Here is a 66,455-nt window from a genome sequence, read left to right on the forward strand (position 1 = left end):
ATAACTAAACAAATCGTAATGTAAATTGCTGATTGAAACATTTGGATTGTATCTAATCAATTAAAAAAGCACATGATATTGCATGTATAGTTATACCATGAGATGTATTTTCTTAAAATTATGCCTTTAATTACTTTCTTCATTTCCATACGTACATGTACACTCAAGGCTTGAACCGAACGTAAAAAGTGTGTACGTGTATTGTGAAGATGTGAATTAAAAAAAAAACCCAACTAGACACAAACACAACTTGAATAACATATATTTAGGAAAAAGACTCAAGTTTGGGTTGCTAGATCAATCCGAAAAGAACAAAATGAAGTATCCGTTATTATTCCGGAAACGTTTCCGTCTACGTTTGAGAATTATAATTTCAGGAACTCTTCAGTGAACTGGAGTTAAAAAAGCTGTTCTCGTACAAGAGGAAACAGACAGCCAGACCTACTATATTTTATTTAGTGTTGGTGAAAGATTGTTTGATATCAAAGCTTGCTTCCTTGGAATTGAAGAGTGGTGTTGTTTATCGCACTGCTGAATACCTTGAACGTGCGTCCTTAGGGCGGGGATGATAAAATTGACATAGTTGCTAAGGACTCGATTGTAGTCGATAATGGGAGATTCCAATTTTTCCAAAGCTTACATCCAAACGTTAATCGATGAGCTGAAAACATCAAAGATTTATACGGATCTCCAATTTGCAGCACAGGTATTATCGTATTTTGGTGTATGAAAGGACTACACGGTTTAAACTTGACTAAAATTTAGATTCTAGCCACGTGCCATGCAATTTCTGTGGAGACGAGAGGGTTACTTATTTTCGGTCTTTCCTATCTACCGAATATAAATAACACCCTCGTTTCCACAGAAAGTATGTGCCATGTCAGATGTGGCCCAAACTGCCAAAGATAAACTTGTCATTAGGACTGAAACGATTCTCTGAAATATTGATACTGTTCAATATTTATAAACGCTCGATTCATTGCCTTGATTTTTGATTCATTTATTACAAACGGGTTCAGTAAAATGCATCAGGCTTGACCTGTACTTTAATGTTATCTAACATGAGGGACAAAATAGATCTAGAGTCCAATAATGTTCAGATTGTTGTTTGCCTTGAGTCTGATGAAAATGGTAATTAATTTTTCTTCAATGTCATTATTGACTTCTGCTTTATATTGTATTGTATTGAAAGTATTGAATTGCTGCATAAGCATTGTAATATGTATCATATCGTGAAGGGGGCACATTGTTTCAGCCCTACTTGTCATTTATAGAATCATAGCAATAAGTGTGTTATTTTACAGCATCGATTTTGGATGGGACCTCATTACATGCCTAGATACAAGATTTGTCAAATATTGTTATGAACATGACAATGCTCCCCAACTATTAGTTCCTAGAATGAGAATAAGACTTTAGAAGCACTATGTGGTGGCCAGATAGTTTTGTTGATAAAACACCTGACTAGAGATTCAGGGGAAATCATGGTCTGGTCTGTTGCATTTTCTCCCTTCTTGTTACATTTGGTGCCATAGACAAACCCCTGAAACAGACAGGTGAAAATGCCTGCCATAGGATAAAGATCCTGGGTTGATGTCCTCAAGTATGAAGACATTTATGGAAGAAGGAATGTGGCAGTCAGTTGGGTTCATTGGTCAGATAGCTCAGTTGGTAGAGCACTTGATTGGAGATTCAGAAGACTTGAGTTCAGATTCCAGTTTGGTCTGTTGCATTTTCTCCCTTCATGTTAGAGTATATTTGTAACTGGGTATTCTTGTTTTAGTATAGTTCTGTAATGGTCTTATTAACTCATTCAAACAAACCTCTCAAAGAGGTGATATAAAGCTCAGATGACAGGAAATGTTTTTAAAACCGATAAAATTACAAACTCAGACCAATGACAATGTCAGATGTTTATTCTTGCATACTAAGTCTTGTACATAACAGTATTGAGAAATATATGAATAAATACATGTAATTATATATAGATCAGGAATGAGGTACGTGTATTATAACAAATCAGAGTTGTAATTACAGGTAGAAATAGCCAAACCTACCTTGAGGTTGTCAGAATTAAAGAAAGGGGTACTTAATGGCCTTGTGAACTCAGGTAAATAGTGATTACTTTCTTTTTTAAAGGCAGAGTATACCTTGTGCATGTATTTAAATGATATTCATTCAGTATTATTGATTTGCTAATATGAGCCTTCTATTTATTCATGCATATCAAATTATTAATGGTGTGTACTCAATGAAGAAATAAATTTGATTTAGGAAAATACATGAGGGTATGAACTCTGTAATGTGCTTTACATGTGTATTATACCATGTCATTTTCCATTTTTATCTTGTAGGTTGGGATAGAAAGCTAAGAAATGCAATATACAGATTTCTACAAACACACCCAAAACTTCAACACCCCGCCCCGCCTGCAGAACATTTGAAAGAACCTCTAGTCTTTCTCAGAAAAGCACAGGTACGGAAGTATTAGCACAGGCTGTCTGTATATAGAACACATCTTGTGTATAGAAGTCAACATACCATGTATACTCGCCTATAATTTTAAGTCAGATTTTTGGGAGTTAAAATTTGGTCCAAAACTCAAAAAGATTAGGCATAAAGTACAAGTATCTATATATTCTAATGATTTTACTTATCTTAAGTGTATATCATTCAAATTGATTTGTTGAGAAAATGAATAGATATTGGAACATTTCTCAAAATATTATTTGAAACAAAAGTGGAAACATTAGATCATTGATTTAAAATTGTCAACCAATTCTTGCAAACATTATCAAACGAATTTATATCCATTGTGCTGAATATAAAATTAATTTATATTATATCCATTTATTTGTCCTGAATATATGAGATGAATTTATGATATATCCATTGTCCTGAATATTAAAGGAATTTATATTATATCCATTGTCCTGAATATGAAGTGAATTTATGATGTGTATCCAATATTTCATTATTGTCCTGAATGCTAAAGAAATTTATGATATATCCATTATTTCATTATTATCCAGAACATGAAAGAAAAAATGATATATATCTAATATTTCATTGTTCTTAATGTGAAAATATCTTTCAGGGTACGTGATATCCAAAGATCGATGTCAGATAAAAATTTAAATTCAAATAGTTAGGGGGAGTGGGGGTAAAAACTCCTGTAAGTTTCTATCATCTGACATCGATTACACTTTAGTGGAAAAAGATAAAAAGACAAGTGACTGTTAAAAACCATATAATATTACATTTTAAAGAACAGTTTTGAAATAGTTTTATAATGTACACTTGCATTTGTAGAAAAATTATACAGTAGGAAAGATATACAGAGTGTTATTTATACTCGTATGTTTTTGCTTGTTCTTATGATTAGTTTCAACATTCATGATATTTAGTTTTAAGGGAGGGAGGGGCTTTTGGTGAAAATTATGTGACTTTAGTTTTTTGATCTCGCCCCTAATGCGAAAAGAATCTACAATATACAGATTACATATCAGATATTTTTATTTTCCATGTCTTGAATGTGAAATGAATTTATGATATATCCAACATTAATGTGAAACAAATTTATGAAAATGCAACGGACCAGGCCGGGATTCGAACCCGGGCCCCCTGAATCTCTAGTCAGGTGCTCTACCAACTGAGCTAACTGGCCACCTGTGATCGAACCCGGCCGACCGCTACACATATATCAGATATTCATGCCCCCCCCCCTCCCTCTTCAAAGAAGAGGAGCATATTGCTTTGCACCTGTTGGTCGGTCAATATCTTGAGAACCATTCACTTGATCGTAATGATATTTCATATGTGGTTGGCTATAAGTAGAAGAGGACCCCTATTGATTTTGAGGCCCAAAGGGCAAGGGTCAATCCACTCTGGACATAGGAAGACACTGTCTGCATAATATCTTGAGAACCCTTTGCTTGACAGACATCAAACTTGGTCCACTGGTACAGTACATCTTAAGGAGTAGATAACCCCTATTGATTTTGAGATCACCTGGTCAAAGGTCAAGGGTTAAACTGGACATAGTAATGTATTGTCTCCTATATTTTAAGAATCATATTCTTGATTGACACCAAACTTGGTACTCTGGTACAGCATAAGGATTAGATGACCCCTATTGATTTTTAGGTCACATGATCATTCCACTCCGGACATAGGAAGATATTGTCTGCTCAATATTTTGAAATGATTTGGCACTACTATCAATTAAATGATGCATGTGTATAACCCTTTTCAATTTTGCACCATGGGGGAGGGGGGGGGGGCATATATGTTTTACAAACATTTCTTTTTCTTGTTTTATTTTCCTTATCTTGAATGTGAAATGAATTTATGATGTGCATGTCTCTGATATTTCATTTTTAGCAATCATGGGAAAAGAGAATTCTGAAAAGCTTAAACAGTATGTGCACAGAGCTGAATATTCCGCTAGCTAGAAAGGTAGACAATGAAAGCTTATTTAAGTCAGTATGCTTATGGCAATGTCAATCAAACAAATAAATGGTTCTAATATTTAAGAAATGAATAATTATTTTGATTTTGAAAATACACGAGGGTATGAACTCAACGCTTCACACCAGCATACTTTTCATGAAGCGCTAACAAGCTTCATGAAAAGTATGCCAGTGTTAAGTCTCGCGGTTCATACCCTTGTGTATTTTCAAAAATGAAATTCATTTTTTGAGTCAGCTCGCGATAGCGAGAAGGCCCTTGTTATCACCGGCACTGCACTTTGGATTTTGAGTACAAACCTTTGTTGATACATATAATATGCTAGATAATGCAAATAATTCTTAATCTCTGGTCATTGAAATTTCGGCAAAATATGGGAAATATTGTGCATATCAATGTCGTTGGTTTAAACAAAGTATTGGTTATTGTGTTCTTGCATTTAAAAGCAGTGTTACCTAATTGTAATGATATTTTCTTTATCATTTGGTTTGGAGACAACATGAAAGCGCATGAATACGTTACATTGTATGTACATTGTTCAATCTCTACCCAGAGTTATCGTTCCTTACACTCACATTAACAGTGTTATTCCACATGTAAATCCATTATTCTAACAGAATTCTGACTAGAATATATCTGAAATGAATCAACAAATTCTATATTTGCTTTGTTTAAATAAATAAACAACGAACAAGGAATCATCATTTACATACGCACATGATACATTTTTGCGGGAATACTTCGTGTAAACAGAATGAAAGAAGAGGCAATCAAGATATTTGAAGACTTCAAGAGAATGATTTGTATAGATACCTGCTACAAATTGTATCAGGGCTGTTACTGTTTTGTCTTTTGCGGTAGGCTTTTGATAATTGACATACAAGTACTGATAAATGATCATCTCATGTAGATGTGCTGGGTACCATGGATAGTGACCTTTGATCTTTAACTTTTATGTTCATACAATTTTTGAAGCTTTTATGGGTAAATTCCTCTAGCCTATGTGTCGTGTTCCTAGTTTGTGACGTTGCATTTCCATAGATATCTAGTTAAGCATAATACGCATGTTTTACCATACTTTAAAGATTCAGAATTAAAGCTTATAAGACAGTACTGTATACCCCCACCCCTTGTTGGAAATTGCGGGCGAGTCGACTCTGAGGCCCATGAGGCCTTTGATTATATTTCCAGAATTTTTATCTGTCAGAATTCCCCAACATTAAATAGGTGTAATATATTTATCAAGACTCATAAACACATTACATTGTTCAAAACTGCAACACATTCATGAGGAATTCGCTATCATTATATACAAATGGTAAAAGTATGGAAGACAAAAACATTGGAAGTGTAAATATTTATACATACAGTGTATTTAATATCAGGAATTAATCCAGGTTTTAATGGAAACTACCCTTTCTGCGGAATTAGGAAAAATAAAGTTTGAAGTCTTCGACTGTGGAGTACTGGACAGAGCCCTGCTAGTAGGTTCTGGGGTCAAAGTGCCAGATAAAAAAGAATTATTTACGCATTTTTATTACCCATGTGGATTTACAGGAATGTCTAGCAAAACATCTTGCATCTAGAGTGAAATAGAAGAAGCATAATTGAAAAGATGTATTTCAAAAATTGTCTCAATCTCTTATTAAGCCCGATTGGGATTATTTTACTTGATGAAAGGGAATCAAAATGAAAGAATTGGAGGGGAAATTTTATCTTGGGGGAAAATGCTGAATTTTAAGTTTGTGAATTTAGTCTAGATGTGATTGATTCAATTGATGTCAATCTTTTGTAAATTAGTTTTCGTTTTAAAAAATATTTAGAGACCAGAGAAGGAACAGAAAGAATGGGCACAGAAATGGACGGAGCTTGGAATTGACGGCCCAGGTAAAAACGAGAGTCTTTATATAATTGTCACAATGTTTGTTGTCTGATCTTCAATACAGGTCACTGTACTATATATAGGACTGTAGGCCCATCATAAGACACTATTAATAGGACTGCAAATCAGTAAGAGAAATAATTCTGTTTATAGATTACGACCTAAATGTTGTGAATGATGTGATAAATTATTTTGATGTAATATTTAATACCATGAACGATCTGAGCACCAATTAAGATACACATCTTATGAAAATATATACACTCGCTAAATCTCTCTGCATGAAACATTGTTATATGATGTTCCATTTGTATGCACATTCTTCTACATGATTTTTCCAACTCGAAAATATGAATTTCTGAAAGACAGTTGATTGAAAATCTTTACATATCATGTTGTTATTTGATTATTTTATTTTTCAAGTCAAAGAAATGTTTTAGAAATATAAATGTTTTCTTTTGTGATAGTAATCAAGAGTAAGTGAAACTGGCTTGTGATAGGCTATGGGAGTGTTTGATTGAAAAAATGCCATCCTAAGATATTACACTGCTTGCATATGGCAAAAATGTTTATTATTAATATGCAATAATTATTAAGCCTTATTGGTGTTTTTTCTTGATATTTCAATATTTCAGCTCACCTCAGCTGAAAGCTAAGGTGAGCTTTTCTGATTGAGGTCTGTCCATTTATCTGTATTGCTGTCTGTCGACTGTCTGTTGTCCATTGCATTTTGATTTTTACTTCTTCCTCAGAACCATGGAACTGATTTCAACCAAACTTAAGAGAAAGCATGTTTGGATGACTGGCAATCAAATTCTCTCAAATGAGAGGTTATGCTCCTTTCTAAGGGGAGTTAATTAGAAAATTTGAAGATACGATAAAATTTAATTTTTAACTGTGTTCTCTCCCAAGAATGACTGAGGTACATTTATCTCAAAACAAAATGTGTAACTTAAAGTTCTCAAAAATTGTACTCCATCTCTGTGGTCAGGATTTCCATGGAGGGCTTTGGTTAATTTTAGCTGTTTTGGTGGAATGGCCATACTAATGAATCTAAGTCCTCCATAGACAGGAAAAATTAAAACTGAACCCAAAAATGAAATCAAATCTCAAGAAAAATATTTATTTTTCCAAATTAATTAAGTTTTAAAAAATAATACTGTGGAGTTATTAGTCATATTAGATTTCATGAGGGCTCAATTTTCATAAATTTTGTGGAAACCAGATCATGTCCCACAAACCAAAACAAAATACACAATACATATAATGTTTCATTGTACAGAAATTATGTACTATTATCCACCAAGTTACATCCAAACGAAACCGTAAAATCTCCAATCTCCAGATCACATCCAAACGAAACCGTAAAATCTCCAATAACCAAATTACATCCAAACGAAACCATAAAATCTCCCATCACCAAATCACATCCAAACGAAACAGTAAAATCTCCAATCACCAAATTGGCCCCCACAAAGATTAAATGATGCAGATTCAAACTTACATGTTCAAAAATTTTGGCTGCTGGGTTATATTAAAGACAATAGAAACTAGTGCCAGAAATAGAATGTTTAGGCTTTGGTGTATCTATATAACTTGCCAAATGATGTGAAATTTAAGGTATCAATGAATTGAACCTCCAGTAAGTTACACCAATACACGTAAAAAATAAATTTCATTTGTGAAATCTACATGAAGGTATGAACTGCGATGCTTCACACCAGCATGACGCTTCGTGAAAAGTATGCCAGTGTAAAGCATTGCTGTTCATATCCTCATGCATTTCAAAACAGATAATTTTTTATTTATATTTAGTTTTATTTTCATGTCTGTTGGAAAATTCTCAACCATTGAAATAGACGTGCTATAATTATCAAGATTCATACGATTATTGTTCACATTCATGAGGAAATGGCTATAGTTACAATTTGTAAAGATATCAAAGGCAAAAATATTAGAAATGTATATATCTACATGAAACTGAAATACGTGCAGCTAATAAATGTGATCTCTTTGAGACTGCTGGTGTTGCTGGGAATAAGGGGTATATAGTAATTTCATTACTGTACAAAAAGTGGTACTTTACAGTCCACATTGAAAAGACTGTGCCAAAAGATGCTGCCGCAGAAGGTAAACGGGTTTCTGGTTCTCAGCATGGTTCATCGCCTGGCTGTAGTGTTGTTCGAACTTCATATCAATTTTCAAGTAGTCCTATATTTAGCTTTGTCTGCAAAATATTCCTTTTTTCATTCATCTGTAATAATAGAGAGCAATTAAGTAGCGATAGTTTTCAGATGAGGTGATAGTGAAACTGGGATAGCTCGGCTTTGATAAATTTCATTTCATGGTTTTTTCTGTTCATAATATAATATTTATTCCAAGACTTATTGGTTACCATTCATGTGTGGTGCAGCCTAAAGATGAAAAAATCTGACAAATACAATATTGAATCACAAAATTGCATAGATAGAATTTTTAGCAAGCTTCATAAGATTATCAAAGAGTGCAGAGTGAAATTATATATTCTCAATGTTCAGATATTGGACGTTCAATAGCTGTGTAGGGATTTTTGACAAGAACAAAACTGTCATAGAATTATAGAACATTTGTAGAATTTAAATGATTTTCTATGATAAAGTACACTACCTGGCCATAAGTGATTCATTTTTTCACGACCTGTAGTTATATTTCATCGAAAAAATTAATGCCTTTTTGAAAAAAACATATTGCAACGTTAACTTCTAGCTCATTTTTATGAATGTATTAAAATGCAGAATGTGTGTAGATCTACATATAATTTCAAAATGATTCTATCTGTAGGATCTCACCTCATATGCGAATTCAAATTGAAATTTTATGGCTGCATTATAATATTTTGAAGTTAGAAATTTTGCCTTCATGATTTCATAAATTATTCTCAGTGACCAATATATCACAATTTGCTTCATTTGAACAATATTATAGCGAAAAAATAATGGAAATTTGACTAAATTGACCTCACAATAAGTTTTTATAGAAATTGTTTTTTCAATGAAATATATATAGTGGAAAAAAAAAAATGAAATTATGATTTACTTGCAGTCCATGTACATGTATACTGTAAGTTGTGTTGTGACATCAAGTGACTCTTGCTTAAATAATGATTGAAATGCGCACATGGTACCTAACTTTAATCTGGAAACCAAATGTGTTTATTGCAGAGAGGGAGTTAATTGGAGATGGTATAGTAGTTAGTTATGTTAGTTGAATTGTCTCTCTTTGTATTTAGCAGATTTTTTAGAAGCAGAATAAATTATTGAATGAAGTATATGATACAGTCGACCAACACGTAATCATTAGACATGATTCGTTGCATGTTATTTACTCAGTTTCTGGTAAACACAGTGAAATCAGATTGATTGACAGCTAGGAGCATTGAAAAATTGACACTGAAATATTAAGCACTCATAAATTAATGTTTGTATGTACAGTTGAACTCTGGTATCTGGAACACTGATATACCATGGATATGTCAAAGTAATCCGGAAGTCCCTACTACCACTTCTTCTTTAGATATTTTACCCTTGATATCTTGAATCTTCAGATACATGTATCTCGACTTTTTCTCTCGGTTCCATCAAGTTTGAGATAACAAGGTTTGACTGTATATATGTAGGGGTTTTCATTTTTGTGTTTTAAACTATACATGAAAAAATACGTGCATGGGAAAATAATAAAAAAAAAAAAGAAAGGAAGAAATGGTTTCACGGTGTAAGCAGTAGTTTTATAATTACTTAGTTTATAAGACTTTCTTGAAATTCAATAAACTCTGATATATTTTTTTTAGTGAATTGAATTTGCATGTAAGGTTGCAAGGATTTTCATATTATTTAGTTCTCTCATGTTAATTCATAAATGTTATAATTGTATCCTGTGTCAATTTAGATTTGAAGTATCGTCCTCTTTCTGTTGATTAATTGGTCTAATTAAGATGGTTTGATTTGAATATACTGTATAAAAGTTCTGTACAAATTTTAAATGAACGTTGAAAACAGCTAGATTGTCATTTAATGGTTAACTTATTTTGTTGAAGTAATGAAAGCAACATTTTGAAATGGTAATCCATGTTAATTTAGAATTCATTTAATGTATTTTTTTCTGTGCAGATCTGAGTCAGATTCGTCCTGTGTATGCCCCCAAAGACTTCCTGGAGGTGATTATTGGTCTACAGAACCCAAACTACCACGGATCTGATACCCCAGGGTAGGTGTGGTGTATTATATGCCAGGGTAGGTGTGGTCTATTCAGGGTAGGTGTGGTGTATTGCCTGTAGGAAATGCATGGGTTGTACGTAAACCTCTATATTACGGTCGTGTGTTTTGTTGCGAAAAAAAAAATCAGGCTTAACATAGAATTTATACTTTATTTGTCTTGTAACAAATTTTCAGTACAATGCAAGCATTTAAAATCTAAACTATCACACATTTCAAAGTTCCTGTGTTATCACACAGAGCAGAGCGCTGGCATCAGTAAAACATCATGCATGAATTGTCATATTTTTTCAATGTAGTCACCATTTAGCAATTCACATTTTTGGTGTTGTTTTATCCAATTATCAAATATTTGTTCAAATTAGTCAGCTTTCAGTTAGGATCACTTCTTTGGTAATGCCTGGACACCATTTCATCAAGTGTAAATTTTGAACTAAGTCTTACAAGGTAGTAGTAGTAGTAGTAGTAGTTTTATTCAGGCAGAACAATCATTTTGTATAAAACATCATCAGAATATAAATAAATAAATACACATGTCAATTGTATAAACTTAGCATACCAGATGTTATCACAGTCATTTATCACAGTATTGTCATCACACACAAGATATTATCACTGCTGCATTATGTACTTATATCACAGTCTACCTAGGATAACCCATTAAAGCAAAATATTATTGCTTATTTCCAATGGGGTCCTTGAGAAATTAAAAATATATCTATGTCAATAAATAAATAAATGAATTATAATTGGATGGCATGGAGAACAATGTGTAAAATATTTAGGTAAATAAAAGATATAGTGTGGCCTGAATATAGGAAGATCAATGTACAATTAAAAACCTAAAATAAATAATAAAATGTGAATGAGGTTCAATTTCTATATACAAACTCCCTATTCTCCCTCTGGCGGGATTCTTGTGCAAGGTGTGTTTTAACTAATAATTTGAAATTTACTTTATTATTAAGAGACTTAACTTCAAATGGTAAAGAATTCCAGTCTATAATAGCATGGTAGTAAAAATTGGAACTATTATAAGCCCCCACACTTGGAACCATGAAATTGAAATTGGAGCCCGCTCTAGTAACATTGTTGTTTCTGACAAAATGCTCGTGCAAGTATCTTGGTACAAGGTCATGAAAAATATTAAAAGCATGATTAAGACGCAGTTGTCTAACTCTATCAGCTACACAGAGTGTGTTAACTGAGTCAAAGATTCCACAATTTATAGTGGCTCTAGGGCTTAGATTATGGATGAACCTGATTGTTTTGTTTTGAAGCACTTGTAATTTCTTTTGCAAGGATTTAGATAAACCTGCATACCATGCAGACGAGCAGTAATCAAAGTAGTATTGATTAAGTGAGATGTCTACTTAAAATCTAGTTACGTATATGTACAATCTTAGTTTAGTATAACCCGCTTTTCAAGAAAGATGTAGGTACATGCGTACGTTACTACTTGAATAAGTTGCGTCGTAAGACTTTACAGTTCTTCCTCCCGTAAGGATGGCCTGCCCTCTTGCTTATCATCTTCCAAACCCAAACGTCCATCAGAAAGTCGCTTGTGCCACTTGAATACCAATTTAACTATCAACTTTCTTTTGAATGAGTGTTCGATTCCTTCATGAACTTATGCATCTCTGTTGGTGTTTTCCTGATGCTAATACAAAACTTTATCACTGCACGCTGCTCTACACGTTCAAATTCTGGTAATTTTTCAGAAAATCCACCCTGCATATATATAATTAGTGCTTCTACAATGAAATTCAAATCAATGTTTGAATGATGAAATTAATAGGTTTTAATTGGTCGATATGACGCTAGATTACCTCGGTTTTGTATGCAAATCAGGGGAATAAAAACTTAGAACAATATATACAATCGTGTGTGATTTTTCTGTTGCTCCTGGTCCCGATACTTCCTTATTTAGATCTGAAATATTACGTTTAACAATTTGATTTACATTTCGAAAAAACGATAAAAGATATGAAAGTAAAGTAAATACATATAACGTTTATTTCATCAAAGGACTTTTTTATTTCTAAAATTAAGTGCTGTCCATGAACTTTACAGACAACCCTCATATTTTAAATCTATACACCCCTCTGTAGAATTTAATTCGTACAAGTGAACAAGTCAACTAGCTGGTCTGTAGATAGAATTAAAGAATAAATCTCTTGTTTGTTTATACTGGGGGGGGGGGGGGGGGGGGGCATAGTAAAAATGGAAGGCTGGTGTGATTTCAGTTGCATAGCTAGGAAGAAAATAAAGTGTTTGCAAAGTATGATCACTGTAGAGGGTCTGAGGCTGCCTTGAGGCCCCCAGTGTGTCCAGGGCAAAGCCTTGGTGGGTGCCCATGGGATAAAGCCCCCAGAAGCTCTTGAGTTTTACTAATAAAATCACATCATATCACTAAAAATAGGGTTTCGTGTAAATTTCCAAAACAAAAAGAATTCACAGAATTATTTTCTAAAGTGTTTTATTATGCCAACTCACCATGTGCACTTGGACTGACTTTACATTTGTTTTATGAATTGAGTTGTCCACTTTTTTCATTGTTTTCGACTGGTATATATGGTAAATGTTACTGATAACAAATAATACCTTAAATCCGTCTACAACATGTACACGTATGGTGTACATTAAAAGTTATATATTCAACATTAACTGGTAACAGAGATTGAGGATTTGAAATCCAAAAAGCACTTTAAATTTGACTTAATGGACATTATGAATGTATTTCAATGACAGATATATTTTTTTCTAACTCCCTCTCTCTTAGGCAATGTTGTATATTCAGCGGCATATTTGCGTATATATAATAGGCAGCTAAGTGCCTGATTCACATTTTTAGACGACCTTCCATTGTTTCAATGTATAGGAACCGCTACAAAGATTATTAAGGTCTTCCGTCTCCTGCGGAAGACCTTACTATTATTGTTCGCGTTCTTCTTCTTCATTAAGGTCTTCCGTCTCCTGCGGAAGACCTCACTATTATTGTTCGCGTTCTTCTTCTTCATTATTAAGGTCTTCCGTCTCCTGCGGAAGACCTTACTATTATTGTTCGCGTTCTTCTTCTTCATTATTAAGGTCTTCCGTCTCCTGCGGAAGACCTTACTATTATTGTTTGCGTTCTTCTTCTTCATTATTATTATTATTATTTTCCTTGGTAGTACACGCGTTTTTCTCAGCCATTTCTTGATCGATTATCACGAAATTTTCAGTAAAGATGTCTTTTGATGACGAGACTTTGCTTGCAAAATTTCGTGCTTGACGTCACTTCCGGTCAGGAGTTATCTCTCTTTTAGTGACTTTTTGAAGGGCCTTGTTGTCCACGCATCTCCTCCGTTAATTTTGAAGCTAGAGTCTTGAAATTTCTACACAAGATAGAGTAAACATTTTAGAAGATTTGTGGGGGATTCGATTTTACCGGAGGCAATTTGCCTAAACGCTCGCCTGGACCTGAAAATATCGATGCCAAAATTTTTCGCCGATTTCGGCGATTTTTGACCTTTCATCTCCAATATCTTTTTTCTTGCAAATATTTTGTTAAGACATGTAGAACAAAAGTTGTGCACATTTACGAGATCTTTTCGAAAATATCAAGATTGAGGGGCTAACCCCTTCAATTAGGGATCTAGAAGGGCTCAAAGTCTAGATCAAATATCTCAAAAATCGTTAATATTTTGGTATAAGTCAAAGAACAAAAAATGTTCATCTCAACAATCCAAATCTATTCATATAAAAATTTAGGTCATATGTTACGTAATAAGGGATTTTAAGGGCCAAAACCATAAATTTTTTACCCCTTGTATCTCGAAAACGACAAATATTTTGAAAAGCAATAAAGAACAAAAGTTGTTCAGAATGATGATCTGAACAATATGCATATTTCGTTTTTACCCTATGTAGCCCCGTTAGGGAGCTACAGTTTGGCCCCTAAAAAATACTTCTAGAAATAACTCGAGAACGGTAAAGAATTTCTAAATACTTGTTGAACAAAAAATGTTTGAAATGTCATGACCTTTCTTACGATATCAAGCAAAAGGGGCTGACCCTTTAAATTAGGGGCCCAGAAGGGTCCAAAGGTTTATGAGAATATCTCAGAAACTATTAATATTTTGTAATAAGTCATTGAAGCGGAAATGTTCATCTCAACGAGCTTGTTCTTATCAAATCAAAAAGTAGGTCATATGTTACGTAATAAGGGATTTTAAGGGCCAAAATCATAAATAATTGACGCCTCATATCTTGAAAACGACAAATATTTTGAAAAGCATTATTGAACAAAAGTTGTTCAGAATGATAATCTAAACAATATGTACATTTCGTTTTTTCCCTATGTGGCCCCATTAGGGAACTACAGTTTGGCCCCTAAATATTTCTTGTAGAGATAACTGGAGAACGGTAAAGAATTTCTAAATACTTGTTGAGCAAAAAATGTTTAAAATGACAAGGCCTTTCTTACGATGTCAAGCAAAACGGGCTGGCCCTTTAAATTAGGGGTTCAGTAGGGTCCAAATGTTTTTGAGAATATCTCAGAAACTATTAATATTTTATAATAAGTTGTAGAAGCGGAAATGTTCATCTCAACGAGCTTGATCTTATCAAATCAAAAAGTAGGTCATATGTTACGTAATTAGAGATTTTAAGGGCCACAATCGTAAATATTTGACGCCTCATATCTTTAAAACGACATATTTTTTGAAAAGCATTATTGAACAAAAGTTGTTCAATGTGTCATAACCTATCGATCAATATAAAAAAATGGGTCTGTGGGCCTCATGGCTCGCCTGTAGAGTCGATTTTTGTCGATATCAGTCGATTTCAAAAACTTGTAACTGGTAAATATTTTGTAAGGACATATTGAACAAAAGTTGTTCAGTTTATCGAGATCTATCGATTGATATCAAGAAATAGGCCTATGGTCCTAATGGCTCGCCTGTAGAGTCGATTTTTTGTCGATATCGGTCGATCTCAATAACTTTTTACAGGTAAATATTTTGTAAAGACATATAGAACTAAAGTTGTTGAGTCTATAGAGGCCTAACAAATGACATCAAGAAATAGGCCCACGGGCCTTATGGCTCGCCTGGAGAGTCGAATTTCAAACGAATTTCACCGCAACTTTGCTTCAGAAGCTTATGATATGAAAAATTGATTATATCTAAAGTGTCTTAAAGTCGGAAACTAAATTGGGACTCATTTGTCTTTTTTTTTTTTTTAACTCCGAGTGCATCAACAAATCGGACGGAAGACCTACTCGTTGCTCGCAACGAGATCGTGTCTAGTTATTATTATTATTAAGGTCTTCCGTCTCCTGCGGAAGACCTTACTATTATTGTTCGCGTTCTTCTTCTTCATTATTAAGGTCTTCCGTCTCCTGCGGAAGACCTTACTATTATTGTTCGCGTTCTTCTTCTTCATTATTATTATTATTTTCCTTGGTAGTACACGCGTTTTTCTCAGCCATTTCTCGATCGATTTTCACAAAATTTTCAGGAAAGATGTCTTTTGGTGACGAGACTTTGCTTGCAAAATTTCGTGCTTGACGTCACTTCCAGTCAGGAGTTATCTCTCTTTTAGTGACTTTTTGAAGGGCCTTGTTGTCCACACATCTCCTCCGTTAGTTTTGAAGCTAAAGTCTTGAAATTTCTACACAAGATAGAGTAAACATTTTAGAAGATTTGTGTGATTCGATTTTACCGGAGGCGATTTGCCTAAACGCTCGCCTGGACCTGAAAAAATGGATGCCAAAATTTTTCGCCGATTTCGGCGATTTTTGACTTTTGATCTCCAATATCTTTTTTCTTGCAAATATTTTGTTAAGACATGTAGAACAAAAGTTGTGCACATTTACGAGATCTTTTCGACAATATCAAGATTTAGGGGCTAGCCCCTTTAATTAGGGATCTAGAAGGGCTCAAAGTCTAGATCAAATATCTCAAAAATCGTTAATATTTTGGTAGAAATCAAAGAACAAAAAATGTTCATCTCAACAATCCAAATCTATTCATATAAAAATTTAGGTCATATGTTACGTAATAAGGGATTTTAAGGGCCAAAACCATAAATTTTTTACCCCTTGTATCTCGAAAATGACAAATATTTTTTAAAGCAATAAAGAACAAAAGTTGTTCAGAATGATGATCTGAACAATATGCATATTTCGTTTTTACCCTATGTGGCCCCGTTAGGGAGCTACAGTTTGGCCCCTAAAAATTACTTCTAGAAATAACTCGAGAACGGTAAAGAATTTCTAAATACTTGTTGAACAAAAAATGTTTGAAATGTCATGACCTTTCTTACGATATCAAGCAAAAGGGGCTGACCCTTTAAATTAGGGGTTCAGAAGGGTCCAAATGTTTTTGAGAATATCTCAGAAACTATTAATATTTTATAATAAGTTGTAGAAGCGGAAATGTTCATCTCAACGAGCTTGATCTTATCAAATCAAAAAGTAGGTCATATGTTACGTAATTAGAGATTTTAAGGGCCACAATCGTAAATATTTGACGCCTCATATCTTTAAAACGACATATTTTTTGAAAAGCGTTATTGAACAAAAGTTGTTCAATGTGTCATAACCTATCGATCAATATCAAAAAATGGGTCTATGGGCCTCATGGCTCGCCTGTAGAGTCGATTTTTGTCGATATCAGTCGATTTCAAAAACTTGTAACTGGTAAATATTTTGTAAGGACATATTGAACAAAAGTTGTTCAGTTTATCGAGATCTATCGATTGATATCAAGAAATAGGCCTATGGTCCTAATGGCTCGCCTGTAGAGTCGATTTTTTGTCCATATCGATCGATCTCAATAACTTTTTACAGGTAAATATTTTGTAAAGACATATAGAACTAAAGTTGTTGAGTCTATAGAGGGCTAACAAATGACATCAAGAAATAGGCCCGCGGGCCTTATGGCTCGCCTGGAGAGTTGAATTTCAAACGAATTTCACCGCAACTTTGCTTCAGAAGCTTATGATATGAAAAATTGATTATATCTAAAGTGTCTTAAAGTCGGAAACTAAATTGGGACTCATTTGTCTTTTTTTGTTCTTTTTTAACTCCGAGTGCATCAACAAATCGGACGGAAGACCTACTCGTTGCTCGCAACGAGATCGTGTCTAGTTATTATTATTATTATTTTCCTTGGTAGTACACGCGTTTTTCTCAGCCATTTCTCGATCGATTTTCACGAAATTTTCAGGAAAGATGTCTTTTGGTGATGAGACTTTGCTTGCAAAATTTCGTGCTTGACGTCACTTCCGGTCAGGAGTTATCTCTCTTTTAGTGACTTTTTGAAGGGCCTTGTTGTCCACACATCTCCTCCGTTAGTTTTGAAGCTAGAGTCTTGAAATTTCTACACAAGATAGAGTAAACATTTTAGAAGATTTGTGGGGGATTCGATTTTACCGGAGGCGATTTGCCTAAACGCTCGCCTGGACCTGAAAAAATGGATGCCAAAATTTTTCGCCGATTTCGGCGATTTTTGACCTTTGATCTCCAATATCTTTTTTCTTGCAAATATTTTGTTAAGACATGTAGAACAAAAGTTGTGCACATTTACGAGATCTTTTCGACAATATCAAGATTTAGGGGCTAGCCCCTTAAATTAGGGATCTAGAAGGGCTCAAAGTCTAGATCAAATATCTCAAAAATCGTTAATATTTTGGTATAAGTCAAAGAACAAAAAATGTTCATCTCAACAATCCAAATCTATTCATATAAAAATTTAGGTCATATGTTACGTAATAAGGGATTTTAAGGGCCAAAACCATAAATTTTTTACCCCTTGTATCTCGAAAACGACAAATATTTTGAAAAGCAATAAAGAACAAAAGTTGTTCAGAATGATGATCTGAACAATATGCATATTTCGTTTTTACCCTATGTGGCCCCGTTAGGGAGCTACAGTTTGGCCCCTAAAAATTACTTCTAGAAATAACTCGAGAACGGTAAAGAATTTCTAAATACTTGTTGAACAAAAAATGTTTGAAATGTCATGACCTTTCTTACGATATCAAGCAAAAGGGGCTGACCCTTTAAATTAGGGGCCCAGAAGGGTCCAAAGGTTGATGAGAATATCTCAGAAACTATTAATATTTTGTAATAAGTCATTGAAGCGGAAATGTTCATCTAAACGAGCTTGTTCTTATCAAATCAAAAAGTAGGTCATATGTTACGTAATAAGGGATTTTAAGGGCCAAAATCATAAATAATTGACGCCTCATATCTTGAAAACGACAAATATTTTGAAAAGCATTATTGAACAAAAGTTGTTCAGAATGATAATCTAAACAATATGTACATTTCGTTTTTTCCCTATGTGGCCCCGTTAGGGAGCTACAGTTTGGCCCCTAAATATTTCTTGTAGAGATAACTCGAGAACGGTAAAGAATTTTTAAATACTTGTTGAGCAAAAAATGTTTAAAATGACAAAGCCTTTCTTACAATATCAAGCAAAACGGGCTGGCCCTTTAAATTAGGGGTTCAGAAGGGTCCAAATGTTTTTGAGAATATCTCAGAAACTATTAATATTTTATAATAAGTTGTAGAAGCGGAAATGTTCATCTCAAAGAGCTTGATCTTATCAAATCAAAAAGTAGGTCATATGTTACGTAATTAGAGATTTTAAGGGCCAAAATCGTAAATATTTGACGCCTCATATCTTAAAAACGACATATTTTTTGAAAAGCATTATTGAACAAAAGTTGTTCAATGTGTCATAACCTATCGATCAATATAAAAAAATGGGTCTGTGGGCCTCATGGCTCGCCTGTAGAGTCGATTTTTGTCGATATCAGTCGATTTCAAAAACTTGTAACTGGTAAATATTTTGTAAGGACATATTGAACAAAAGTTGTTCAGTTTATCGAGATCTATCGATTGATATCAAGAAATAGGCCTATGGTCCTAATGGCTCGCCTGTAGAGTCGATTTTTTGTCGATATCGGTCGATCTCAATAACTTTTTACAGGTAAATATTTTGTAAAGACATATAGAACTAAAGTTGTTGAGTTTATAGAGGGCTAACAAATGACATCAAGAAATAGGCCCGCGGGCCTTATGGCTCGCCTGGAGAGTCGAATTTCAAACGAATTTCACCGCAACTTTGCTTCAGAAGCTTATGATATGAAAAATTGATTATATCTAAAGTGTCTTAAAGTCGGAAACTAAATTGGGACTCATTTGTCTTTTCTTTTTTTTTTTTTAACTCCGAGTGCATCAACAAATCGGACGGAAGACCTACTCGTTGCTCGCAACGAGATCGTGTCTAGTTTTTTACTATAACCAGACATTCAATATAACAATGTTCATTGATAAAACTAGGTGGTATGTTGTACATTTTTAGCTTACCTAATCAAGTGAGCTTTCCTGATCAAAACTTTCCGTTGTCTGCCGTCGTTGTAAACTTTTCACATTTTCATATTCTCCAGAAAGGCCAATTTCAATTAAACTAATTGGCATAAATCAACCTTAGGTGAATGAGATTTATGTATGTTCAATTTCTCTAAGAAGAAATAATAGCAAAAATAAACTTACAAATTTTAAAAATCTTCTCCTGAACCAGCAGGCCAATTTCAACCAAACTTGATACAAATCATTCTTGGGTACAGGGGATTCAAATGTGTTCAAATGAAGGGCCATTCCACATTCAAAGGGGAGATGATCACAAAAAGGCAAAATAAGGGTGTAGCCATTTAAAAATCATCTTCTCAGGAACCGCAAGCTTTCTGACATAGTACAGATTCAAGCTAGTTAAAATAGGGGTAGGGTGGGGCCACAATAGGGAATCAAAGTTTTACATGTGAATATATAAGGAAAATATTTTAAAATCTGGGCCAGAAAAATTACAAATTTACCTCGTAGCTTTCTGACATAGTGCAGATTCAAGCTTGTTTAAAAAATTACCTCAGGGGTAGAGTGGGGCCACAATATGGATCAAAATTTTACATGTTAATACATAGAAAAAATCTTTAGATATGGACCAAGGTGATTCTGGTGAGCAATGTGGCCCATGGGCACCTTGTTATTTCTCCTCATTGGAAATACACTTATTTAAATAGAATATTTGAAACTTAATGTACACAGTCATACAAGTAATACTGTTACATTCAGAGGAAAATTGTATCCATGCATGCTTATCAGCATATTTTGAAATTTTTACAATCGCAGTTGTTATGCACACAGTGAAGTAATCATGAAAGTAGGTGCTAATTGTTTTTTGTATGGTGCGTGGTAAATAGAATGTAGCATATTGACAATGAAGTAGCACTGTGCTGAAAACAAATCCTTGAGCTCCGAAAAATAAATACAAATATATTGTACTTGTTATTCAAAAGAGAGATTGCATGGCATCAATCAGAAAACTTCAGCTAATCATATTTACATGTATATAAATAGCTGTGAATAACTTGATATATTCATCAGTTTTTCAGGGTATAATTATAATATCATTGGTTTTTCAATAAAAGTGTATGAGACAAGGTGATAATGTGAGGTTCCCCCTTATTCAGGCTGACTTAACTGTTTCGAGTTATTTTGTTCTAGCCGAATCGTGCACTTTCTGACCATCTTTAACGCGTCATTGTCATACAATACATATATTTTTGTAGATGAAAATGGTGGTATTGAATTCATTTTGTGAACAAAAAATCTGTCAGTTGTCTTGGATTTAATGCTGTATCTACTAATTAAGGATATGCGGGACGATGATCACGTGATGGTTGCGAATTTATTATAAATTTAGAACCGGACGCAGCGTAGTTAAGCTTCCTGAGAAAAATCACAATACTGTACAGACACACTATGCGACGTCATAATAAAAAAAGTACGTCACGACGTTGTATCGCGGGGAAAATGTCATCATATTTTGTTGTAATTTGCTACCGCTGTCAAGTGTCTTGCGTAAATCTGTTGATTGAATTCTTGTCAAATGATAATTTTCATTTTATTTCATAGTGATTACAAGTCTCTTTTTCATATAAATACAATGCATATATTATATATATGTATAGCATGCGCCACAATAATTTTGATAGTATAGCCTACAAGTCACCGAAATCGCTCCTACATGCACATGCAATTTGCATCTCTAGGCATTTACAAAAAGAAAGTCAAACGTCTGTAAACAATGACTCAGTGCAAGTGTAAGATGATGATCGTTTGTTGATATTTACTATAGTAGTGTGAAACTAGAATTCTCCGAATCTTGCTTGGGAAACGTACGAACTATTCAGGTGCTTTTATAATCGATCCTTGTTTGCGAAAATTACCCCCCCCCCCCCACCCCTTTATGGCGACAATCGTTACTTTTGTTCAAATATTAACGTCCATACTAGGAATGTTTAATTTTTGCAAGCATTTTCATGTAAATATAAGTACGCTTTATCTCTGAAACTAATTCATATTCCAAATTATTTTTACTAACTTTACGAAACACTGCTGCGGAAATGGTAACTAATTTAAAAAATATGACACACGTCAGAATTTATGCGAGAAGCAAACATGTGAAAAAAAGGTGCAAAGTCACAACATGTGCGATACATAAATACCTTGAAAAATAGCATGGAGACGATCGATTCAAGCGACACTAGCTACCATGGCCGCGGAAATGCTGTTGATCTTGTAAAGGAAGTAGTAGCTCATATTGACGTTAACTTGATCTAACCCGTGGCTTGTAAGATGTATTGTTTAGAGTTAGACTAGATGTTTTGTTCGAAGCCATGTTTAATATATACATGTATATTTAAAAAAATAAATTCTAATTTGTTTTCATTAATTAACTCAATTTTTGTTCCATAATTATGAAAATTTTAAATATTTCAATAGTTTCAAAACAAATATAGTTTCTAACAATGTATTTCAAAACAGGCACGAAGAATTAGGCTGCCCCCCCCCCCCCCCCCCCCCCTTGCAACAACCCCCCCCCCCCTGTCTTTGACAAATGAGCTTTTTTTTTAAATTTTGTAGTGCAAATAAATTGAGACTGTACCATCCCCCATTACTTTTAACAGTAGTTGTACATGAAAAGAATGTAAGCTTGAAAGTTATTAATAACAAATATTTCGTCAAGCCTAACTCCAAGTGAACATATCAATGTATAACTTCAAGGACGCCTACCTCAAAATCAGGATTAGCTTCACACCTTCATATTTCTACAGGAAGTTGGGTATATGAATAGCTTTTAATTGCAGTGTTTGCAAAAAAATTCATTGACGAGTTTTTGAGCAGTGCTTCATTTAGTATCTGGACTACCCTGTTTTTGAGTACCAATTTCCACCCCAAATCCTTAAATTTTCCCAATTTCTTATTATATGGTTATGTTTAAGCATTTTATTATTATATATTTTACATATATTCTAAAAATTATTGTAAAAGATATAGATAAAAATTCCATCAAATTATTTTTTTGAATTGAAAATTGGAATAATCTTGTAAAATTCACAATTTTCGAAAAGGGGGATAATTCAAAGCTTATTATCTCCCTTGTATACCTAGAAAGTGGCCATGAAATTTATACACATTGTACAGGACATCCTGATGGGGCTTCATGAAAAAAAGAAAAAATATTCATTGACGAGTTATTTTTCACCACATCGTCCCGCATGTCCTTAATGAAAAATCATATCAAAGGGTAATCTGAGACATTTCATGTCAGACTTTGAAATTTTGTAATATAATTGTATCTGAATAACATATGAAAGACTCTCTATCGAAATGTAGTGATATGATTTGTTTTTCACAATCATATATTGCAGATTCTATCATCTCTGGGGAATTGTGCAAGTACCTATAAATGTTAAAGGCATTGATGAATTGGTAAGTCTACAGCCAGCTAAAGATTATCATCGTTTCATGTGGAACATTATATGATTGAAATGTCAAATCAGTACAACACTCTCTCTCACATCTGTTATTCATGCACAAAGGATCTGAGAACCTTTTCTGTTGGGCGATTTGTTTTCAGAGGCTTCAGTATAGTGAGATGTCAATTAATCAATGTCAATCCGGAATAGATGATGCCCAGGACATTCCGTCAGAACTCTTTGAACAGGAAAGGGTCAAACTAGGACGAAAAGGTATTGTCCACTTGGATGAATTGGTCTTTTGAATTGGATGAATTCATATTCTAAACATACAGAAACAAATAGTGAAGAAAAGTATTACTTTCCTCAAGAACATGGAGAAGTTAATTATTTTACAACCTACAGAACTCTGAAATATCTTGCTTTGTGAAAACTTCTCTAAAATAAATCAATCAATCCTATTCTGAGTTAAAGTACACATGTATTTTCATTAAGATTAATGCCCTGCTTATTTTTTTTCTACCTATATCTTGTATATGTAACACAATTCTACTATGAAAGTTAAGGAGGGAAACCAATCTATTTGTTTGAATTGTGAATGCAGTTTAAGTTTTTATTAAGTTATGGAAATATTTTTGCTTTGTAGTCATCAATACAAATCATGGCCCTCTTGCTCAGGAATTTTCTAAGAAAGGTTGTCCAACCAGCATGAGAGCAACATTATGGTGCCATATACTATCTATTGAGGTGGATGAAATTGTAAGTGTTAGAAACATTGAGTGGATGAAATTGTTAAGTGTTAGAAACATTGAGGTGGATGAAATTGTTAAGTGTTAGAAACATTGAGATAGAGGAAATTGTTAAGTGTTAGAAACATTGAGGTGGATGAAATTGTTAAGTGTTAGAAACATTGAGATAGAGGAAATTGTTAAGTGTTAGAAACATTGAGATAGAGGAAATTGTTAAGTGTTAGAAACATTGAGATAGAGGAAATTGTTAAGTGTTAGAAACATTGAGGTGGATGAAATTGTTAAGTGTTAGAAACATTGAGATAGAGGAAATTGTTAAGTGTTAGAAACATTGAGATAGAGGAAATTATTAAGTGTTAGAAACATTGAGATAGAGGAAATTGTTAAGTGTTAGAATCATTGAGGTGGATGAAATAGTATGAGGTGGATGAAATTGTTAAGTGTTAGAAACATTGAGTGGATGAAATTGTTAAGTGTTAGAAACATTGAGTGGATGAAATTGTTAAGTGTTAGAAACATTGAGATAGAGGAAATTGTTAAGTGTTAGAAACATTGAGGTGGATGAAATTGTTAAGTGTTAGAAACATTGAGGTGGATGAAATTGTTAAGTGTTAGAAACATTGAGTGGATGAAATTGTTAAGTGTTAGAAACATTGAGGTGGATGAAATTGTTAAGCATTAGAAACATTGAGTGGATGAAATTGTAAGTGTTAGAAACATTGAGGTGGATGAAATAGTATGAGGTGGATGAAATTGTTTATTGTTAGAAACATTGAGATGGATAAAATTGGTAAGTGTTAGAAACATTGATGTGGATAAAATTGTTAAGTGTTAGAAACATTGAGATAGAGGAAATTGTTAAATGTTAGAATCATTGAGGTGGATGAAATAGTATGAGGTGGATGAAATTGTTAAGTGTTAGAAACATTGAGTGGATGAAATTGTTAAGCGTTAGAAACATTGAGTGGATGAAATTGTAAGTGTTAGAATCATTGAGGTGGATGAAATAGTATGAGGTGGATGAAATTGTTTATTGTTAGAAACATTGAGGTGGATGAAATCGTTAAGTGTTAGGAACATTGAGGTGGATGAAATTGTATGAGGTGGCTAAAATTGTAAGTATTGAGGTGGATTAATTTACTTATTGGTTATAGACTTAAGTATGTATCATGAACTATGTAACCTGGGTGGGCCATAATAGGACCTTGAAGTTTAAATAGCTATTGGGTAGATACAAACTGCTCAGGTGAAGTATGTAGCCCAGGGGCCTAAATCTGTTGGATCGTGGACACACTATATAGCGAAGTACAAATATTTTGTTTTGATTTTGGTATGCATCCATTATTGCAGTAGTAGATATAGGCTTTATATGTTGGCTGCATAAAATAAACATTTAGATTTCTGATGTTTTAAGATTAATGATCAATTAAAGAGTTGGTTAGGACATAAACTCGTTAAATTAATTTATTATAAGCAGTTACATTTAAATTTACTACACCATTGTAAAATCAAATCATGCAGGTGTCTAATGAAGGAGATGTGAACGGCTTTTATCTCAGCTATAACATAAAAAAGTTGTTCATCTCTCTCACAACTGTGACACATGAACTTGTTGTATTCCAGGACATCTTGTATTATGAACAGCTAAAAACAAATGTCTTGCAACATGACTTGCTGGTTGACAGTCTACTATACAAGGTGAGTGGTATAGGTGTCAGTTTCAGAAATGATACAGGTAACTCTCGAATTATCGCCACTCAATTCATCGCCATTTTCGTTATAACGCCGCATTTTTCTAGGAACATTTTTCCTGTTACTTAAAACTCTCGTTAAAACGCCAAATTCGCTATCGCCATTTGCCACAGTGTTTTCATTACAAAAGTATATTTCACCGTGTTAATTATCTCGATAAACCGCCATAGGTGCACGTGGTCAGTGAAGCAGTAAATTGGTCATTATCGATCTCCGGTGTACACCTGGACAGAAGGATCCCAGTAATTGCTGTATTGAATAAACAAGAAAATTACTGGAGATGAACTATAGTCAAGTTGTTTATACATCATAGAAACACATTTCAATTTAGCTATGGTTTCGCCACGAAAGAGGGTCCTGTTAAATTTCGATGAAAAAAAGCAAATCATTACGTACCAAGAGCATCATCCAAAATGTACCCATCAGGATATTGCAAATCATTGTTTATGTGGTTTATGCAAGTAAGGACAAAAGATAACTCTTACATATAAAAGAACGGTAACTCTATTTCTTCAAGATGGCGGTAATTCAATTCATCGCCAAATTTGTTATAATGCCATAATTTCATAAGAACAAAAGGTGGCGGTTTATCGAGAGTTGACTGTATTTACGTAATGTGAAATTTAGAACATTATATTTCATTGGGTTTTATGTACATTAAAAGGATGAGTATATTGCACCATTGATTACATGAAACACATTTTGTAGAATCTGATTTTGATAAATGTGTCTATATCAACTGTATCTGTAGAATCTCTTCCTCAATGCATGCATCAGAGTCAGGGATTTGGCAAAGTTTTTGAAGTGAATTTATGGATACCATTTGATAATTGAATAATGCGTATGTCACTAAGTTCTGTGTTCTGTTAAAACAATTTAATTTATCAAAAACCTCTTGAAATAGAAATTACCCTAAAACATGTCTTCTTTCAACTTTGTTTTTTACACGTACATTCAGTATATGTACTGTTTGATAAACTGGATTTGGTTATATTTTTTTTTCAATGTTTTGACAAACAAAAAAAAGAAAGAACGAAAAATTTCAATTACGGAAGGTTATGCAAAATAGGAGGAAAAATCGCTGCTAATTAGAAAGAATCGGAGAATTATATAATTATTGTAAGAATTAATGATGCCTGGAAGCCATGGATGATCAGTTATAGTAATAGGAGATTAAAAATTCAGATATTGAGAGGGATGAAATAGACTGAATTTTGATCCTACATATTGTATTTATAGGAGAAATACAGGGTACTATATTATAAACAAAAATAAGAGAAAACTAGCATGGATTTGTAATAAGAGCTGAAAAATGGATATGATTATAAACCCAGATTTAGTTCTTTTTAATTTCATTTAAAGAGGTTGGCTCCTGAGCTTTTGAGCACAACTGTGCAGGATGGCACTACAACTAAGTATTTACTGGTTCAATACTGATCCCATTGGTGCAAACATATTTCACATCTATTACTGAACCCTATCCAGTTGAATAAAAATTGTGTCAATTCAAATTTTGAAAGGGTTTTGCAGGAACCATATTTTATGGGGCAAGGATTGATTTATCAAAAAGTTCTAAATCTGCATAATATTACAGTTTCTCTTTCATCCAATATATACTAGCGGAAAAAAGAAATTGTGCATTATAAAATTTAGTATAATTTTTCTATATTTATTGTTTATATTTATAAAATCTAAACTATCGATAAAGGTGATGTTTTTGAACAATATCAGATAGTACCCGACTCAGATGCACAGACGTTTTCATGGTTATATATAGTGAACACATGTTGTTTATTGAAGTGTTCGTACGCACGAGTTTTACTGCATGGCCAATACTGTGTGGAGTAAGAAGTGTAAAAGGTTTGTTTGGACACTATTCGTTAAGGAAAGCACTTTAGTTTTGACAAAATTTACCCTTCTGTCATGCCTCGACTCAGCGAAAACCAACGTAATCATGCTGTTGGGATGCTTCAAGCTGGAATAGCACAAAATATCGTATCAAGACACTTTGGAGTTCATCGTAACACCATCCAGTCATTATGGAGACATTTCCAACAGTCTGGTAACACTCGGGATCGACCATGTTCTGGGTGTCCTCGTGTGACTTCGCGTCAACAGGACAACAACATTAGACTTGTGCACCTGAGAAATCGTTTCCGGACAGCAAGTTTGCCTGCTCGTAGCATTCCTGGACTTCGACCAATCAGTCCAAGAACTGTGTGTAATTGTCTGTGTGAGCACAACATCAGACCAAGACGTCCAGCGGTGCGCCCAATACTGCTTCAACATCATTGTATCGCTAGACTAGCGTCGTGCAGACGACATCTGCGATTCAGAATGCAGGACTGGGCCAATATTCTGTTCACTGATGAATCTCCAGATTTCATTTGGATAGCAGTGATGGCCATTGTAGAGTGTATTGTCGCATTGGGGAGCGGTACCAGGATGCTTGTGTTGTGCAACGTTAACAATTCAGTGGAGGTAGCATTATGGTGTGGGGTGGAATAACAGCAAGCACATGGAAGGACCCCTCTACAAATTGTCAATGGAAATCTCATTGGCATACGCTATTGAGATGAAATTATTCAGCGCCATGTGATACCCTTTATACAGAAACAGCAAAATCACATCACTCTATATTTTAAAGTTCCATTTTAAATTTTAAGACAAGACTTTGAAAATTATGTGAAATTTTAGAAATTGACATTACTCCTAAGATGTCCTTTTCAACTCTCAAATTTGATATCATGAATTTTTTTCGTATATCAAGTGCAAAAGGGTCATTATTTATTTCCATTACTTGTATTAAACTTTTATTTTATCTGTAGTGTTAGAAGACATGATTATGTATCTATTTTGTGTAATGATTGATTTCTGTTGCTTATCTAGTTTAATTGAATAAATTTTAAGTGCAAAAAGGTCATGTTTAGAACACTGCAGCTCAATAACAAGCATTGCAACCCCAGTCTTTCTTTTCAGTTTTCTAAATCTCCTTCAATGTAGAAATAAAAAATACACTTCCCAAAAAATTGACATTACTCCAAATCTCGGGTGCGAACCTCTTTAACATTAAAATGCATTGAAAATATTCCATTCATTGATGATTAATAAATTAATAGTTATCATGCTCACAATATTTAATTTACCAGTATGATAGATGATCATGCACATTTGCTCATATGTTCAGATTGAGTTCCTTCTTTTTCCTGATTGGTTGATTCATTTGATCATTCCTACAGGATGTGAAACTGACCGCCACAAATGATGACCAATACTTTGTTTTTGAAGATTTTCTGTATCAGGTAATGTAGTAAATGATAAGTGTTTTCTCTCTTTTTGTGCAATAATTTGATATACATGTAAAACATGCATCGGTCACCCTTCAAAATGTTCAAAATAGATAATTATTTAAATGATCAAAATAGATATTTTAAAATCAAAAAGATTGCAAGTTTTATTTTAATTTTGTTTTATATAGTAAACGAGCAAAAGACCTTTTCATTTTGCAATATTTTATTCTTTTTTCAGGTTCTTATACCATTTTCAAGAGACACATTTGTCTTGAAGCATTTTGATTATAACAGTGCCAGCCCTCCAAAGTCCTATATCCGAGGTCGGCTAGGCATGGACGAATTTGCCGTGAATTACCCACCGAATGGAGTGATCCCTTTTCATGGATTTGCCATGTATGGTAAATAATTCTTTTTTTTTTATCTTAACATTTTATGGGTGCTGTGGGAGAAACAGAGCATTGTGATATCAACTCCTCCATCAAATTATTCAATTTCTTGTCTAAATGCAAATCTTGTTGATACTTTAAAATGGTCAGTATCATAGATCATCTTTGTAAATAAAATATCACTATAGTGCTAATTATAGTAGCATAACATGTGTATTTTGATGCACTGCAATTTGAAATAAAATCTTGACCTTACTTTTGTGTGTATAATTGTATACACATATATCTCTCAAATATCAGTTTGAATAGATTTTAAACTCTGTGTTTCATGAATTAATCGTAATGATGATGAATTAATTAATCATAATGATGATGAATTAATTAATCGTAATGATGATGAATAAATTAATCGTAATGATGGTGGCGGAGAAAGACAGTGATTTATATTAACAGTCCTCATCTGGTTCTGAAGAGATGATTATGCCCTGAGGAATTTGATTCAACAGGAAAATTCAAGTAGACAATTTGCAGGAATTTCTCTCATTAAAGACTAGCCGAAATCATTTGGAAATAACAATGTATCGAGACACTGTTTGGTTCCTCTAGAGATTATATGCTTCCTAATTAGCCAGGAAAAATTTTCTGTATGGTCAATTAGACTTAAACATCTATGCATAAAACCCACTACCTCATCCACAAAATAACCTGCCAGGATCATGCATACAATGCTGTCTCTTCCATCACAGAGAAAGAAAAAGGTACATAAAATGTCACTTTAAAGTCAGAACTTTTTATAAATGTACATGGTTTTAGCATTTCCCCCTGAGCTGAACTTGACAGAAGCATTTCCCAAAAATTGTTAAAAGAGTGTGTGTATTCATGCTGATGTAAATTGTTTTTCCACATCTCATGGGCCCCGGAGCCAATGTCACGACCGCAGATGACACCAATATCATAATGCATTTTATGTTTGATTGAATGGCATTGTATGGTCCCCTGTTGGTGCTGGGGCAAGTCTTACCTGTCAGCTAGAATAGAAATGATGTTATACACACATACAGTTGTAACAGAAATTATATTATATACACATATACAGTGTATTTACATTCACTGAGTCTTTTCTCTTATATTTCTTTTGAAATTGACTTTGCTCTCATCATAGGCAATGAATACATGTTTCTTGCAAACTAGTTTTATCTGTTTTTTTAGTACCACCTGTCTGTGCAATCATAACTAAATATGAAGCATCATCAAGGTAAAAGGGTGCATTGACTGTTTCAATTAAAGTAATGAAATGGTCAACAATATGATATTTCAATACTTAAATCTAGTTTTGTTTTTTAAAGAGTACAAAAGAATATAAATATAGACACTGAAATATCTTTCTTTGTTGTTTTATTAGGTAATGAAGGTAACAAGCATTGCAGAAAAATGCTGATTATGATTTTTTTTTCTGCAATGCTAGCTACCTTTATCACCTGATAAAACAACAAAGAGAGCATTTTATTGTTTAAATATCTGCAATGGAAGGTATGTTATATACACATTCATGCTTGTTGTCAAGTGATTGACTTGCAAGGTGGCCTTCAATCGTAATGTTAATACTGAATGACCTCCACAGTTAATGTCATAATTTGAAGTGTTAATACTGAATGACCTTCACAATTAAGGTCATGGTTTGAGTCCTAGTGTTTAACACAGAATGGCCTTCAAAATCAATGTCATGGTTTGAATCCTAGTGTTTAACACCAAATGACCTTTATAATCAAGGTTATGGTTTGAATCCAAGTGTTTAACACTGAATGACCTTTACAATCAAGGTCATGGTTTGAATCCAAGTGTTTAATACAGAATGACCTTTATAATCAAGGTTAAGGTTTGAATCCTAGTGTTTAACACTGAAGGACCTTTATAATCAAGGTTAAGGTTTGAATCCAAGTGTTTAACACAGAATGACCTTTACAATCAAGGTCATGGTTTGAATCCAAGTGTTTAACACAGAATGACCTTTATAATCAAGGTTAAGGTTTGAATCCTAGTGTTTAACACTGACTGACCTTTACAATCAAGGTTAAGGTTTGAATCCTAGTGTTTAACACTGAAAGACATTTACAATCAAGGTCATGGTTTGAATCCAAGTGTTTAACACTGAATGACCTTTATAAAGGAGTACATGCCTTTGGTTCAGTTTGCCTGTTTGCAAAGTACACAAAAAGTATCAACTGATTGACTTTTATGAAAATTTTATGCAAGATAGACCTGATGACTGACATTGAGTTTTTCAGATTCCAGAGGATTGGATTCAGATTTATGGAGAGGGAGTGGGCAAGTTTTGATTGAGGTGCAAGGACTTTAGAATTTTAATTTATGACTTTGTATCAGGCACATATCAGCTTTATTTGATCCTCACGGCTGTAGTTTTAGAGTGAATTTTTTACTGCAATTGTGGAGTAGGGGATATATTTTGAACTTAATGTGTGTAGATAAAATCTGGAGGAAATTAAATAACTATTGTGAGGAACATGAACCAACATCTTTTTTCTTAACTAATGATTCAACATTTTAAACCTGTACCATCCCGTGGGGATCTGGGTTAGAATAAGTCTTCAGTACCCGTGTTGCAGCAGGTGTAGCATGATAAAGATCCCTCCCAGCTCAAAGGCCGTAAACGCTGAGCATAGGCCTAAATTTTGCAGCCCTTCACCAGCAATGATGACGTCTCCATACGAGTGAAAGATTCTCAAGAGGGATGTTAAACAATATACAATCAATCAATCAAACCTGTACTATGATGAAATGAAAACTCGTGATATTTTGTTTTGAAGAAAGTAGAGATTTTCTGGGGGAGGTATTATAGTATTAAGTCTTGCTTTGTATTGATCCGTTCTGCACTTCATCTAAAAATCATGTGTCATGAATTCTTGATGCAATAAATTTCATGCCATTAAGAAATGATTTGTAAGGCGGAATTTGGACTTATATTTCCCAAGCGAACGATTTAGTACACTTAGTTGTTGAATTTCCTATTAAGCGTGGTTGACTGAGTGTTTCAATAGCTTCAGAAAGCAGTGTATCACCCCATTTAATATTATAGCTTTGTTGGATTTTTATTATTTATGTTTCGTCTTTTCATAAAAAAATTTAAACATCCTCTGATAGAAAAAATGTTTCACGTGAACTTTTTTTCCTGTTTATAATCATAAAACAAATTCACATCAATTAATACTCAAGTTAGTGCATATTCATTTGCTATTTAGGTGTTCACATGTCATGGGGGGGGGGGGGGGGGGGGCTTTAAAAATTCAAAAAATTAATTTGCCATTATAGATGTCCAAAGAGCTATTGTTTTATGATCAATATGTTCTCCATAGAGAACTAGATGGAAGTTGGGTGGGTGTTCAATTTGAATGTAGTCTAATTTAAACAATATTTTTATTATGAAACATTGTACAAATCAGTTTGCATGTAATTGAATATGGAGTAATGTTTTTCTTTTGATTTAGGAAGATGTTCAGATTTCTCATACATATTCCTCCTACATTTACAAGGAGGGTGATTTTTAAAAACATAATACTGAATGGTTTTTTTACTTGTTTTTTTTTTCCTATAAGTTTTACCTGTTTCTCAAAAAACATAAACCTTGGTATAAAGAATGATTTAGCAAGGTCTTAATGTTTAACATACATGCCATTTTAATATGAAAATCTGACAATTTGTCCTTCATCTTGAACTCTGACCTACTTTTGAAGAACTAGCTGTAACTATGGCCAGCCTAATCTTTGTGATCCCAAAGAGACAGGACATTAATAATTAAAGCATATTCTTATTTATATCCATTGACAAGGTCTTTACAAAGATACTAAGCTTTCAGATCTTGTGACCTTGACATAGAACTTTCACTTAGTTTTTAAAAACCAATCTCAATAGCTCAATTATGTTTAGAATGTTCGATTCCTGACCAGAAGGATTACAGCCCTGTTCATGCCTTGACCACTTCATGAAAATAAGCAGTGAATGCTCCTTCACCAAATCTTCTACATTTAAAAGTGAGCATCACAGGTATTTAAGTGGAAACCATAAAATGAACAGATATTGGAGTTATAAAGAACCCTTAATACTGCTAGGGCCCTGGGCGCCAAGCATAGCTATTATGGCATTCAACCTGCAACTGGTGATGTCTCAGTATAAATGAAAAACTCTTGAAGGGACATCAATAGATACACAAACACATTTTAAAAACTTTAACTAGGCCTTTGGAATTTAAAGAAACCCAAGTTTTGATAGTTGATGTGTGTATTGCATGTGACAAGATCCCTTTGGTATGTGAAAATCTCCGAAATCTAAACTTTTCAAAACATAGCTTACATCCTTATCACTTTGCATTTCTTGCATCAAGATGCTTCATTGGTATCAAAGATTTTGACCTTAATGACCTTAACATTCATGTTTAACTACTCAAAAACTTTAACCTGGGTGATATATATTGAACAGCAAGAGATAAGCCCTTCGTGTTTTCAAATGATAAAGTTTAAAATCAGATTGATTAGCCAAGGCTAGAGTCATGCTTGCAGTGTGTAAATTATGTAACCTTGTATGCCTTTCCTATCTCAGGGAGGCCTGCTGACAACTCTTGCTGAAATTTTTGTGAGTTTTGAAAGAGAAGACGTTTTCAAAGAACAAAAAAAATTGCATAAGTATCACATGAGGATATTTTCACTAAGAAGTTGGGGCATTAGGGATTTAGTTTTTTTCTTGGCCTTCAACTTGACATTTAGATACATCAACAACATTTTATCTATTTTAAAACAATAATATGTTGATTTCATATATCTCTGTAAACTTGAGATAAAAGACACCACAGAGTTCTCCACATCTGCTTTGGATATTGTATTAAATGTAGACGTTAACGCAGAAGGATCAACTCAGCTTTATAACAAATGGGAGGACTTCAGCTTCTCTATCGTCAGCTTCCCATATTTATGTAGCAATATTCCATTGTCGTGTGCATGTTTCTCAACAATTTCAATATGTGAAAGCAAGTTCTGCAAATGATCAATATTTAAATTGAGGCAAGTTACTGACAAATAAGTTGATGTTACAGGGGTTTCGGCAAATTTGTTTAAGTCGAAATTTTGCAAATACTATGGTCATTATAATGATGAAAAAGTGAAGATAAATGAACAGTGATCAATCTCATAACTCCCATAAGGACATCTTCACAAGTCAAGGGTTATTGATTCGTTATCTCGCACTAACCTTGACATTAGTCACCATTCAAAACATGGGCTCGAGACAAGCATATGGTTGCTTTGCAGTCTGTAGCGTGGATCCAATCAGACAAAGGCTTTAATAATCGGTCGAAAACGAAACTAAACACGCATGGCGCGGCATCGGCAGCATGATGAAGAATCTGTGACGTTAAACAGGATACAATATCCTTTGTTATGTTTATGAGATTGATCACTGTTCGTTGTCTTCATTATTTCAGCCCAATTTGAAACTAATGAATTCCTATATGTTTGTTACGCTTCTGAAAAACAAGACCGAACTTTCAAATGAAATATATAGTGACTGTATGATTGACTAATTCTCTCTGTGTGTTTGAATGTGTCCTGATATTTGGGCAATCACTACAGTTTTGCCCTCGCTTGTTTAGGGTATCTACTTGTATGGATCATTGTAATTGATGCTTTTGTACAGGGAGGAATTTTGTAAGGATTTGACTCTGCCTAAGTAGAGATAATCAACACCATTAGCCCCTTCGTTAAACCTAGCGGTACAATTGTAGTAAATACTCAGGACTAACGTGGGGGGATTGTAATGAAATGATGTGTTTTGTTGTGCGAATGGATACTTTTATTTTTCATTACCCAGCTAGGCTTCAGCTTTCCACAAAGGTTTCACTTTAAGACCTGCTCGATACAGATAAAAAAAAATAAATTTCGTATACGACAGGATTTTGAGATTGTAAGACACAAATACCAATTTTAAAAAGTCTGTGATATATTATTTATACGTTAGAAATTAATCACCCACACACATCCCTGATGTTTTATTACTCTGTGGAGGTGATCGGGGGTGTACAATCAGTGTTCACTGCTTCAGAAAAGTTATCAAATGGATGGCTATCGATCAACTACACATGGGCTTATGCCTGCCATATTGTTAGGAACAAATCATCCGTAGTTAAGAGGTTTTTTTATAACAGTTATAGCGACCCAAGTCAAGAGAAATAAACTGAAAGTGTTTGCCAGTCTTCGTTCTCCTGTTCAAATCGCGACCATTCACGACAATGAATTGATCTTTGAGAAAGAATCTTCAAGTTAAGCTTATTCAGGCATTACGAAGGTCTAAAACGAAGAATAATGAATTATCTTTTATTGTATAAATATTCAATTCAATCTTTTGTTTGTTTAAAACTGTGTTTACAGTTTAAAATTCCATTTAATGTCCATTCTTGGTTTGGTCACAATCACTACAATTTTTACTGTTTTTGAGCTTGAATAAAGAGCTAAAATTAAACCACAGCGAAAATAAAACGTGCTCAGTAAATACATATTACACTGTGTTATCGGTGTTTGATGTTTATGGAAAATTGGACTGTTGCACTACATGTACCAAGGTCTTCTTTAAAGGAGTCTGCATTGGTTTTTGAACTGATGCAATGGTGGCGCCATTATCGTAAATACATGGTTCTATCAGCCGATACCTCACAGATAAGAATTTAGAAAACAGAATGATGGTAGTCATTGGTGTATTAGAGAAATCGACACAAGGACACGTGCAGAGTACATGTAAACATCTATTCATTGATAGCTAAATTAGCCAAGTATCCTTACCGCGACATGTGTAGTAACAACATGCAGCTTTCCCACAATGAAACGGGATTCTTGTTTGATAAGAAATGAAATCATTTATGCCGTACATCAAAAGATTTGTGCATGTAGTGTTTTGGAACATTGGTAATGATTTGATCGAATGATTTTCTTATTAATTATTCCTGATAGCAAGAGACGGTACAAATTTAATTTTCTATGCTGTATCATAAACACAGAACCTGCATTGGGTGCTCACTTAGGTAATAAAATTTGAAGGATCATCAATAATATGATTAAAAAGGAGGAGCGCATGCAATAAATTGGTGTCTGGTTGGTTGGTGAATGTCAAGAATTTCTTATGTTTTGCTCAGTGAATTAAGCAAGCTTTAGAAATGGGACACATGGTATAATTTTTGGCAGGTCTGATAGATATAAATTAAGAGGAATTATTATCAGACGATATATCGTTGTATGTACTCAGCATTATTTTAATCCCGTGCTGCACGCATTCCTGTGGGAAAACTACAGTAATATGATGCTTGTTTTGTGTGCTTGCATCGTACATGTAAACATATTTGTATCCAAGTTTATATGCATGTATTAACGACACCATTTCCAACATTACATGCATTTTAATGGAAGTCATCATACAGGTTCCATTTCCAGGGTTCCTAATGAAACAGGGTCTGAACGGTTTGAGTACGTGCCTTCTACAGACTAAAATTAGTTCAAAGCAGAAATAAAATGCTCCAAATTTTAGCAGAAATAACCTGCTCCAAAGTATACGTTTGGTAACCTTTAATCTGAGCTAATTAACCTTGATCTCAGCCATACACGTAACATGATTTTTACAGGATTTAATTAGTTTATCTGTTACGAAGAGAAAATAAAGGCTTTATCTTAGATAAGAGACTTGTCTCCATGCCATGGCTACAGTGTAGTATTCTATTTTCATTTTGTTCAGTTCAAGTTTGGTCATCATGTTTGATGTTTTATCTATCTATACTGTTCGTTTTATTTCTATGCTTGTATGTTGTGAGTATTTTTATTTTATTTACATTTGGTTTTTCTTTTTATATTTTAAATTTATGGTTGTATGTTGTGTGTGTTAATGTTTAACGTGGTGGGGTGGGGTGTTTTTTTTTTGGGGGGGGGGGTCTTTTCTTTTATTGTTTGTTTGTTTTTTGGGTGTTTTTTTTTTTTGTATGTTGTGAGTATTATTGTTTTACGTTTTATTTCATTTATTTATTCTTTTTTTATATGTACATTATTATAGAAGACCTCGTAGAAGATTAGTGCGCTGCACTAATCTAACTAACTTCTCTAAATACATGTAGAATATCATTATTGTTCCCAATAGACTCTCCACTTATTATATGTAGGTAGGGTATATATAAGAATCTTCACGGCATTTATGGATTGGGAGACATTAAAAGACAGAATGTCACGGTTTTAAGGATCCGGAGTTGATGCAATTTTAAGTGCAGATGGAGACGCCGACGAGAGGAAATATGTTGTTCTTTCCTGGGAAATGACCTGTATGTTCCATAATTCCCAAGGTCAAGGTCTTGTATCTATACTACTTCAATTATTTATTACTCCCTACCTTTTTACATTTTGATGATAGGCCGAATACTTAATATGCAGGATAGAGGAAGGGTTACCGGATTTATTTCTTATCTGGAGTTAAAATTATGTTGTCTTTGGGCCTTCACTCCGCAAAGTCTAAGTAGATATTATTTATTTAGATTTTAAGAAAAATAAAAACAAGACTATGAAATTGCAGTTTCTTAATAATTCTATTTCGTTTATCAATAATTTTAAATTCCAATAGAAAACTGGCCAAAGCATAGACAGATGGTCTTGTAGACCTAGACTATAATAGCATATTCTATTCCATTGGTTGGAGTGCTGGATCCCTCTCTCTCTCTCTCTCTCTCTCTCTCTCTCTCTCTCTCTCTCATTACTTCGCTATGATTAGGTATAGAATATATTTCATTTTAAAGTATTTCTCTGCCCTCCATTCTGTTATATCATGACCTTAACGACCCCTTTATCCCCCCCCCCCCCCCCAAACAACAGATGCGAAAGCAAAACTTTTTGATATATGCCCAAACGATGCGTAGAAATGATTTCAACAAGACGACTATTGGGCTGAGTGTGCCTAATTTGTAATATGATGCCTTCTCCGGGAGTATGGCTAATTTACAATATGCCTTCTTCGGGAAATTCTTAAATCAATATAAATGTTCCGCGTCTTGCACTTTTTTGTTTTCATGAAATACAAGAAAAACGAAAAATGTTCATGTAAAGTAAATATTGTGATGCCGGATGTATTTGTCTTGCATATGCGGGTTTCCAAGAGTAGGTCTGGTATTCAAGATTAGACGAGAGAATCCGCGTAGATGAAACCGATACTCACTCCTGGATTTGTGTTACATTGCAGTTACTGTATGTAACAAGGAATTAAGACGTGTGTATCGTAATGCTTACAACTAGAACCGGAATAGATCATTGCGAGTAAAAATAATACCGATTTTTTCGGCAATGACCATAAAAGCTGGATAATTTCTCTAAGGGACTGAACGACATTACTAAACCAAGGTTAAACGCATGCCACTAACCTTTTAAAAGCGCTCAGTGGCAATATACTTGAGCTATACCGCAATGGAGATGTATGTACGGTCATTAAATGACCAAGGAGCGGGAGTTTGCTCTGATCTTGATGCTGTCATCAGGGGGGGAATGTACGCGAAATGACGAGATCTGTTAAGGACACGAAAGAGATAGATATTAAATTTGCCAAATGTATGTAAAGACTTGTAATTCTAGTGTCAAGTTATACAAGAAAAACTTAAAATCCCTGCAGTACTGGAAAGCACGATCTACAAATCGTCAGCCTAACGCTTTAATCCCGGAGGAGATGAAGAATGGGGGAATATTTCTGGTTTTATTTTATTTTTTGTCTGCATGACGTACTTCTGTTTTGAGAATTTTGATACTGTTATCCATCCTGAAGCATCAGGTTTAATTTTTTGAAACACACTATGAACAAAAGGTCCAGAACACCATTTGATTTACTAAAGATTATCGAGTACATCTTGTAAGACGGTCAGGTATTTTGTCAGGTAGTGGGATGAATTGTTATCAGACAGGAACGAATCAAATCTAGAACAATTTATAATGTATTTCTTTCAATTTGCCGCTAAAGCCTAACGCTGCTTTACAGATTATTATACAGACACGGAATACGTCGGAATTTGAGAGAAATCTAACAAATTTGGCGAGCTTGTATCTTGGGATTAAAAAGTTTTCAGACATCTTACAAGACATAAAGAAGTAAAAAAAAAAATTAATACAGTCACAACACAGCATATAAACTTGTACTGGTACACCGGCATAGCAAAGTCCATGTGCCACCTGACTGAAAACGTGTGATTTGACACAAAGGTGTTTTCACTGGGGGTATTGAATATGGACATATCGCTATCAATGATTCTGGTCTTGACTACATTGAATGTTAATATGTCTGATTTTATTAACACTGAACGTGACCTTGTATACTTTCAGTGGCTCCAATGTGTTTTCTGTACAAAGAGACCATCACCCTGTATTACGTCTTTAGAGAGATGTATGTTCGCTATTTCTTCCGACTACACAGTATATCCTCACACCCTCAGGTACACTATATAATATGTTTATATTGGTACAATGTACATGTATATAATATGTTTATATTGTTACATGTATATAACATGTTTATATTGGTACGTGTATATGATATGTCTATATTGGTACAATGTATATGTATATAATATGTTTATATTGGTACAATGTACATGTATATAATATTATTTATATTGGTACAATGTACATGTATATAATATGTTTATATTGTTACATGTATATAACATGTTTATATTGGTACGTGTATATAATATGTTTATATTGGTACTGTCTACACATGCAATATAGTATAACTATGTAGTAACGGATGGGGGTTGTTAAGTCCGGGGTTAACATGACAATATGTTGCAATATATGTTATAAATTGTGGTTTACGTTTCACTGGGTGATTTATTGATAGATTGATTGAGGTATTTCAGCCATCAAATGTCATTGATTATGTTTTTTAATATATTACAGGGCATTGTAGGTTTGAGTTTGCTGTTTGAGACACTTCTTCAAACACACGAACCCGATTTATTTTTCCATCTGAAGTCTGTGGGGTGTCAACCGTTAGTATACAGTTAGATTAATCTGTTAAAAGTCATAAAAATCGCAAGGAGTGGGTAAATTCGAACTACACGACCATGCCTACTCAATTTTTTATGAATTGATGAACATGTTAATCTAATTTGATAAGGATGCACAGCCGTGTTTTTAAAAATTTGGTGTTGTTTTAAATTACGAAATTTATTACATTTACATCATTAATTGACCTAAGCTTTTATACAGTGACAACCCTTAAAGTCATGCGTGACGTTTCTCAATAATATGTAATTTTTCAGAAAATTTCAGATATGCTTCACATGCATCCTATCTGCCAAAAACAAAACAAACTTAAAAAAAACAAAAACAAAAATTAAAACCAAAGAAAAAAATCCTACTTGGGTATATTACCATGTCTATTCTAGAGTTTGCAAACTTCAACAGTTCGTGGTTGTGGCAAGTGAAAATGTAAACTCAGCTCTGACATGTGTATGTATTACTGAAGGTTGCACATTGTATATATTACGGACATTACTGAGTTATTGTAGCAAAGAAAGGGAGAAAATTCTTTGAATCAATCGGGAATCGAACCCGGTACCATTCCATTAATTTAATAATTTAACCACTGAGCTATAGTAGCAAGTCGGATAATAAATATAACTACATTATATAAAATTTAAAACCTTTTCCGGAAGTTATACAAGAACTCTTCATATCGAGGAGATAAAAATAAGTTTAGAAACAAATGTCTTTGACCTTCAACGAAGTTTGGGTCTCTCACGATTCGTCATCAGCCGTGATAAAAGTTTTCTGTGTATAGACGACAAATTAAATAAAAACTGGTCATATTTTGGTTATGTTATGTTGTCACATATCTACAATAATTACACATCCATGAATAACACACCACAATCAGTTAATTACACGTGTAAGTTGGACGAGATAATGCTGGTATACTGTTCTCATGAAATCGAATGATACTATTATACGTTGAAGACTATTTTTTATGTCATATTCCTATAGATCATAAGATGGAAGTACTTTCAAATATTTTTTCCGTATTGTCTTTAAACTAATTATTGTTCGCGTTGGGTCCCGAGGAGATCCGGATTAGAATAGGTCCTCAGTATCCCTTGTTTGTCGTAAGAGGCGATTAAATGGGGCGGTCCTTCGGAGAGTCCGCAAAATCCGAGGTCCCGTGTCACAGCAGGTGTGGCACGATAAAGATTCCTCCCTCCTCAAAGGCCGTAAGCGCCGAGCATATACCTAAATTTTTCAGCCTTCACCGGCAATGGTGACGTCTCCAAATGAATGAAAAATTCTCGAGAGGGACGTTCAATCAATCGTAAACCTCGCTGTACTTTTCGCGTGTTATCGGATGTGACGTCAGTTGTCCCATGTGATGTGACGTCAGTTGAAGTCTACATTAACTCCGGTATTGATCTATATTCGGTATAGAAAGATACGTATTTACTAGTAATTCTAACAATAACAAGTTTAATTAGCTTATCGTCTTCCCCTCACCAGCAACTACTTCTCACAGCCGCACTTTGGGAAATAGTTAACAATATTTCTGCACGTGAAGTTTAGCGACCGAAGGATACTATTTAATTTGCTGTAAAGAAATGTCATTTTCAAACATGCAGTGGTGTATTGTAGAATGTCGCTGCCTTTTTGATTAATTTTTTTTTCATCGAAGTTCTTATCGCTATCACAGAGAGCACGCGATTAGAGTTTTCATTCTACCTCTGTGAGTGGATATGATTAACTGCATCGTTATCAAGATCACATATGTCCTCACCGAATCGATGTACTTTAAATATTTATTTTGACCTAGCCTGACATACATATATGCTAATTTTAAGAAGTATCTCAATAATTCTTCTTGAAACATTAATTTCAAACGCTTGATAAACGAATGGTTTTGACTGCACTCTATACGTACATGTGTATTATATCTGAAGCTATCTGTAATTCATTACTTCTTATGTTTATAAATAAACACTCTGAAGTTACATAATGGATGAGGCGAGGGTGCTTTGAAAAAAGAAAAGAAACGTATTCTCGCGAGAGTTCACTTAGATAGCAGTACATGTATTAATATTGGAGGGAAATGATGGTCCTCTAATCACATTCAATCACTCATGGAACTCTGTCCAGAGAGGCCCATCACGTAGATGAGAAAATCATGAGAAACCATTTTGTTTTTGATCCTCATTTAATATATTGTATGTTAGACATTCACCAACACGTCTTGGAATAAAAAGCTTTTATTTTTACTTAAAATCATTAATGTTGTCTCTTGAGACAATCTTAGGTTTTTGAGATTATGTTCGCGTTAAGCAGTAAAACGAAATCTACAGGTATTTCAGTAATTTTCATAGCAAATTTTTCAACCATATCCACGGTCGAATTGTAGTGTATAAATTCTAAAGATGTTTAGGAACTCTAATATATTACCTGCAGTTCTAATTCAATAAATGCTTAATTCTGAAACACCATGAAAAATAAACGAAATCTAATCAAATTAAAAAAATATATATATTTAAAAAATGGAAGCTGGTACCCTTTGAATGCATGATTTGGAAACTTTGATAAAAAGACTTCTTCTTTTGTAGCCTTAAGGTAGCCTTTAAGTGGTTGGTACGTGCCTTTTCTGGTTACCTGTCCAGCGACCAGGTGCTATTGCTATGGGACCGTGTTTTAGCGTACAATTCTCTGGAAATCTTGTCAGGTAAGACGTTTTGTAGGCCTTTATAAGATTACGACATTATCAACAAGGTAGCACTTCAGGATTCAAAATTTTATATCGGAAAAGGCGTAGTTAGCTTTGACTTACAGATAATTTTTGATTAATATTATGCGCTTTGTAAGATACAAAGGATGTCATTACTCCAGTTCTCTTCCTCTTTCAGTGCTAGCGGTTGCAATATTCTCCTTTAGAAAGACCAATTTAATGAAGGTACAATCCTACAACGCAGCAGAGGTAACGTAATATCACTTTCTTATTACCTTAATGAAAATTTATAGACATGTTGTTTTTGTAAAAACTGATATATGTAGCCATATTACACCAGACTAAAATGGACGCTTATGAATAGGTGACTGTCCGCATGTTTTGTCGCGGTTGAATAGAACGCAGCTGCACACTTATTTGCTGACATGGTTTTCGGACATGATACCTCATTATATTAATGCTTCTGTTTGAAGTTGATCGTACCGTTTGTCTGCCTCACGTGGCGCTTGAGTATTTATTTTTATCTGTGATTAAACACCGACTTCTAGATATTAACTTCATTAAAATTCCTGAAGTGGCTCAAGGACAAACAGCGCTTTTTTAATGTATGGATGTCAATAAATACTTCATTAAAACGGCTTTTCTGCCGTGTCCATTACATGTACTTGTTTCTTGGGATGCGAGAGAACAGTAGGAATAACAAAGTAAGCGGTCCCTGACACTCTTTAAATTCCTTAAATGCTAGAGGTACCACGTACATGGTCGTTTTCATTGGCATAAATGAAACGAAAAAGCAAAGTTCTGAATGAATGAAACAGAATTTTAGAAAACCACTTGAGAGAAATAAAACTAGCTATATTTGCTGCCAACTGCCGTTGGATTGTATTGGTAATTAGAAAATATCTATAATTAATAAGGGAAGAGGTTACTATTTCTTTGACCTTTAACTCATAGACATTATTTTTCAAATGCCATACACCCAGATCATAGAAATAATATGAGGTATATAAAAACAAATTATATACAAAATACAGTGGGTATAGCAATACACCCCCTCCCCAACACTCACAGACACACTCAAACAGCGAAACGACTATTAACCAATTTTGTGTTTAAGGAGGTGTGCTACACCAGAGAAATTTGATGCAGATGAAAAGTGGAGGATATGTACAAAAATATTTTGAAGTTGAAAATTTTCAAATTTACTTTATTTTGTCAAAAAATACAGTTTTAGTAGAAGGTAATCTGAAAAAAAATTAAAACCCCTGCTGGACTCGAACCTGCGACCTACAGGTCAGCAGTCAGTATTCTAACCTACTGAGCTACTCGGCTAGGTATCTAACTGGAAAAGGAAAAGTCAAATATTGCTGATATCGATTTTTGCATCCATGTTTTTAAAGGAAGTCAGCCATTATGACGATGTAGAGTACTACCTTAAACAAAATAAAATTTTCAGATATAGAGCTGATGAGCTAAAATTGCTTTCAAATCAAAACTACTAATGTTATTCTCTCTCTCTCTCTCTCTCTCTCTCTCTCTCTCTCTCTCTCTGTGTGTGTGTGTGTGTGTGTGTGTGTGTGTGTGTGGTTTCATAAAATAACTAGTTTGGTTTCATACTGGCAAGTCCAATATTGAAATGTGGAGAAAAATAGCCATCTTGTATATCTATTTTGCAGGCAGTATTAGCGGATTTGACAACGTTGCAAGTCATCCCCCTGATTCAGCTAAGTCTGTTCTCCAAATGAAAGCTCTCTGATGGATGATCTGTCGGACTAATCGTGGACTTTGCGTTAATGACACAGACTTGGTGACATTAATTACCAAACATCGAGATTCCCCATCATCAATTATAGCCCTTAATATTTGTCGTTATTTTACAATATTACGACTGTGATATTTTATGTGTAGTTTCAATGGGGAGGATATTGTCTACTTCGTTTGTTTTACTTGAGGTGGATTTTCCGAGAAGAGAAAATACGTTGAATATAGAGGAAACATTATTTATATTTTGTGATTTTACACACAAAAACCCACATTAAAATGCTTTATATTTGATAAGTGTAGAAATAAATGCTAAAACCTTACTATATTTGTGATTATGATTTGAATTTGAGTCATTCAATATACATCACATTCCTTACACTATGGTGGCAGGCGTCCTCTCTCGTATCGTATTTCTACTTATGAATTCGATTGTCTAAATCATCATTGGTCGGGACCCTACCAAAACCTCTGATCTGCGGCAACCTTCTTGCCAACCACAAGTGCAATTTGTTTTCTCTGCCCAAGTCCTGACTTAAACAAAAATATCAGTATTTGATTTTCAGGGACAGTAACTGCTTATATGCAACCATTTCAAAACGGGTTTCTCAAATACTCATGGTTTATGTTTCTGTTGGTTATTATTTCATCAACAACCTTGACCGTAGCCAGTTGACTAATTGAGGTCATTTCTCGGGTCTACACAAGTATACAATCGTATTAGTGCTATAGATAAGGTTCCATCACGGCTTCATTTATTGCCATGTACTATATACACTTACAAAGCACAGGTTTACGTACAGTGATCGCCGTCTTTGTTTACTGTATTGATAGGAGCGAAATAGATTTATCGTGTTTTGATTTATACATTGTTTACGTCACACAGTCCGGTTAGTTTACGTAAGATTTTTACTGATAAATTATGCGTACATGTAAATTTACATAGAGCTGCGCATGGTCATTTTACACTGTACGTCTTCCAGGGCATCTTCACTAGTCATGGCTTAAAATTTACATCTGTATGAAAAGGTGAAGATAACAAACTGTGATCTTTATTTGGTCAATAAACAATAGATCAATCTCGCATCTCATATAAGGAATACAAAATTAAGCAAACATGAGGTCCCTGGATATTCCAGAGGTGGGATCAGGTGCCTAGGAGGAGTAAGCATCCCCTGTCGACCGATCAAACCCGCCGTAAGCTCTATATCTTGATCAGGTAAACGGAGTTATCTGTAATCAAAATCGGTGTAAATAACTTAACAATTGTAGGTATGAAACACATTTAATGCGAGGTAAGCTACTGACAAACAAGTTGATGGTACAGGGATTTCAACAGTCTCGATTGAAGTCAGCATTTCGCAAATTCTATGGTCGTTTTTAAGGTGGGTCCTTAGTCCTGGATTTTTAGGGTTTAGGTAGCATTTTTTTGTTTGGAATCAATAGATTAACATTCAGAGTAATGAGAAAAGGCAAATTGGTTAAGGATTTCCATATTTATTTTCATTACAGACACTACTGAAGTAGTGTACCCCTATGTAGATTTTTATGAAATTCATTGGAAACAGTTATCTGTTGTTATTTTAAAATAAAAACCAAAAAAAATAATTTAAATTGCATTTATTTATCAGGAAACATGGCAATAACTAAAACACATGATTGTCATTTTCAATATGTTCATCAAGTTTTAGTATAATAAGTGCAAAATTATTGAATTAACCTTATTCTCCAAAATGTTAAAAAACAAACAAATATAGACACAATTTCCTTATAGCATGGTTTACATATCATTATTTCTGTTTATATTAGTAGATGTACATATGTTATAGTTATTTATGGGAAAAAATCCATACCTTTCCTTAATAATTTCAAATCTTTAGCTTCCAGAGTATGTATACCCCCATAAAAAACCCAAGTCTGGCACCATACAGCTGAGCTATTCAAAACCACTCATGGATTAAATTTTATGTAATTTCATGAAAAGACACAGATAATAATTCCTCATCACCTTGGTAATATGTTTGTGAAAAATATAGGAAATCTATTGCAAAATGGACTTGATAAATAATTTAATGAAAACAGAGTTATTGTCCTTGGATTCAATATTTTGAAACACATAATTGACTATTCAAATATAACTAAGACTTTTAAAATATTTTATGGCTAACAAATTTTTTTTACAATAACTATTGAAAAAGACTACAACAAAATTTATCTTCAGGTCATTAATTTATTGACTTTGCAAAATCTTATGACGTCACAGTACTGATTTTGACTTCGGATAACTCCGTTTACCTGATCAGGATATGGGGCTCACGGCGGGTGTGACCGGTTAACAGGGGATGCGTACTCCTCCTAGGCACCTGATCCCACCGCTGGTGTGTCCAGGGGTCCGTGTTTGCCCAACTATCTATTTTGTATTACTTGTAGGAGTTATGAGATTGATCACTGTTCGTTATCTTCACCTTGCATATATACATATAACAGGAACACGATATGACTAATTAGGACCCGTTCTATGGTCGAAATCTGGTGTTGTGAAATTCACAAGTTTGGTACTACATCTTTTTCTGCTTTCTCTAAACATTTATCAAGTTTTTATACCTTATCAGCAAACTTGAAGTCTTTTAGATAATAGAGTCGATAATCACTATGATAATTCTAGAATCAAATCCCTTACCAATGACTACCTACTCCATCTAAATATCTATAACTTAGTTTCAATTTAATATCAATAACATTAAAGAAGATATATCTAAATATTTTACACATTTACACTATAAATAATATATACCAAGTTTGGCACCGTCTGGAGTCAGAACCTCTACCTCGGGGATCATGAAACTTAACAATTCTAGAAGAGGCCTACCTGCTCTACCACAGGCACCTGAAGTATGAATATTACATCCCTATTTTGATATTTGTGTGGCAATATATGTAATCGTTTCAAGCTTTTTGTAAGCTTTAGGGATTGACCTTCAAACTACACGTATGTTTCATTATACGGTAGAAGGCCAATCTCTAAAGCTTACAAAAAGCGTGAAACGATTACTTAAACCGAAAGAAGGATGACATACATGTAGACAGGGAAATCACACATTTTAGAGAAATTATTGCTACAAAAAATTATCAAAAGGGGGGGGGGGATTAATATCTATACTACAGGTGTCTGTGGCTCAACATGATAATGCATTTAGTTTTTCTTACAAATGCTTGGTTAAAGAGAAGAAAATTTTGGAATATTGGTAAATTTTTGGCAATTATTATGGTATTAAAGAAAGACGTTTCCAAAATGTTTTACACATACACACTATATACCAAGTTTGGCCCCTCCCTGGGGTCAGAATCTTTACCACAGGGATCATGAAATTTTCAATTTTGGTAAAGGCCGTCCTGCTCCACATACTATGCTTTTCGTTTTTCTTACAAACGTACGGTTGTAGATAAGAAGGGTTTTGAAAAATTGTCAATTTGTGGCAGTTTTGCCCTGACCCTTGGGTTGCAGGATTCCTGAAATTAACAGTTTAACAACTACCCCCCCCCCCCCCCCCCCCCCCCCCCCCCGTCACAAAGACTTCTTCATACCAAATTTGAAAAGAATTGGAATGGTACATGTAGTAATCGAGAAGAAGTTCAAAATGTTCAGTTGTTGACGGACGCTGACCAATTTGCAATAAGTCACCCGAGTTTAATTGTTCTAAAATGTACATATATTGTAGAGTTGAATTTGAAAGAGTGAGGGGGTCCATCAAACTTCATTGTGTACTGGGCACAGCTTTTCCACTTCGGGTCTAGCCATACTTACACTGTACACGTAAGACGTCTCGTACGTTTTATAATTCATGATTATTTTCAACTTGAGACAATACCTTAACCGTCAACCGCCGGGAAACAGAACACTAGCCTTGCCCACACTATATTGCAATATTCTTCAAACGAATCAAATTTCATTGTACACATGTATTCATCAATTCTTTCATTTTGTATCTTTGCATACCTATATGAACCTCACTGAAATCACATTTGCGTTTTCTATTCTCACCTGCGCAGGTGGCCGCTAGTAATTTACTGATGATAAGGAAAAAGAAATGCCTCTGGGATGTGACCAAGAGTCAATCTATGATCTGAAATAGAGTACAAGATCCATGTTCTGAAAATACAGTAAATCAATGACAAAGCTTGGTCTTTATTCAGGAACATCTATAGCAGGCGACGTGGCTACATGGATGTGGTTACAATAAATATGATATTCGTGACCTCTGGACCAGGGGTTCAGGAGAAATATCAGGGTTAAGGTGACAGACAAGATTATGATATCTCCCAAAATATAAAGAGAAAAAAGTTCTGTGTCTACGAAAACACCATATTGAAATATTTTCGTCCATAAAAACCTCAACACCAATAATGACTACCTGTATTTGCAAATGGCAACGGGACCCAAGGCTACACAAGGAACTTTAACCATAGTCTAGTTCACCAAGGAAGCTTTAATCATGGTCTAGATCACTAAGGAAGCTTTAATCGTAGCTTACATGTAGATCACTAAGGAGGCTTTAATCATAGTCTAAAGTACTAGGGAAACTTTAATCATAGTCTAGATCACTAAGGAAGCTTTAATCATAGTCTAGATCACTAAGGAAGCTTTACTCATAGTCTACATCACTAAGGAGGCTTTAATCATAGTCTAAATCACAAAAGAAGCTTTAATCATAGTCTAGATCACTAAGGAAGCTTTAATCATAGTCTAGATCACTAAGGAAGCTTTAATCATAGTCTAGATCACTACGGAAGCTTTAATCATAGTCTAAATCACAAAGGAAGCTTTAATCATAGTCTAGATCACTGAGGAAGCTTTAATCGCATTATAGCTTTAATCATATTCTAGATCACTAATGAGGCTTTAATCATAGTCTAGAGCACTAGGGAAACTTTAAGCACTGAGGAAACTTTAATCATAGTCTAGATCACTAAGGAATCTTTAATCATAGTCTACATCACTAAGGAAGCTTTAATCATAGTCTAGATCACTAAGGAATCTTTAATCATATTCTAGATCACTAAGGAAGCTTTAATCATAGTCTAGATCACTAAGGAATCTTTAATCATAGTCTAGATCACTAAGGAAGCTTTAATTATAGTCTAGATCACTAAGGAAGCTTTAATCATAGTCTAGATCACTAAGGAAGCTTTAATCATAGTCTAGATCACTAAGGAAGCTTTACTCATAGTCTACATCACTAAGGAAGCTTTAATCATAGTCTAGATCACTAAGGAATCTTTAATCATAGTCTAGATCACTAAGGAAGCTTTAATCATAGTCTAGATCACTAAGGAATCTTTAATCATAGTCTACATCACTAAGGAAGCTTTAATTATAGTCTAGATCACTAAGGAAGCTTTAATTATAGTCTAGATCACTAAGGAAGCTTTAATCATAGTCTACATTACTAAAGAAGCTTTAATCATAGTCTAGATCACTAAGGAATCTTTAATCATAGTCTAGATCACCAAGGAAGCTTTAATCATAGTCTAGATCACTAAGGAAGCTTTAACCATAGTCTAGATCACTAAGGAAGCTTTAATCATAGTCTAGATCACTAAGGAATCTTTAAGCATGGTCTAGATTACTAAGGAAGCTTCAAGCATAGTCTAAATCACAAAGGAAGCTTAAATCATAGCCTAGATCACTAAGAAAGCTTTAATCATAGTCTAGATCACTAATTAAAGATGCATTGTTTTCTGAGGCCAAAAGTCTTTGTTTTGAACCAATTCTAGCACAGTCCACATCGTGCGGACGATGGCATTTTACATATAACTCTTCATCTGCCAAGTTTTTCAAAGGAGACATCCGCTGAGGAATTGCTACTCTTCGTTCAATCAGTCAGGACTGTAGGCGAATCTCGTGACTTCCCTCCTAAAACTCTCTAGCAGGCCATGATTCAGGACATCCCAGTGTTTCACATACCTTAACTTTAAGTTTTGTTAAGTTCTCCCAATTCTTCGTGTACCTTTAAATGCTGTAAATACCTGGGAGAGAAAAAGGACAAAAATTCCTTTCAGCTGGTACCTTTTTTTTTTTTTTAAATTTAGTATCATTATTTTCCGATGAAGAGTTCATTGACACTGGAAAACGCTGCACTTAGCTAGATAAATTCTGGAGCAAAGCAGAAAATCACAGCCTTTTTATGGAAATGTACAATTCAGCAGAAAACGATTACATCTCACCTAGAATTTTCTTGGGATTCATACTATATGAATGTGAGAATTGAAACGAGAATCGTTAATTGTCCTTTACTCTTATCTTTTTCTCGTCCGTGGAGACCATATCGCGTGGAATTGCAGTAAATTGGTCGCCAATGATTCCCAGAGATATTAACGTAGTCCCATAATACAGTGCCAACTCTGTGAGGAGAGGATTGACTTCCGGGAAATCTTGCATTATGAACACTACGTACAAGTACATTAAAATTGTTTGATTCTACAACCAACGAAACATGCACATATTACGGGACTTGTTTGTTTGTTGTGTAACTTTTTTTATTTGTTTGTTTTGATTTTTGTTTTAATATGTCTTAAGTCCCATCGAAAATATTTCGTGCACATAAAAATTAACACGCTCCAGCTACGGGGCGCCAAATGGGACTCTTGTGATTTTGTACTCACAATCCAATTTTGTGTGGACAAAAATGACGTTTGTTTAACAAAAATGCGTTCAAGTTAACAAAATTGATAACAAATCACAAACATGCATTTTATGATACAAAATTATCTTTCAGTGGACAAAAGTCACTTTTGTCATGACAAAATTCGTTTTTGTAGACAAAATTTTATTTTGTATCACAAGTGAATTTTGTATGCAAATTAGTTTTATTTGGAATCTGAAAACTAATTTACATAAGAACTGAGAAATATTCTGACAAAAATCAGTTTTGTAGGACAAAATTGAATTTTGCTGGACGAAATTGAATTCTGTCACAAGAAAATTACTTTTGTCTCACAAAACTATGTTTCTTTTGTTTCTAAAGTGGTCATCTCAAAAGCTTACAGAAGGTAGAAACTGACTACTCAGAATGACTTATGGGAGTGATCGGTGGGGAAATGACATATTTTGGATAAATTATTGGTTCTGTATAAATATAATTTCATTCTAGAGGGGGGTATGTACATAAGATCTATAGATACAAGCTATCCACACCTCAGGTGCCTGTGCATACCCTCAGGGGTGGGGACTCGCGGAAGGTGTCATTCAAAAGAAGCGCAACTCGCACTTCTACAATGTAAATGCACCGAGTGTTTGGCGAAAGAGCAATCGCCATCTACGTGTATTTTCACGTGTTAGTTTGAAGCAACGATTGATCGATCGATTGTATATTGTTTTAAAGTCCCTCTCGAAACTTTTTCACTCATATGGAGACCATTGCCGGCGAAGGGCTGCAATATTTAACTAAAAGGTTAACAGACAATTTATGCTTGAATGGAATTAATGTCAATGCCGATATTTCAAAATTCTTGTAAAACGCTTTGTAAATTCTTATACGAACGTTTAACTTCGCTTCATCAACTTATGATGCAGAATCTTAAGATAAATTGTCTTACTGCTTGTAAACAAATTTCCAAAATTTCGATTTTAATCATAATAAAGTATTTTTTTCTGATTTACAATGTTATCTTAGCTACATTAATCATTCTAATTCTGAAATTCTGTTCCGTTTTCCGTTCCGCGTTTTAGCAACACCCGATAGCGTGATTTTTAACAATACGGCCCTATTCGGATTCCATACCTTAGGAAGCAATTTTAACACACCTGGGGAAAATATCTCATTAAAGTTTGAGCAAGTTTACATTATTAACGAAATTCCCCACAAATATTTAGGAAAAGCAGTATATCTCACGAGCCACACTTCAGAATGTGTACAATATACCTTGAGCGATAAGTTGATGGCGTACGTTATCAGCTTCAACAGAAAACATCTTTCCTTTACATCATAACGTTCAATAATCCACACGTGATTTATCGCCGCTAAAGACATATATACAAGAATTGCGCATTGCATTGAAATTGCGTCTGTTCTACTGCACGATAGTGCTATTAATTACACAGGACTACAGGCAGGCCCGTACGCAGGATTTTTCAAGGGGGGGTTACATAGACTCGCAACGCGAGTCTATCACCTCGCACCGCGAGGTGCCACTACGGCAGGGGGTCTGGGGTATTTGGTGCAAAATCCTGCAATCTAGCAATTTCCTGGCACTTAATTTGAATTTTGGAATCATGCCTTTTTTACTATGAATTTTCATGATTTTCATAAAAAATCCCGACTTTAATAGTCACAATTCAAACAAAATGCCGACTTTAATAGTGCTTAGTAGTTTTCAAGGGGGGGGGGGGGGGGGGGGGGGGGGGGGGGGTTCGTACGAACCGTGTGACAGGAACGGTACCACTCAAATGTTACTGCGAACAAGATTTACATGTATATTAAGAACAATATTAACCACTACTTTCTCATAAGATTCTATTTGAATTTGAATGGTGTTAATTTCCATCTCTTGATCACCGATGTATATGTACATGAAGGTCAGCAGGAGACTGTGACCTTGATCCTTGACGAGAGAGCGGAATTCATTGTATTTTAATTACAAACAAGAACATAGGATAGCAAAGTGATTTTAGTATCAAACGAAAAGCCTTGTCACAAGGAACGCAAAATTTAATGTGAAATATTGAAGTCCTATTTCAGAAAGTGTGGCCGAGGAAAGTAGGTCAAACTCTTAAGTTCATGGCCATGAGGTAATAAATTTTAGTATGAAAAGAAAGGTCTTGTCACAAGAAATACACATGAAAGATGAAGATAACGAACAGCGATCAATCTTATAACTCCTATAAGCAATACAAAATAGATAGTTGGGCAAACACGGACCCCTAGCTGGACACACCAGAGGTGGGATCAGATGTCTAGGAGGAGTAAGCATCTCCTGTCGACCGGTCACACATGTGACATAAGAAAGCCGTTCAAAAGTTTTGGCTATTATAAGAGTTTTTGCTGACAGACCAAAAATCAAATGCCCACGAATCTCCGGTTAGTTACAGATACATAAAATCTAATTACATGTAATCTCTACTGAAGTGATGAAATTCAAGTTATCTAGTTAATCAAAACGGTTTTCAAGGCCTCATTCGAGAGAGATAGACCCGCGACCAATTTTCTACTGTCGGGCGCTTGGCAAAGGCGCGGTCACCAGATTGAAGACAATTTTTACGACTCGGGTTTGTTGCCACCTAGTCTCCAACCCACAATCTCTTGATTACTTTTGATCACTCTACCACTGAGCCACAAAGACGTAAACATAGGTAGTGATTGCTCCTTCGCCAAACGTTCGGCATTTAGGAAGTTAGTATCACGGGTCTTTCTATGGCCATGAGCGCTAAACATAGGTCTAAATCTATGGTACTTCACCTACAGCTGGTGACGTCTCAATATGAGTAAAAATGTTTCGACGGGACGTATCTAAAACAAACAACCACTGAGCTACCGATTGACCTCAGGGAGGGGCTGAGTTAATCATATATTTATAATGAAATGGAATTGATAAAAAAAAACTTGAATTATATACTGGACCTTCCGCATATTACATTATACAAGAGACATCTGGGTCTTAGCAGTCAATTAAGTTACATGCAATGAGAAATTGATATTCAACATGCTGCCTGTTGCTTTCTCAAATTGTTTTTGTGCATATACCATCCCCCCACCCAGAGGTGGCCATTCTATTTAAAGTTATGCTCTTCAAACTCCTTCACTTCGTGGCCCAAACTTGACCCTCACTCGTTGTCCAGAATAGATGTATAAAGGTCAATTAATCTCAATAGTGACCATTCTGCAACGTTAATTTCTAACAATAAATGGTTTGTTTTTGCGCTCAGTGATAACAGTTCTTAATTTCATATTTGCACTAAGTGATTTTTTTTAATTTCGTACACCATCAGTATGTGATTTTTACAGTTTTACCCTAAACGAGTGATTTAGGAACCATGAACTTCACAATTTTGGTAAAGACTTCAAAGTTAATTAGTAACTGATTAGTACGTAATACAGAACTGCCCGCTAGATGTTCGTGAATAAAGAGTCCTTTTTTAAAGCTTCCTTAGCCCATTATTACAGACACTTACAGTTTGTCATCAAGATTGAAGATATTTTTAATTGCCATATTGAAGAGGTTTTGTTCATACCTCTAGGACCAAAGTGAAGAAGCGGATGCCTTGTTTACAAAATATTTTGCTAACCTTTGCTTCATTAAATTAAATTGCCCCAGGGCTTTTGTTTTCCTTAATTTTTTTTTTTTTAAATTGAAAACTTTCAAATTTTAATGATAACGGACATTAATAGAAGAACATGCACATATTACAAGAGATCTCTGGCATTGGAGGGGTGGGGATCCACCCCTATCACTTCATGTTACCACAGGAAATGAAATGTAAGCCTTCTACCAGGTTTGTGAGATGCATATTACCAGTGGGGGATTTAGAAGGGGGCGCAGCAGGCGCCCCCCTTAAAATTTTCAAATTTAAGGTAAATCGCGGTATCTTGTTTCGGAAAATGTCCTAAACGATAAAAGAAGCAATAATTTCTTCCACTTCCGGAGAAGATATGACAAAAAACCCTTAAAATGTGGGTCATTTTATTAATTATTAAAATGATACAAAATAGTGCAAATGACTAAATAGGAGAAATATTTCAAGCCCCATAAAATCTGTAAAATCCAGGAGCTTCCGGGGGCTTCGTCCCCTGGACCCCCACCAGGGCTTCGTCCTGGACCCACTGCCTCATAAAGTGGCGCCCCCCGTAACCGCAATTCCTGGATCAGCCCTTGATTACATTAGATACAGGTTAGAGGTTTCAGAGAGCAGTTACTACGTTACAATGGATATTTGAAGAACACTGTATACAGGGAAATATTCGCCCTCGTTTTATTATCGCCCTTGTTTTCAGTGGGTGAATTTAAAGGGACTGGTTCACGATTTTTGATAAAAATATTTTTCATTTTTGATGTTAAACATTAAAAGTATAACTCATTTAATGTTGACAGGCTATATTCCACGCTTAAATCTGTGTTATGTAAACAAAGACTCGAGTCTTTTTATGTAAACAAACAAGTGAAATATTGATTTTGTAATATAAAGCATCTTAATTTTGCATAGTCACAAATTTTAACTTTTAGATGACACATTCTACCCCCAAAATGCTTGAAATGTGAAAGATATAATAAACTTAGATCGATATCCATTTCTTTTGAAATTTCGTAAACAATAACATACTGCACTCTTTGTTTACAAAACAGATAATAAACTCTCTAAAATGAGCTTTTGTGATGATGTATAACCTTAATTTTCATTTGAAATCTTTGAAACACATTAAACAGTAGATTTTGATCATTAAAAGTGAAAAACAAAATTTTGGGTAAAATCGTGAATCAGTCCCTTTAGACTGGGCAAAATTGGTTTTTTATTCTCTTATCTCTCTTTTAACACAACTGTGAGTGGTCGAATTTAAAACGGAGCGAAACTGTCAGTATAACTGTAAAAAGTCGAAAATAACACGGGGCGAAAATAACCTTGTGTACAGTAGAGGTCCAGAAAATGTCACTAGGCGGTTATCCCGAGTCTAGGTTTGTTAGGGTTATATTGGACTTACACGTATGAATACATATACATATATTAAAGTCTATAAAGGGCTATATTTTCACATATATGCAAGGAAGAAAGTCGCAGTCCGTCAAACTGATATGAAAACACCTTTATGATGTGTACATTCCAGCTGGACTTTGATTTTAACCTTGATGTGATCACCATAAAGACAACAAAATCAGACACGGATATTCTCAAAATCAAGACTAGAGTTTGTCAAAATGCTATGGAAAGGTTTTCATGTACATGAAAGGTGAAGATAACGAACAGTGATCAATCTCATAAATTCCACAAGGAATACAAAATAGATAATTGGGCAAACACGGACCCTGGACATACCAGAGGTGGGATCATGTGCATAGGAGGAGTAAGTGTCCCCTGTTGACCGGTCACACCGCCGTCAGCCCTATATTTTGATCAGGAGTTATCCGTAGTCAAAATCCGTGTACCAAGAATGGCCTAATAATTGACCTACGCGAACACGTCAGACAGCATTTGACCCTATGATAGGTTGTATTGTATATGTGGTATAAAGATTATTGAGTGCATGGTGAAGATGGCTTGCAAATAATTTCATGGCGAAAAATCTCAGGTGAGCGTGGTGTGATCATATGTCTCTTTTTTAAAATTAGACATTTTCAATTAATGAAGAGGTTATCAATCGACATGTATGTAGAGGAAATTATATATCACATACTCTTCTTAACTTTGGCAAGTGCTCGTGCGATTAAAAGATATATATATGCATCATGTGTGGCACGCGAAACAGAAGCAACTTCAGCAATGCGATACTTTTAATGATAAATTAGCAGTCAATTCAATATTTTGTTTCCAATAATTTGATTAAATATTCCTTTATCTCACAGTTTCCAAAATAGATTTTATCGGATTTGTACGAGATGAGAATTAAAGTGTAAAGAGTATACAAAGTGTGATGTTTAGTACTAGCCAGACCATTTGTATTTTTCAATGACATTTATGAACGTACATTTGTATAAAACCAAACTGTGGATAATTATATTTCCATTATCATGCCATCTTGTCATTAAGGGTATACTTCTACCACCCACGTCAGTCCACAATACAATCTACGCAATGCTACGGTAAGCAATAAGTCTTGTAACGAAGTAAATCACTAATTGTCCTGTCAGAGAAAAAAATATCGCCAGAAGTTTCTGAAACTTCAAAGACACTAGAGTTTTAGATATTAAAAATTAATCCTGACCGTGGCTCTCTCCCTTAATAGTGTAGCGCATTATGTACTCTTCAGTGCTTAGTTCGCTTCTACGCATTGTGAAAAATCAGTCATTTCATGGTAATCCGACGCCCACAATGTAGGATTTTGTCAAAAAGGCTTAATATTATCTATACCCTAAAGACATTGTCTTCAATTATACATAAATGCATAACGCAGAATTAAGAAGTGCATGTAACGCACTGGACCAAAGTCCCTCATGTTGATTTCATGGTTTCACATCATTTTGATCCGCCAGTCGTGGGCGTAATTGTATTTTAATCGCATCTTAAATTAGCAGTATAAGTCTTTTTAAAGGCAGTGGGTTCACCAAAAACCCTAGACAACAAATATGTATATTGTAGGTGTTTTTTTCTATTTACGTAAATTAGTCATACAGATACGAAATATATGAATTTCATGACAATATCTAGGGAATTATCAAAGAGAGGTCTCAACTGTATAAGATTGCTGTATTGACTTTCAAAATAACTATAAGAGCCAGTTTTGGGTCATAATGCAAGAATAAATATTCATTCTATGGGAATATTCATAATAGATATTGTAACGTTTCTGGGTTCAAAGATGCGGTTGCTCTGTCTGAGCAATTTGAGGAATAATGAATAAATGATAAAGCTCTCAATCAAGTATTTTAATTAGAAATATGTACAAATATCCTATTCAGACCTGGAGCGCGTGCGCTTCCTAACTAAGTGAAATAGCGTTCACACCTTTCGTAATAAAAACAACAAAGTCTCGAAAACCTTATACAGGCACGTAAGACTTGTTAACCAAGTTTGATTTCTCACCTAAGCTGTACACAGGACTAACTCTGGTCGACTTCAGTCTGGAACTCACTAAAAGCTCTGCTGATGTCGCTGCTTTTATACCCTAATTAATCACGTGATCCCGGGGGATCTAAAGGGTGCAACAAACCGGAAGTACTTGCTCCACAGACAGAATGGGATAAATTGATTTCGATTCCTACTTTTGTTTCAATATGCATATCAGCAAAAACGTAACCAAAACAAAAGCTAATCCACAAAGAACGTGGATGCATAAGCCATGATTAATGCACGTATTTCAGCGGGACACCCCCCCCTTTCTACAATTTTGGGATATAGAATAGAAAAAAGTCAGCGAAATTTCACTCCATACAGTTGAAAAGTTCACTTGAATATTGTCACACACTATTCTAAAACGTGACAGGTAGTGTTGTTATGTACGAGTCTTCGCTCCACTTACTCCACAAATCAAAAGGAGAAAAATATGTGGCTCTCTTGATCTACATTGAACAATTTTACTGGAAACGGTACAAACCACGCCAACATCTATGTAGGGTGTTCTTATAAAAGGGGCATGGACACGATTTGAGCTGAACATTTTCAAATTTTGTTTTTCCAGTTTTAATGTTTAGAATGCATAACAAAAGTCAGTTGTCAAGGTACATGGGAGATACAGAGCTCACGATTCTTTGTTGTGTAAACAAGACTCGTGCCATGTTTTTGTTTATATGGGTTAAAGATACTAATAAAAGTTTCGTGTAAAGCAGATTTTTTTTTAATTTACAAGTTAATTCGGAACACAGTTAAATAGTTTCTAGTGTTTGGCACATCTCATTTTGTTTCAAACATGCTATTTTCTATTAAGCAATCTATATGTAAACAAAAACAGTGCACGAGCATTGTTTACATAACAAAGAATTGTGAGTGTTGTATCTCACTTGTAATTAGAAATACTTTAGTAAATACTTTATTGTAAACAATAAAAAATGGAAAAATAAAGTTTGAAAATTTCAGCTCAAATCGTGTCCATGCCCCTTCAAAGAGTTTGCTTTTTGTGACGTAACAACCACTTGAAAATGTCACGAGCTGTAGAACTTTACTTTAGACATAGTTTCGCCCATCATCAAGCTGTGTCGCGTTCACCCCGCATGCGGAAGGCCGGGGTTCGACTCCCGGCCGCGACAGACCTTAGTCGTTAAAACAGGTAGTGACAGTTCCATCGCCACAAGCTCCGCATCAAGTGATGTCACGGGTTCTCGGAGATGACCTCAAAAACGGATGTCCCGTGTCACAATAGGTGTGGCACGCCAAAGAACCCTCAAGGCTCATTGACCGTAAGTGCCGAGCATAGGCCGAAATTTGAAGCCCTTCACCGGTCTTGGTGACGTCTCCATATGAGTGAAAAATTCTCGAGAGAGACATTAAGCAAGATACAATCAATCAAGCTATGTCATACTTTCTTTTGAATCGTATGAATAATAAAACATAGCTTAAAACCTGTAACAGGAGGTAGAAAATAGTTGCCAAAAATTGACTACGTTCAACGACCTATATTTTTTCCTTCAAATATCAAAGGAAATTGTTGGGAATCAAAATCCCTGTTATACCCATCTTCATTTTCTTTACAGAGGCCTTAGCTTAAAAACTGTAAGAAGATTTAATTTGACAAACCATATACCCACTTTGTAATATTTCCTAAAACTGAAAAAGTTTTAAAAACCTGTTATTTACTCCAAAACTGAAGACAATCAAAATCCTTGCCACATCTTCAATGCCCATACAAACGCTCTGTAAAATAAGAAGGTCCTCACTTGAAAACTGTGGAAGGAGCTAAACGGACAGATTAGGTACATTTATATGATATTGAATGTTAAATAAATAGGCATCATTCTTGCAAGAGAGATCAAAATAGATCAAGATTGCAACACGCTTTAGAGCATATTTGCTAGGCAAATGTCCGTTTCGCTTAGTAAGCCAGTCGGACATTTGGCTAGCGAAGATGGATCTAGAGTGACTCACAGAGAAGCTACACAGCAAGTGTCAGCTTGATATGTGACGAAGAAATGAAAATAGAAACAAAACACACACACACACACACACACAGAGAGAGAGAGAGAGAGAGAGAGAGAGAGAGAGAGAAATGGAACGGTCACCTACAAATATCGCTAAACCCAAAGACGGGCGTATAAAACTGGGAACAAGGCAAAAATACACGAAATTCACGCTGACAATTTCTGCTGTACATCGGGTACGTTTAAAGCATTGGCTCCTAGTCTTGTGGACATACTAAATTGTGATTCCATTTATGTGTGAGGTTTTTTTAAAATATATAATTTGATTTTCCTACTTGAATTTTACTTATTTAGTTATGTTTAATAATTGCGCTGGTTTGATTTTTTTTATAGCCAAAACTATATGTAACTATGTGAAATGCAGTTCCTTCCCCCTTTCCTTATTATGATGATCCACAGATATGTATAGTATCGAGTCTTTTTTAAACAACATTCCGTCTCAACTGTTGTGTCTTTAGATACTAGTATTTCTAATTCATAAAAAAAACTAATGGAAAACTTGTTTTTAACATGGGGGTAAACGTTTAAAGAGCCACTACAGCTAATTATCTTTCCCTCCCTTGTATCGCCCCAAAGTGTGAGTAAAACTCAAGATTTGTTTTGTCACTCACAATGGTACTTTGGCCAATACTTGACTTTTAACATGCCCCTCTTCGGAAGTTATGGATCCGCCACTGAGTCCTGTGTATGTTTCTCTTAGGTCTTGGTTTTCTAATGGTCATACTGATCCCAACGTAAATTTTAGCTCACGTATCATGAGTTTTATCTCATTCTATTTTTACCTGTTTTCTCGCAGAATCTGTGAGTCTATCCACTACACTTTATCTCACTGGACGACATGCTGCACTGTTTACCGTCTATGCGCGTGCGTATAAAGACCGGACTCGATGCTTTCTTTAGTACAGGTTATCACAAAATATTCGCACAGGGCCGTAAATTACATGGAGCCGGAGGAGGCAGCTACCTCCTCCAACTTTTGAGCCAAAAAAAATTAAAATTTAAAGTTCATTAGAATTTATGTTGTTTCCAATAACTAAGAACATGATACCTCCCTTAAAAAGCATTCCAAATCTTTCTTTTAGAATGAGTTAGTCAAGTAACATCTTAGAAGGCCCAAGAATCAAGGATTTTGCACGAAACGTGTTCAGTGTGCACAAAATGTGCTCAGCGTCTAGGGGCCTGGGCGGCCCCCAGACCCCCGCCTAATTTCCTGCCTCCTCCAAATTGAAGGTTAATTTACGGCCCTGTTCGCATTAAAACAAATCTCCAACTTAATATAAGTGTTATTTTCGCAAAGTGTGTACATGAAAGGTGAAGATAACGATCAGTGATCAATCTCATAACTCCTATAAGCAATACAAAATAGAGAGTTGGGTAAACACGGACCCCTGGACACACCAGAGGTGGGATCAGGTGTCTAGGAGGAGTAAGCATCCCCTGTCGACCGGTCTCATCCGCTGTGAGCCCTATATCTTAATCAGATATACGGAGTTATTCGTAGTTGAAATCCGTGTGCCAAGAACGGTCTAACAATCGGTATGAAACACGTCAGACAGCATTTGACCCAATGATAGGTTATATTGGCGAAGTAGATCGTTACATGTATAACGACCATATAATTTGTGAAATGCTGACTTTAAACGAGACTGTTGAAACCCCTGCCCCACCAACTTGTTTTTCAGTAGCCTGACTCGAGTTAAAAACTGACAACACGCAGAACACGCTCTTGTGTATCGAATCAGTTGAGAGATAAATACCGTATATACTCGCCTATAAGTCGGTCCGCCTATAAGTCGGTTGTATTTTTTAGGGTTATTTAGTAGGAATTTATCATTGACCCGCTTATAAGTCGGTACAAATTTTTGTCAGAATCGGTTGACAATTTCAAGTCAATGCTCTAGTGTTTTTACCTATGTTTCAACAAATATTTTGAGAAATTGATAATTATGGGGTGCTCAATATCCAAGCCATATGTGTTAGGGGTTTAAACACAACCCTTGATCTGTTATGGGCAGTGATCCCTTGTTTATCTAAGCAATTATGGTCTCCTAATTACCAGTACCTGACACCGTGTTTACTTAGTGGCACGCGCCTCGTGAAAACTGTTACTGTGGGATTCCGGTATAATTCATTGTATCAACAATAGAATTTTTAAGAGTCAAGAATGATGATCTAAATTATCTGTTAACAATATTCATTTTTTTATGAAATATATTTCAGTCGGTATACATATGAATATTTCAATATTAAATCGGGTTCGTGATTCAATTTTACCGATAAACGATAGATGAGTTGAATTGAAAGTATTAGTTACGGGTAAATAATTTTTAACTAAACAAAAATATGTAAATACTTGTACTTTATACATGATTTTAAAATGCATAAACAATACACTATGTCTAGATATTTGTGAACAATAATCATTTGTGTGGTAGTCCATGATAATCGTCGGAGTTGTTTAAAAAAAAAACCCACTACATTACGCCTCCCAGAAAAATACCAATCTTCTTAGGACGCGCCTATAAGTCGGACATAGAGTTTTGGACCAAAAATTTACTCTCAAAAATCCGACTTATAGGCAAGTATATACGGTACACCATATGCAGGTGATAATGGAATATTGCTACATAAATATGAAAAGTTGACGATGGAGAAGTTGAAATCATCCCGTTTTTGCGCAAAATGAGCTGTAGTGTGTCTTTAAGTAAGGATTAGATTTCGTTTATTTTCTGCCTACGAAATTAACTTCCTCACCAAAATTTAAAGCCAAGCTAACTGCAGAAAACCGCGAAAATTTATGTCGACGAAACTAGGTTTTGGTATGTCACTTATCCTCCTCATGCCTGCAGGCACGTAAAGATTTTGATACAGAACCACGAAATTATCTCCGTGAAAACTTTTTAGATTGAGATTTAGACCCGATCCGCTATTACGTTGACCTCACGATGCACCGGAACCGCTTTGTCAACACCGATCTGCACATGCGTGATCTTTAAGGTAACATACAGGTTTCCTCCTCATAACGATGCTATACTTAAAACCAAAAAGGTGTTTATTTGATGCCTTTCCATAAGAGTTATCGTTACTTGCATCAGTTAAGAACAAATGTATCGTCCTTCACAAAGTATGATGGTATTTCTAATCATAAGAAAGATGTAATCAAAAATGATTTAAAATCTGTTAATTCAGAAGTCATTAGATCAAAGGGAGAGTCGGCGAAGAGAGTTTTTGAACATCAAAAATCAATATTATTACAACATAGCGGTGAGCAAACAGCCGCTGTAGACCATGTGACTGACTCGCCCCCTAAACAACCTCTAAAGACGATTTTCTAGTCCCTAGTATTTCAGAGCTCATAATAGATGGTTGATGTAGGATTTTTTCGAAACAAAATAGTTCACCCGTAACGCAGAAATATATTTAAAACTATCTTATAAAAGCAGTAACCGCACCAATGCTCATCAACACATGGCGTGTTATCAACAGTACATACACGTACAAAGGCGTGCATACTGTTACGAAAAATATACATAATCATGATTAATCACCGTACACAACGTCACATTGGAGGAGTCGTCACTGTGGAGCATGAGAGCTCGGCTCCGAAGCGGCGAAATTGCAGTATCACCGAGTATGAGATCGATTTTCTAATAAACGACACCATATTTCTGCAAACAACATATTGGATAGAGTGTAGTAGATATATTTTGATCATCATATTCATGTATTGCTTTTTATTTGTCGGATTTGTTAATCTGTTTAACACATCCTTTTATATATACATGTATATGTTAAAATACTCTTGTCATTTATTTCCTCAATAAATGACCATTCTAATTCCTGACAAAGGTGTTACGATTCATTCTTATGATGGAGCGAGATTTGTGCCATCTGTTAATTGTACACACGGCTTGTTTGCTAGTTATACAAGTACAACGAAAAGTATATTTAAGATATAAAGATCGCATTTTCGTGTATCTTTCAGGATAACCTGCGAAGTTGAGAAATGTTTTGAAATATAAAAGTTAATCGAGGCTTTTCTATTTCAAACAACATTTCGAGACCAAGGAGGTTATCCTGCAAGATACACGAAAACAAGAACTTTATATCTATTCTACTACGGCTCAAAAATATACACCAGATCGTTTTCCTATATAAATACGAAATGGGTCACTATGACGTCATGACAGTTTGAAACGGCCTACATTCAATTTGTTTTTTGCTGACGATAAGGGTGAGATAGTACGGGTATTCTAAATATATTTTGAAAAAAAAATCAAGTATTTAGTTTAATGTTAACAGATTATATCAATTGCTTTGAATACAGTTCAAGGAAAAATTGTCTGTGCATCGCCATGTTTACATGTGTATGGCTCTCGAAATACAGATGATTGGTTATACTGAATGACAAATGTTCTTCTGTCATTTATGAATTGTTTTTACAACATATATTGATTGATTTTTATGATTTTCAAATTGAATTATCAGTTATCAACTTTATTGTTGCATTAGCAAAATTCAAGCAAGCGAGTGTGTCAATTTTCTCATAATCAGTTATTACGTATGAAGGTATATCGTAGAATAATGACACCGGCATTCCTTTGATCTTTGCAATAACCGTGGTAGAATTACAGGCGTGTGGGTATCCCCCTTTTATATACACCTCAGCGATGCTTGTTTTTCACATGTGTAAAAAAAATCTTCGTTTGGCGTTCGATCTTTCAATGGTGTGTAAGTATGTTTTCTAACAGATGAGAGCTATTTGATTACAGGACAGATTCGATGGTATACATGTAGGTGCACTTTCTAGCATTTAAGTTTCAGTTTTGCCGATAGCCCACTTTTCATCCTATTCCTAGGAAGATTGTACGAGTCCCAGATTGTACTTCTTTCCAACCATACTTTATTCTAAAATATGAAAAGGAACCTGCGAAATCTGTGATATTAAAAGGATCATGGTAAACTTAATGTTAATCAGCCCAAAGGTCAAACTTCAAAGCCTCGCGATACAGTAAATATATGTAGCCTACTCCTCGCGGCATGCCATATTTGAGCCTAGCTCATGCGACACATTACAAATTGGTAAGATTTTGTGTAAATTACATGTGAAATGTAAGTAAAAGGGCGATACAATAATCAACAATCATGATATCGGCATATACATACTCTCTATCAAACAAATCAAGGAGGCAGAGAGATGAAATGACCGAGAAAGATGGGTTTAAATCATCAATTTCAACTTTGTAGACCTACTCGTGAAACGCGAACGAAGTGTTTGAGGTAAGTACGGATTTCTGAAATTCGGTAACAAATTTGAATGATCAAAATATATCTACCACACTCTATGCAATATGATGTTCGCAGAAATATGGTGTAGTTTATTAGAAAATCGATCTCATACTCTGTGATACTGCGTTTTCTCCGCTTCGGAGCCGAGCCCTCATGCTCCACAGTGACGACTCCTCCAATTTGACGTTGTATACGTTGATTAATGAAATCACAGATAATCTAGCACCGATGGTCATTAAAAGAGCGAATAGAACTTATCCTGTTGG

The 66,455-nt window shown here is 34.7% G+C and overlaps 1 protein-coding gene across 2 annotated transcripts; it reads left to right on the top strand.

The window, feature by feature from the left end:
• Positions 1-376: 376 nt before the first annotated feature.
• LOC125681084 (TBC1 domain family member 19-like) lies at positions 377-45,449 on the top strand. 2 transcript variants are annotated; one of them, XM_048921006.2, is made up of 18 exons: positions 377-706; positions 2,038-2,110; positions 2,355-2,476; positions 4,384-4,458; positions 6,294-6,357; positions 8,441-8,482; positions 10,498-10,594; positions 23,371-23,431; positions 23,580-23,691; positions 24,065-24,177; positions 25,791-25,865; positions 29,159-29,221; positions 29,448-29,610; positions 39,987-40,096; positions 40,563-40,654; positions 43,247-43,362; positions 43,544-43,614; positions 45,042-45,449. In XM_048921006.2, the coding sequence occupies exons 1-18, from the start codon at positions 611-613 to the stop codon at positions 45,108-45,110; spliced, it is 1,614 nt and encodes a 537-aa protein (XP_048776963.2). In that variant the 5' UTR covers positions 377-610; the 3' UTR covers positions 45,111-45,449. The 2 variants fall into 2 exon arrangements, with proteins under 2 accessions (XP_048776963.2, XP_048776965.2); XM_048921008.2 differs by lacking the exon at positions 8,441-8,482.
• Positions 45,450-66,455: the final 21,006 nt, after the last annotated feature.

Source organism: Ostrea edulis, chromosome 2, assembly GCF_947568905.1.
Source record: "Ostrea edulis chromosome 2, xbOstEdul1.1, whole genome shotgun sequence".
Classification (NCBI taxonomy): Eukaryota; Metazoa; Mollusca; class Bivalvia; order Ostreida; family Ostreidae; genus Ostrea; species Ostrea edulis.

Bases quoted from the DNA above. Each gene is read 5' to 3' on its own strand.
- LOC125681084 (XM_048921006.2), top strand. From the start codon at position 611: ATGGGAGATTCCAATTTTTCCAAAGCTTACATCCAAACGTTAATCGAT. The intron at 23,432-23,579 runs GTAAGTCTACAG...ATTTGTTTTCAG, and splicing joins TTAAAGGCATTGATGAATTG to AGGCTTCAGTATAGTGAGAT. The intron at 24,178-25,790 runs GTAAGTGTTAGA...GTTGTATTCCAG, and splicing joins CTATTGAGGTGGATGAAATT to GACATCTTGTATTATGAACA.